Consider the following 71,226-nt stretch of genomic DNA (forward strand, 5'->3'; position numbering starts at 1 on the left):
CAAGGCCTGGGCCTCCACAGCACTCTGCGGCAATGATTAATCCACAGATTAACAACTCTCTGGATGAAGAAATTCCTCCTGATCTCATTTCCAAAGGATGGCCCCTTCACTCTGAGGCTGCGCCCTCAGGTCCTCGTCTCTCTGCCAAGTGGAAACATCTTCTCCATGTCTCCTCTATCCAGATCTCTGAGTACACTGTATGCTTCATTGAGATTCTCCCTCATCCTTCTAAACTCCATCGAGTACAGACCGAGTACAAGCCCCAACCACTCCTCAGACAAACTTCTTTGTATTCTTTGAGCAATCTCCCCCGTCCCTTTGTTAATCTTTCTCCAGATACAAACATACAGTGTCTGAATTAAGGATGCTGCTTTCATCACGTGTTTACCTACAACTCGACCAGTTCTTTTTAGTTATTCATTTTGTGGAATTTGGGCAGCACTGGATGGCCAGCGTTTATTGCTCATTCCTAGTTGCTCCTCAAGAAGGTGGTGGTGAGTTGCCTTCTTGAACTGCTGCAGTCCACCTGCTGTGGGTTGACTGTCAATGTCATTACGGAGGGAATTCCAGGATTTGCAGCCAGGAACAGTGAAGGAAAGCAATATATTCCCAAGTCAAGATGGTGAGTGGCTTGTAGGGGAGCTTGAAAGTGGTGCTGGAACTTGAAAATATATCGGCTGCCCTTGTCCTTCTAGATGGAACTGGTCGAGAGTCTTGAAAATGCTGTCTGAGGATCTTTGGTAAATTTCTGTAGTGCATGTTGCAGATGGTACACACTGCTGCTACTGAGCGTTGGTGGCAGAGGGCATGGTTGCATGTGGATGCAGTGCCAATCAAGCGGTCTGCTTTGTCCTGGATGTTGTTAAGCTTCTTGAGTGATATTGGGGACTGCACACATTCAGGCAAGTGGGAAGTATTCCATCAAACTCCCAACTTGTGCCTTGTAGATTGTGAACAGGCTTTCAGGAGTCAGGAGGTGAGGTACTTGTTGCAGTATTCCTAACATCTGACTTGCTTTTGTAACCACAGTGTTTATTTGTTGAGTCCAGTTGAGTTTCTGATCAATGATAAATCCCAAGGATGTTGATCATGGGGGATTCAGTGATGGTCACGCCACTGATTGTCAAGGGGCAGTGGTTAGATTGTTTCCTATTGGTGATGGTCATAGATTGGTACTTGTATGACATGAGTGTTACTTGCCACTTGTCAGCCCAAGCCTGGATATTGTCCAGATCTTATTGCATTTGGACACGGACTGTTTCAATATGTGAGGAGTCGAAAATGGTGCTGAACATTGTGCAATCATCAGTGAACATCTACATTTCTGTCCTTATGGAGGGAAGGTCATTGATGAAGCAACTGAAGATATTTTGAGCTGAGGATACTACCCTGAGGAGCTCCTCCAGAGATGTCCTGGAGCTGAGATGACTGACGTCTAACAACCATGACCATCTTCCTATGTGTCAGGTCTGATGCTCATCACCAGAGAGTTTGCCCCCAATACCCATTGATTCCAGTTTTGTTAGGGCTTCCAACCATTTCTTGACATCATGTTGAGTGAATCGAATTGGCTGAAGATTTGTATCTGTAACACTGGGGAACACTGGAGGACGCCAAGATGGATCATCCACTTGGCACCTCTGGTTGAAGATTGTTGTGAAAGCTTCAGCTTTATCTTTTGCGTTGCTGTGCTGGGCTCTTCCATCATTGAGGATGGGGATATTTGCGGAGACACCTCCTCCAGTGATATTCACTCACAACAGGATGTGACAGGACTGCAAAGCTTACAGCTGATCGATTGGTTGTGGGATTGTTTAATTCTGCCTATCACTTTCTGCTTCTGCTGTTTGGCATGCAAGGAGACCTGCTTGGTGGCTTCACCAGCTTGACACCTCATCTTGATGTATGGCTGGTGCTGCTCCAGGCATGCCCTCCTCAATTCTCCATTGAACCAGGGTTGTTCCTCTACTTTGATGGTAATGGTTGAGTGGGGGATACACTGGGCCATGAGGTTGTCGATAGCGCTGGAGCAGAATTCTGCTGCTGTTGATGGCCCACAGTGCCTTATGGATGCCCAGTCGTGAGTTGAGGATCGGTCGTAAGTCTATCCCAGTTAGAACAGTGATCGTGTCACACAAAACAATCGAGATTATTCTCAATGTGAAGGCAAGAGTTTTTCTTCGCAAGGATTATGTGGTGGCAACTCTTATTGATCCTTTCATGGGCAATTGCATCTGTAACTGACAGATTTCAAAGGATGAGGTCAAGTCTGACACGTTTTATAAAACTGAACCACATCTTTAGATACGTTTGGCTCAGTACAAGTGATTCTGGACGCCTCTGTTTTCCAAATCCCCATGGCCCTGTCATAGGAATCTGATATGCTCCCCACAATATCTCCCTATGATAGCTGGGTGGGACCACTAGCCAATGTCTAACCAACCATTCCTCATCTGGGGATCCATGGGGGGGGGGGCGGGGGGGGGGCGGGGGGGGGGCGTTCTCCACTACCTCATCAGCGCTCCATTCTGAAGGTAATAACACTCTGAAACCCCTCCAGCCTCGACCTCAGTATGAGCTGACTGTGCTCATTTATTTCATTCAGGATATGCTGTAATTAGTGACATCATTCCAAACACTCCACCTGGATTATTTTCACCCTTTCGGAAAGTTTCAGCGATCCTTTCACTGGCTGTGGTGTCACATCAACCCTTAATGGTGGATTTTGTTTAATCATTTCCCTGGTTACCTCACACGAAGGAGAGAGACCAGGAACCTGTCCCTGCCATTGTTCTGTTTCTTGGCCCTCCTTTGGGCATTCTGTAATTTTCGGGGAAGCTACTGTCTTTAGTCCTGACAAATCATTCCCTAGAAGGAAATCGATTCCCTCAACAGGGAATGTTTTCCCCACTCCTACAATTACTTCTCCTGATAACTAATCACATTCCAAGTTGTACTTTATACAATGGAAGTGGAATATATTTCCCAACAATCCCATTGATTAATACCTTAGCTCCCATCCAGCTCTGTGGAGGGAAAATCAATTCTTTCTCCAGTAAAAGTGATTGTTTTGCCCCTGTATCTCTCAGTTTGGTTCTGGGTTCAGCTGAAGAAAAAGGAGTCACCATTCCTTTTGATAAAAATCCTGTCCACCTCTCATCGACCTTCCAACTTCCTTTCCTAATGACAGAATCACCCCCGGCCTTTTTGTTATAGTTACAGCTACAACCTGCTCTGTGGGATTATTATCTATTTGTGTCCCCTTCTCTGACTCATTTTTACTCACTTCTGTAAGTCCCATGGGTCGACCTCACAGCTTCCAACATTCCATACGCACATGACCCACCTTATTCCCAGAGAAATATTTCAGCTTCTGATCATCACTTCCACCCTCAGCAATTTCCTTCGTAATCTGAGGTGGAGTTCTCGGCCTAGTCCCTCCTGTCCATTCTCTGCCCAGGCTCCCTGCCTTCCTCACACTCTCTCAATTTTTATTTTAGCCCCATTTCTGGGCCTGATGAGAATAAGATTTCTGGATCAGTCTCTCATCAGGTGACTTCTTCACCTCCGGATGCTGCTTGGCTTGTTGTGCTCTTCCAGCATCCTGTTTGTCTACTTTGGATTCCAGCATCTACAGTGTTTTGGTTTTAACAGAGTCTATAATCATTTGCCATTCTAGCTGCTCGTCTTACAGTCGTTCCCCTTTGGTCTTCTACATGAATTCCGATTTATGAAGGGAAGGAAATTTCAAATTCTTCTCAGAGAATAATTTCTGTGAGAGCATTGTAAGTATTCTCAGCTGTTAATGTTCTTATCCACTTGTCAACATTATTTTGTTGAACTCTCTCAAACGCAGTAGAAGTTTGTCCAGGCTGTTTCTGCAAGTTCCGAAACCTCAGTCTGTATGTTCCTGAGACCAACTCGTCTGCAACTTTTCACCTTTTCACATCGTTGTGATCCTGAGAACGTTCCTCTGACAGGGGTGTAGTAACCTCGTGTGCTTCCCAAGTTCATTTTTGCATGGGCAAGTTCCATTGTTTTTTTCTACCTCACTTGTTTAACTATCTTCTCAAACAGCATGAAAAATGTTTCCACATCCTTCTCTTCATAGTTATAGAGTCATACAGCAAACAAACAGGCCCTTCTGCCCACCATGTCGATACCGATCAGAAAACATTAAACTGCACTCATCCCATTTACCTGCACTTGGTCTATAGCCTTCCATGCCTTGGCATTTTATATGCTCGTCTGGATGTTTCTTAAATGTTGTGAGAGGACCTGTCTCCAACACAATCTCAGACAGCACATTCCATATTTCTCCAACCCTCTGGGAGAAAAAAAAAGCTTCATCAAATCCCCTCTAAAACACATTTTCTTCACCTTAAGCTTATTCCCTCTGATCTTAGACATGTCTGCCATGGGGAAAAGGTTCTCACAATTGATTTTGTCTATGTGTCTCACCATTTTGTATTCCTTCTTCAGACTCCCCCATGCTTCCTCTGCTCCAGAGAAAACAAACCCAGTCTAACCAGTCTTTCCTCATAGGAAAGACTTTGAATCACAGGCAACATCCTGGTAAATCTCCTCTACACCGTCTCCAGTCCAATCACATCCTTCTGACAGTGTCACGACCAGAACTGTACACAGTATTTCAGATATGGCCAAACCAATGCTCTGTAAACTAACGACAAGACTTCCTTGCTCCTATATTCTACACCCTGGCTAATGACCGAAAGCATCCCATATGCCTCCTTCCTGTTTAGCTGTGCTGATACCTGTTTAGCTGTGCTGATACCTTCCAGGATCAATGGATTTGTACACCAAGGTCTCTTTGTTCCTCACTACTCCCAAGGCACATAAGAATATAAGAACTAGGAGCAGGAGTAGGCCTTCTGGCCCTTCAAGCCGCTCCGCCATTCAATAAGATCAAGGCTGATCTTTTCATGGACTCAGCTCCCCTTACCCACGCTCTCACTGAATCTCTTAATTCCTTTACTGTTCAACAAAAATCTTAGCTTTGAAAACGTTTACTGAAGTAGCATCGACTACTGCATTGGGCAAGGAATTCCAGAGATTTATGACCCTTTGGGTGAAGAAGTTCTTTCTCAATTTGGTCCTAAAACTGCTCCCTATAATTTTGAGGCTATGCCCTCTTGTTTTAGCTTCACCTACCAGTGGAAACGTTCTATGTCTTATCTATTCTCTTCATACTTTTATATGTTTCTGCAAGATTCCCCACCCCCCACCCCCATTATTCTACGTTCCAATGAATATATCCCAGTCTACTCAGTCTCCCCTCATAAGGCAACCCTCTCAACCCCTGAATCAACCTAGTGAGCCTCCTCTGCACTCCTTCTAGTGCCAGTACATCCTTTCTCAAGTAAGGAAGCCAAAACTGCACGCAGTACTCCAGGTGTGGCCTCTTCACACCTTGTACAGCTGAAACATAACCTCCCTGCTTTTTAAACTCAAACCCTTCAGGAATGAAGGACTAAATTCCATTTGCATTCCTAATGTCTTGTTGTACCTGCAGACCAACCCTCTGTGATCCATGCACAAGGACACCCAAGGCACATACCTTTCATTGTGTATATCCTCCCCTTATTAGACCTCCCAAATTGGATCACCTCACACGTATCAGGATTACATTGCATCTGACATTGCTCTGCCCATTTTACCAGCTGATCAATATCAGACTGTAGCCTGAAACACGGTGATCCAAGATGTCAGCAGAATAGGACACTTCAGACCGATTTCATCTGCTCCGTCTGTTTCCTTTTCTTCTTTCTATTTCACCTTTTTTTCGTTTCTTTTGTGTTTTTCTTTTGTCTTTCTCTTTTTTCTCTCCCTGCCACAGACTCCCAGCTCAGACGCCTTGCATCCGACCCAGTGCAGACCCAGTGATGTGGCCTATTGCATTGGTGTGGCACTGTCCTGGCCTGGCAGGGTGACCTCCCAGCCTCGTGAGTCAGACTCTTGGTCAGAATTGATGGTCTCTCAGTTCAATGTGGTGACCTCTCGGCCCAGCATGCTGCTCTCTCAGACCCGCGTGATTTACTCTCCGCCTAGTGTGGTGATCTCTCAGTGGCCCAGTTTGGTTGTCTCTCGGCCTACATGGTGGTTTTTTGCTGTATATGGTAGTCTCCCAGCCCAGAACGGCCTCAGCGTGGACTTCCACACTTGAAGTGATGACTCAAAGTAAATGATCCCATGGTAGCTCAGCGCTTCAGAAATACTGTAATGTTTGGACTTCCAGATTTATTTTTTTTATTTTCTTGAAACTAACGGGTAACTTTTCAGACTTTTTTAAACTTTAATCTTTCTTTCTAACTTGCTCTTGAGATTCTGTACCTAGGTCCTTGGACCTCAGATGGCACCTTGTGAGGCGACATGACATACCATTCACTGTAATCCTATATGTTTGTATGTGAATACACGTGACAATAAACTAAAATAACAATCAAATCAATATCAAAAACACCACCAATTTATGTGGCATCTGCAAACTTTCTAATTATACAATCACATCCAATTTGTTGCAAACAGAAAGGGTCCAAGCCCCAACCCCTGTAATACACCGCTGGTCACAGACTTCCAATCACAATATAACCCTCCACCATCACTCCTTGCCTCATATTTGGAAGCCATGTTTGGATTCAATTTGCTGACTTGCCTTTGATCCCATGGGCTCTTACCATCTGGACCAGCCTTCCTTGTGGGGCCTTGGTCAATCAAATCAATACTGGCATCCCTACCTCTCCAAGTATTGGTTAATCCTGCACTTCAGAATTTTTTTCAAATACATTCCCTCACACTGACATCAAACTAACTGGTCTGGAATTGCCTGGCCTATCCCTGCTGCCCTTCTTGAACAAAGGAACCACATTGACAATCCCCCAGTCTGACACTTCACCTGTGGCCAGTGAAGTATTAATCAAGGTAAAGGCAATCAAACTTTCAAGACAATGAAATGAAAAATACAGTTAAGTTAAACCTAAAGGTGCGATAGAGAAATGCACCCCTTTTCCCCGATATTTGAGAACTATGAATCAATAACATTCAAACAGAAATGATTTTATTTTGCTGTGTGTTTTGAAATCTTTTGAATTTTTGTTTTCTGTCAGTATGTTTTATTTGAACATCATTTGGATTGTGTAAGGAGGTCTTATTACTAAATCTAAATCATCAGCATTGCATGTTTATGCTCCATAGATGCTGCAGACCAACGGCATTTCTTCAGCAGTTTCTGTTTGTGTTGCAGTCTGAGATCTGTGTTGTCCAATAATACCAGCAGTTGGGACGGGAATAGTTGGCTAGCATCATGATTGACACTCTAATTAGAAATTGGTACTTTGCCTTTGATGAATCCAACAAATCCTTATGCTGTCTTTCACATCTGTCAGGGGAATAGGAACAAAATGAGGAGGTCAGTGTGCAGTAAGGCGGTAGTAATTAAAGCCTGTAAGGAACTAGATAATGAAGTCAGTGTGATTAAGAGGAAGAATAGGCAGGGGGCAGATGAGGAACGCAAAGGTCTGAGGTGCGTTTGTTTTAATGTGAGAAGCGTAGTAGGTAAGGCAGAGGAATTTAGGGTATGGATTAGTACCTGGAAGCATGATGTTATTGCCATGACTGGGACTTGGTTGAGCGAAGGGCAAGATTGGCAACTAAATATCCCAGGATCTATATGCTTCAGGTGAGATAGAGAGGGACGTAAAAGGGGTGGAGGAGTTACATTACTGGTCACAGCTGTACTGAAGGAGGGCACTATGGATCACTCGAGCAGTGAGACAATATGGGCAGAGCTCAGAAATAGGAAGGATGTGATAACAATGTTGAGGCTGTACTACAGGCGTCCCAACAGCGAGCGTGGGATAGAGGTACAAATATGTAAACAGATTAAGGAAAGATGTAGAAGCAACAAGGTGGTGGTGATGGGAGATTTTACCTTTCTCAACATTGACTGGGATTCTCTGGGAGTTAGAGGTTTAGATGGAGCAAAATTTGTAAGGAGCATCCAGGAGTGTTTTATAGAGCCGTATGTAAATAGTCCAACTCAGGAAGGGGCCATACTGGACCTGGTGTTGGGAAATGAGCCCGGCCAGGTGGTTAAAATTTCAGTAGACGATTACTTTTGGAACAGTGATCACAATTCCATAAGTTTTAGAATGCTCATGGACAAAGACGAGAGCGGTCCTAAAGGAAGAGGGCTAAACTGGGGGAAGGCCAATTTTCACAAAATTCAGCAGGAGTTGGCAATGTAGGTTGGGAGCAGCAGTCTGAACGTGAATCACATTTGATATGTGGGAGGCTTTTAAAAAGAGGTTGATTAGAATGCAGGACGGACATGTTCCTGTGAAAATGAGGGATTGAAATGGCAAGATTAGGAAACCTTGGATAACATGTGAAATTGTGAGTCTGGGTAAGTGGAAAAAGGATGCATACATAAGGTCTAGGTGGCTGAAAACAGATGAATCTTTGGAAAGCTATAAGGAAAATAGGATCAATCTGAAATGGAAAATCAAAAGGGCTAAAAGGGGTCATAAAATATCATTACCAAACAGGGTTAAAGAAAATCCCAAAGGCTTTTATTCGTATATAAGGAGCAAGGTGGTGACGAGAGAAAGGGCTGGCCCACTCAAGGACAAAGGAAGAAAGTTATGCATAGAGTCAGAGAAAATGGGTGAGATTCTTAATGAGTGCTTTACATCGGTATTCACCAAGGAGAGGGAAATGATGAATGTTGAGGTTAGGGATTGATATTTGATTACTCTCGGCCAAGTCAGCACAGGGAGGGAGGAAATTTTAGGTATTCAAAAAGGCATTAAGGTGGACAAGTCCCCAGGCCCAGATGGGAGCTATCCCAGTTTAATGAGTGAAATAAGGGAGAAAATAGCAGGGGCCATGTCGCAAACTTGAACATGGGTGAGGTCCCAGAGAACTGGAGAATTTCTTATGTTGTCCCCTTGTTTAAGAAGGGTAGCCAGGATAATCCAGGTAATTATCGACCAGTGAACCTGACACCAGTGGTAGGGAAGCTGCTGGAGAAGATACTGATGGATAGGATAAATGTACATTTGGAAGAAAATAGACTTGTCAGTGATTGGCAGTATGATTTTGTGCAGGTAATGTCATGTCTCAGCAACTCAATAAAATTCTTTGAAGAAATGACAAAACTGATTGATGAGGGAAGGGCTGAAGATGTCATATACATTGACTTCAGTAAGGTGTTTGATCAGTTTCCCCATGGTAGCCTGATGAAAAAATTGAAGTAACATGGGATCCAGGGTGTTCTAGCTATATGGATATAGAACAGATTGGGCAACAGGAGACAGAGAGTAATAGTGGAAGGGAGTTTCTCAAAATGGAGAACTGTGACCAGTGGTGTTCCACAGGGATCCGTGCTGGGAACCACACTTATTTGTGACATGTGCAAATGATCTGGAGGAAAGCATAGGTTGACTGATTATTAAGTTTGCAGATGATACTAATATTGGTGAAATAGCAGGTAGTGGAGGGGTTTGTCAGAGAATACAGCAGAACATAGATAGATTGGAGAATTGGGCAGAGAAACAGACAGATGGAGTTCAATCTGGTCAAATATGAGATGATGAATTTTGGAAAATGCAATTCCAGGGTGAACTATATTGTAAATGGAAAGCCCTGGGGAAAATTGATGCACAGAGAGGTCTGGGTGTTCAGGTCCATTGTTCCCTGAAGGTGGCAATGCGAATCTGCAGAGGGCGGTGGCATGCTTTCCTTCATCGGACAGGGTACTGAGTACAAGAGTTGGAAGGTCATGTTAAAATTGTATCAGACTTTCTTTCAGCCACATTTGGAAAACTGCGTAGAATCCTGGTCACCACATTATCAGACGATTGTGGATACTTGGGAGAGTATGCAAAGGAGGTTCATCAGAATTGAGGTATGGAGGGCATTAGTTATAAAGAGAGGTTGAGTAGATTAGGATTATTTTCATTGGAAAGATGAAGGTTGTGGGGGGCAGATTGAGGTCGACAAAACCGTGAGAGGTGGAGAAAGGGTGGATAGCAAGAAACTTTTTCCCGGGATGTGGGACTCAATTACCAGGGGTCATGAGTTCAGGGTGAGAGCGGGAAAGTTTAAGGGAGATATGCATGGAAAGTTGATTACACAGAGGGCGGTGGGTGCCTGCAATATGGTGTCAGTGGAGATGATATAGATAGGCATGACAACCTCATTTAAGATGTAACTGGACAGATACATGAATGCGCAGGGAGCAAAGGGATACAGATCCTTGGGAAATAGGTCTCAGGTTTTGATAGAGGATCTGGATTGGCGCAGGCTTGGAGGGCCGAAGGCCCTGTTGCTATGCTGTAATTTTCTTTATTTTTTGTTCTTTGAACTGAGGAAGCTCAGATGAACAGAGTGATCTTTGTGTACTTGTCAGCTGATTCCTGAATGTGGCAAGACATTTTAACAGAGCAGTTATGAAGGTATATGGGACACTTGCCTTTGTCATTCCAGGTATTGGTTATAAAAGCAGGAGGATATGTTGCATTTAAGCAGAACATTGGTTAGGCCACAGCTGGAGTACTGTGTGCAGTTCAGGTCACCACACTGTAGGAAGGATGTGATTGTACTGGATGGGGTGCAGACAGGAATCACCAGGATGTTGTGTGGGATGGAACCTCTCAGTGATGAAGAGAAATTGGATCAGCTCGAGTTGTTTTCTTCAGAGCAGAGAAGGTGGAGGGGGGATCTGATCGAGGTGTATAAGGTTAAGAGGGGATTGGAAAGTGTGGATAGAAAGCAGCTGTTCTCCTTCGTGGGAGGGTCAATAACAAGTTGGCTCACATTCAATGTGAAAGATAGGAGGTTTCAAGATGTTTTTCGTCTAGAGGGTGGTGTGGGTCTTGAAGGCACAGCCTGGGAGGGTAGTTGAATTGGGAAGCCTCACAAACTTTAAAAAGTACTTTGATGAGCAGTTGAAATGTCATAACATTCAAGCTATGGGCCTCATGTTGGAAAGTTGGACTGGTGTAGGTTTAGTGTAGATTGGCTGGTACACAGTTAATGTGCGGAAGGGCCTCTTCTATACTGTGTGATTTTACGACTGTATTGTGTGCAGTTTTGGTCTCCTTATCTGAGGAAGGATGTTCTGGCTGTGGGGGGAGGGCAGCGAAGGTTTACCAGACTGATTTCTGGGATAACAGCACTTAGATGTGAGGACAAACTGGATTGGTTAGGACTATAATCACTGGAGGTTCGAAGATTGAGAGGAATCATTTTGAAACCTGTAAAGTCCGAACAGGACAAGACCGGAAAAACACAGGAATATATTCCTGATGACTGGGGAATCCAGAACCAGGAATTACAGTTTAAAGAAAAGGGAAACGCCATTTCAGACTGAGATGAGGAGACATTTCTTTAGCCAGAGAGTGGGAAGCTAGTGGAATATTCTGTCACAGAAAGCAGTTGAGACCAAAACATTAAATAGTTTCAAGAAGGAGATAGGTATTGTTCTTAGGACTTAAGGGACCTAAAGGTTACGGGGAGAGAGTCGGAACAGGGGACTAAGTTGGATGATCAGCCAAGGTCATATTGAATGGAAGAGCCAACTTGAAGGGCTGAATGGCCTACTCCTGCTCCTAGTTCTTTTGTTTCTATGTTTGAGAGACTGTTCATAAACATGGAAACCTATGGAATTATAGAGTCATTGAGTCATCGAGTCCTACAGCACAGAGACAGGGCCTTTGGCCCAAAATGGACAGTGCTGACCAAAATGTCCATCCACACTGACCCTACTTCGCTTGACTTGGCCCATATCCTTCAAATATTTACCTACCTATGTATTTGTCCAAATGCCTTTTAAATGTTTTTAATGCACCCGCCTCAATCACTTCGACTAGCAGCTCACTCCATATGTGTACCACCCTCTGTGTAAAAATGTAACCACTCAGGTTCCCTTTTTCTCTTTCCCCTCTGACCTTAAACTGTTGCCCTATCGCTCTCAATTACCCAACCCTGGGAAATAGACTGGGTGCATTCACCCTATCCATGTCTCTCATGGTCTTATACACTTCTAAAGGATTCCCCTTCAATCTCCTATACTCTAAGAAAAATGTCCTAGCTTGTCCAACCTCTCCCAAAAACATTGAAAATTGGCAACATCTTGGTAAATTTCTTCTGCACTTTTTCCAGTTTAATAATATACTTCTTATAACAAGGTGACCAAAACTGAACATAATAATCCAAGTTTGGCCTCATAATTGTCTTGTACAACTGCAACATAACTTCTCAACTCCCGTACCCAGTGCCCCGACTGATAATGGCCAGAGCACCAAATGCCTTCTTCACTGCCCTGTCTAACTGTGACTCAACTTTCAGAGAACCGTGTACCTGAACTGCAAGATCCCACTGTTCCACGACACTCCTTAAGCCCTACACAATGAAACCCCGACCTTGATTTAATTTTCTAAAATTCAAGACCTCACTGTAATCTACATAAATTTAATTTTCATTTCTCTTCTCACTTCCCCAGTTGATCAAGGTCCTGCCGCAATATCTGATAATCTCCATGATACCACCTTTTGTAATGCCTTCTGCAAACTTACTACTCATGCCTTACAGATTCTCATCCAAATCATTGATACACATAACAAACAGTAATGGGCCCAGCACCTAGCCCTCAGGCACTCCACTACACAAAAGGGTCCAGTCTGACAAGCATCTTTCCACTATTAACCTCTGCTTTCTCCCATCAAACCAATTAGTGAAAAGTATTTGTCTTATGTCAGGAATTAGTTTGGAGGGAGGAGTCAGAGAGGACAGATAATGTGTGTGTGTCCTCAAATGAGCAAGATGTGAATAATGGTGTTCCCAGGGATCTGTGCTCAGCTATGCACAATGTTTCTCAGTGATGTACATAAAAGATTAGAGAGCCATATATCCAAGATTGCTAACCACACTGAGTGAGGCGGCGTGGAGGAGGTCACAGAGATAGGGAAGGTGGAGGAAAGGGAGGGATTTGAGAACAAGGATGAGGATTTGAAAATTGAAGTGTTTCTGGACTAGGAACCAATGTAAACATGGGGTGCAGGGGGTTTGGGGAATGGGACTTGGTGCAAGTTGGGATATGGGCAGCAGAATTTGGAATGAGCTCAAGATTATGGAGGGCTGTGACTATGATGAGTGCAAGTACAGCATTGCAATCGTCATGTTTGGAGTCCCAGACATGGCTCAGGTTTTCAGTGGCTGATCTTTGTGATATGGAGCTCAGATCATTTACATAGAGGTGGCCAAGTATGTAACGAGTCTTATTGAGCAGCAGACAGTGCTCAGGGAGAGGGATGGAGTTTATACCAGAATCTAAAGAGAATGGTTTTGATCTTCCCAACGTGTTTCCCAGTGAGCCTTTTTCCTCAGTCCTGACTGCTCTTAGCTGCTGTGATTGTCACTGAAAGGACACTTATTATTAGAGATTCTGACCACAGCAGAAAGCCCCAGTGTAAAAAATAACTGCAAAGACTGTCAGATCGCAAGGTTGAAACTTCACCAAGAGAGGAAGTGAAAGAAAAAGCTGGGAGCAGCTGGACGTTTGTTACTGAGATGGGAGAAAACTGTGAACTGTCTGCACTCCCTGGAATTTGACAGCACCGGAGTCTGGTTCTGGGATTTAATTTTTGCAGAAACAGCACAGTGATGGAAACAGTGTCAGTCACTCTCACAAACACACACGCCTGCACTCGGAGATCAGAAACAGAATCCAGCAGCAGCTGTCTCCAAGCTGTGAAACCTGCACAGAATTGTTCCCTCATTCAGTATATAACTGGCAGGATAGATCAAGCAGGGGTGGCAACACAGTGGTGTGTACAGCCGGAAGGGAGTTGCTCTGGGAGTCCTCACCATTAACGATGGAACCCATGAAGCCTCATGACAGCAGGTCAAATATGGGGAAGGAAACCTCCTCCTCCCCTCCAACCTCAACTGAGCAGTCAGTCCTCCTCCATGTTGAACAACACTTGGAGGGAGCACTGAGGGTGGGAAGGATGGAGGATATACTCTGAGTAAGGGACTTCAAAGCCCACCATCAAGAGCTGCTCAGAAGCATCACTACTGAGCAATCTGGTCACGTTCCACCTGATTCAGCTGCTGGACTGGGGCAGGTGGTGAGGGAACCAACAAGAGGGAAAAACATACTCACTGTCACCCTCACCAATCTGCCTACTGCTGGTGTATCTGTCCCTGACAGTATCAGTAAGAGTGACCACCACACAGTCCATGTGGAGACAAAAGCCCATCTTCACATTGAGATTACCTTACATTTTTGTTGGGCAAGAGATACGGGATGTCAGGAAGAACTTTGCTTTTCGCAGCAATTTGCAATGACTTGGAAATGAGTGCCCATTCAGGTGAGGCAGGTGAAGACACTCAGTGATTACAATGACAGATTGGATGGGCTCTTGATGGAAATAAACCGGCAAGGCCCTGGGGGTCGAGTAGGGGAGGGGCTGGGACTGACTGGATTGCTCCATGAAATGACAGCATTTACACACTTAGTCTCACCTTGACACAAAGACTGGGAGAAACAGACAAACCAGTTTACAGAAGTGTTTTCTCAAGCAAAACACTCTTGAGCCAACTCACGCCAGACTAGATTTACTAGAATAAATCAGCAAATCAATGGCAAGAGAACAGTTAACCAAAAGTGATGGAACTGAACAGTATATTCAATAGCACAAACAATGAGAGGGGGCGGGATGAAGTGCAGGAGGGCAAAGAGGATAGTCTCGGGGTCTGAAGGTTCTGCTGTCAATGGTGGGATGGAGGAAGCAGCAATGGGCAGAAGACCAGAGACAGAAGGTGGAATGGGGAGCGAGGGAATGTGAGTCTACAGCAGGACACAGAGTGAGGGAGCAGGGAGGCCATGGAGGAAATTGATTGGCTGTGAGGTCAGATTCTGGAACAACTGTAGTTTTAAGACAGGGAAGTGACCACTCCATATCAGACAAGTTGGGGTTTATGGAATATGGCTTCAGGAAGCTGGGAGAGGACATTGAAATCATAGAGTCAGGAGGTGGGAGTAGCAGGAATTGGGGTTTCTGTGGTCAAGAGGCTGAGGTAGTGCAGAGACAAACAATGTTGTTCAGATGGAAATAAGAGACCTACGTGATGGACAGGATGTGGGGTTTGCAGCACAGGTACTGCACAGTCCTATGGGAAGGTGCCTCATGTTTACATCATCATAGAGTCATAGGGATTTACAGCATGACAGCAGGCCCTTCAGCTCGACTCATCCATGCTGACCAAGTTTCCAAAACTGAACTAGTCCCATTTGCCTGTGTTTGGCCCAATCCTCTCTAAATCCTTTCTATTCATGTTCCTGTAAAAATGTCCTTGAAATGTAGTAATTGTACTCCCCTCTACCACTTCCTCTGGCAGCTCATTGCACATACACACCATCCTCTGTGGGAAAAGGTTGTCTCTCAGGTCCCTTCCAATTCTTTCCCCTCTCAACTTAAACCTATTCCTTTTCGTAGTGGACTCTCCTACCCTGGGAAAAAAAACTTTGTCAATTCACCTTATCTATGGCCCTAATGATTCGATAAACCTCTCTAAGGTCATCCCTCAATCTCCTGCATTCACTGGAAAAATCTCTCGGCCTATCCATCCTCACCTTGTAATTCAAACTCACCAATCTTGGTAACATCCCTGTGAAACTTTGTTTTATCCACACCAGTGTAATAACTTCCTTCCTATAGCAGGGTGAGCAGAAATGTACACAGTGTCCAAATGTGGCCGTCCCAATGCCTTGTACAGCTGTAAAATGATGTCCCAGTTCCTGTACTCCCTGCTTTGACCAGTGAAGGTGAGCATGCCAAATACCTTCTTCACCACCCTGTCTACCTGTGACACCACATTCAAGGAAATATGTACCTGCACCCCTCGGTCTCTCTGTTCAACAACACTCCCCATGGCTCTACCATTAATTGGGTAATTCCTGCCCTGGTTGGTCTTACCAAAATGCAACTCCTTGCATTTATCGAAATTAAGCTCCATCTGGATTTATTGACTCACTGGCCCAGTTGATCAAGATGACATTGCACTCTTGGATAACCTTCTTCCCTGTCCACGATGCCAACAATTTTAATGTCAGCCACAAACTTACTGACCATTCCTGCTATTTTCTCATCCAAATTGTTCATATAAATAATGAACAGCAGTGGATCCTGGATCGATTCATGTGGTAGATGGCTGGTCACTGGCCTCCAGTCTGAAGAACAACCCTCTTTCACCAGCCTCTGCCTCCTACCATCAGGCCCATTTTATATCCAATTGGTGTACTCTCCCTGGATCCTCTGTGACATAATCGTACTAAGCAGTCTACAATGGGGAACCTTGACGAAGGCCTTGCTAAAGTCCATGTCGACGATGTGTACTGATCTATCTTAATCTATCTATTTCTTCAAAACCTCAACTATCCACTTGTCTCCATTAGAAGGACAAGTGAATAGGAGGCGCACATTTACTGGTCTTCTTGGAGTATCCAGTCAGAAGGAGGTCCATGTTCACTGGTCTCCTTTAGATTCTCCATTAGGAAGGAGGCCAACATTTACTGGTCTTTATAGGAGGCTCAAGCAGAAACAATGCCCAAGTTTACTGGTCTATATTGGGAGCTTCAGTGGAAAGGAGGCCCAGATCTCTCCATGGGGCACTCTTGTGAACTGACATCCATGTTTACTGGACTCTGTTAGAGAGTCCAGTGCATCGTGGACACCATGGTGGGTGTGGTGTTCAGTTCCTTTCTGTTGTAACTGTGTGATGGTCCATCCCTCATCCCAGTAAAACACCCTGACTCAGAGACTGATCATGGAAGGGGAAGGAGAGGGGAAGGGTATTGGAACATGTTGTGAATGAACAGGATGGGTCAGTGGGTCAGAGCCTGTCCTGACCCTCCAGCTCACACTGACGGCCTGATGATCTCCTCTCTCTGCTGGGCCTTCATGGAATGAGGTTTGTGTCCAAACCAGTCTCCAGTGAGAATTGGCCAACAGCACAAAACTGCCCTTCATTTAACAAGAATCTGTCGATCTTCCTGAGAGATACCAAAAGCTGGTCAATGTGGAAATGGGCCTTTACTCCAGGAGAAGACATGCTTCTGGGGTCAAGGGTTAACATCCATTTGTGGGGCAGAGCAAAGAGAGATTTATCCTGGGACACTGTGAGAAAGAGAGAGAAGCGAGCCAGAGAGAGAGAAATAGAGGTCGAGTGGGATGCGGAGAAGGAGGGAGAGACAGAGGGAGAAATAGAGAGGGTTAGATAACATGTGGAGGCTTTCAATTGAAGTGAGAGATGGAGCAAGTGACGGAGACAGTGAGCGATGGAGAAATATTATGAGATGGAGTGAGGAAGCGTGAGTGAGTTGGAGAGAGTGGTTATGAGACAGAGGGAGAGAGAGAGAATATGAGAGAGATTAACAGTGGGAGAGAGAGATAGATGTAGAGAGATCAAAGTAGCAGATGTGAGACAGAAAGCGGAAAAGAGAGAGAGAGAGGTCCTGGTCACCACATTCTGGTAAGGATGTGATTGTACTTGAGAGGGGGCAGAGGAGATTTCCCAGGATGCTGCCGAGGATGGAGGATCAGCTATGCGGAAAGAGTGGAAAGGTTGTGGCTGTTTTCCTTGGAGCATTAAAGGTTGAGTGGGGACCTGATAGAGAGTTATAAGATAATTGTTGGCAGTGATATGTTGCATAGGAAGGCACTTTATACAAGAGTAAAGGACTCAATAACCAGGGACAGAGATTGAAGGTAACACAGACATGGACACATAGAAACTTGGAGCAGGAGCAGGCCATTCGGCCCTTTGAGTCTTGTGTGTCATTCAGTATGATCATGGCTGACCCTCTCTCTCAATGCTGTGTTGCTGCTTTCTCCCCATTTCCTTCATGCTGTTAAAATGCAAAACAACTCTCTTTTTTTCTTGAATATATTCAGTTCCTTATCCTCCACAGCCATTTGTGGGAGAGAATTCATCAGGTTGACCATCCTCTGAGTGAAGAAATGTTTCCTCATCTCAGTCCAAAATGATCTAACATGTATCTCCCTGAGACTGCGTCCCCTGGTTCCAGACTTACCAACCAGGGGAAACCACCTCCCTGCCCGGGCCTGTTAGAATCTTATAAGTTCCAATCAGATCCCCTCTCATCCTTCTCAACTCGAGTGAGCCAAGGCCCAGTTGAGTTGCAGAGTGAGAGGAGAGTTGAGGAGAAATGTTTTCACCCAGAGGGTGGTGAGAGTCTGGAACTCACTGCCTGAAAGGCTGGTTGAGTCACAAACTCTCAAGACATTGGAGCAGTGTTTAGATATTCCTTTGTGTTGCTGTAGGCTCCAGGGTAATGGGCCAAGAGCTGGAGGATGAGATTAGTGTAATCAGATCGCTGTTGAACAGCACAGACACAATGGGCCAAATGGCCTCATTCAGTGCTGTTCACATTAATGACTCTCTGAGACAGAGAGAGAGGGAGAAGAGGAAGTGTGAGGGGCTGACGTGGCTCTCTCTGCCTGATGCCATTTACATACTGAGGCAGAGCCCAGTGAAGGGAGAGTTTATCAGGAACCAGGCACAGGGATAGGAGCATACACCATGATTTCAAACATCCAGCTGATCTGGCCCCTGGCATTCTGTGTCGCAGGTACAAATCTCTCTCCTTCCACCTTGAATCTTTAGCTGCTCTCCATTTCACTCCAATTTCACTGACTTGTGACTGAAGGGAAAATGCTGAAACTAGAGGAATGCTCAATGTCTCCAACAATCTCTCATTTGACCGGCTCTTTCTGTGACAGTTCTGACTTCACTGTGTTTCTCTCTGATTCCTCAGGTATCAGTGGGGACATCATCATGACTCAGTCTCCCCCGTTGCTGTCAGTGGGACTGGGCCAGACCGCAACACTCACCTGCACGGCCAGTCAATCTGTTAGCAATGAGCTTTCCTGGCACCAGCAGCGAGAAGGTCAGAAACCCTCTCTCCTGATCTATGATACAACAAATCGATTCACAGGAGTCTCCGATCGATTCACCGGCAGTGGATCAGGGACCAGTTTCACCCTGACAATCAGCAACGTTCAGAATGAGGATGTCGCTGACTATTACTGTCAGCAGGATTACAGCTTCCCTTGACACAATGATACAGAGCCATACAAAAAACTCAAAGCACACAGAATCACCTCCTGTACTGACACATCCATGGTTATATAAAATGCATAATAATGGACACACAGTCCCACCGCCTGAACTAACATAACCCACAGTTAGATCGAAATGAAACTGAACAAATTACCCCATACTGGGATTTTCAGTGTCCACGACACACTCCAGTCCCTGTGGTGTCTCAATGCTCACTGAAGGCCTCAAGTTTCCCTCTTCCACTCCATGGCCACATGTGAAGAACAGCTGCAAGATTTAACAATGAAAAATAAAGTTCACAACCACGAGGCAGAGACAGAAAGACACAAAAAGAGGGTGAGAGTGATCGACAAACTGGGAGATAGGGAGAGGGTGTGAGTGACAGAGGGAAGCAGAGAGCTGAGGTTTTTGTGCAGCCTCTGCACTGGGAGCTCACACTGTGGTTTACGTTCGGTAAAGGAACCAAGCTCAGACTGAGTGAGTAAATCTCAATCCTCCGTTATTAACCCTTTCAATACTGAAACTATCTAAATCACAAATGATGAATTGTTGGAGGTGTTAGTGGGGAGCTGCAGTGAATGAAATGGCTGATTGAGGAGCACTGTGTCTAACAGGGTGTCCAGCTGTATTTCTTTAGTCCCATTGCCCCCTTTAAACAGCAAGATATAAGTCAGTCAGTTTTACTCACCGTGTGGAGGAGCTCTGTCCATTTGCAGCCTGTGGTCCCATTCCTGCAGCATGGAGTGAAATCAGTGAGTAGCCTCCTGTCAGTCTCAGTGTGACAGACACGGGCAGAGTTTGATGTGAGCTCTGGCTCCCTGTCCCAGTCTCTGATCTCACTGACCTCAGCAGCAGCAGCAGCAGCAGCAGCAGCAGCAGCAGCAGCAGCACAGTGAGACACCGAGCTCCCACCTCCCCCAGCTTTAACTCTGCTCAATCACACAATCACAGAATTGTTACAGTGCACATGGAGGCCGTTCCTCCCATCCTGTCTGTACCGGCTCTCCGAATGAGCAATTCACTGAGTGTCATTCTCCTGCCTTCTCCCTGTCACCCTGCACATTGTTCCTTTTCAAATAACAGTCTTATTCCCTTCGGAATGTTTCAATTGAAGCTGCCTCCATCACACTCTCAGGCAGTGCATTCCACACCTTAACAACTCACTGGCTGAAAATGTTTTTCCCTCATCTCGCTTTTGCTTCTTTTACCAATTATTTTCAATCCATGGCCTCTCCCTCTCAATTCTTTCTCAGGTGGGAACAATTTCTCCTGGTTTACTCTGTTCAGACCCCTCCTGATTTTGAATTTCTTGATCAAATCTCCTCTCTGCCTTCTCTTCTCTGAGGAAGACAGTCCCAACTTCTTCAGTCTATCTTCATAACTAACGTCCCTCATCCTCGATGGTTCAGATAGCCCACTCTTGCTCTTATTTCTAATGTTCTTATTATCTTATCTTCCTACGTGAGAGACACACATCAGAATTCCACTTAACCTGTGGCTGTACCTTCACAGTATTATTCCCAACACTCCATGCAGTCCCATCCTTACACAGTGACCTTGATTTAGAATTTATTACTCTCTCGCCTTCAATCTGAAACTAGGGAAGAAGTTCTATTCCTTATTCTGGTGCTGTCTATCTCTCCCAGGATTCTGTGCACCTCTGTGTTCCTCTCTGACATTACCTCCTGGCTCTCACAGCCCAGCCAAGATAGTTTAAACCCTCTCCAACAGCACGAGTAAATCACCCCAAAGGAACTCAGTCCCAGCTCTGTTCAGGAGCAATGCTGTCTGGTCTGTACATGTCCATCTCCCCCCAAAGCCAGTCCCAATGTTAAAATAACCGAAAGACCTTCCTCCTGGACTGTCTTTTCAGTTCCACAGTCACCTGTGTTATCCTCCTCTTTCTATTCTCACTTGCCTGGGGCACGAGGGGTAATCTTGGAGATTCCTACTTTTGAGCTCCTGCTGCTAATTCCCTCTGGAACTCCCTAAATTCTGACTGCAGGACTACATCCCTTTTCTCCCTCTGTCACTGGGACAGATGTGGACCACCACTGCTGCCTTTTCCCCCTCTCCCCTCAGGATGCTCTGCAGCTGCTCAGTGACAGCCTTGACCCTGGCACCAGGGAGACAACACACCATCCTGGATTCCCATCTGCAGCTGTACAAACACCTATCGACTGCCCTCACTCTCGCATCTCCTCTCACGATCGCTCTTTCAGTCTTCCTTTTGCCCCCACCTGTACAGCTGAGCCCCCCGTGATGCCAGTGACTTGGCTCTGGCTGCACTCCCCAGATAAAACATCATTCTGATCAGGATTCCAAACTGAATCCTGGTTGGAGAGTGGGAAGCACTCACTGGATTCCTGTACTAGCTGCCTGATCCTTTTGGACTGTCTGCTGCTCCCCCATTCCCTCTCTCCCTGCATACTCTGAAGCTGCAGAGTGACCACATCTAGAAACGTTTTCTCCACGGAGCTCTCAGCCTCACGGACGCTCTGCACTGACACCAGCTGCTGCTCAAGCTCCGAAACCCAGAGTTCCACCTACTGTCACTGACCACAATTCCTGTGCTCACATTATTCCAGGAAGCAGGACAAGCAGTTCCCTCATGCAACGTGATGCACACTGTCACCACTCCCTGATTATCTTTTCTCAAAGTACTTTTGAGAAACAGCAACAGCAGGGCTCACAATCCAGTACTTTCAAGGTCCATAGAATCATAGAATTCCTACAGTATGGAAACAGGCCATTTGGTCCAACAAGTCCACACTGATCCTCCAAACAGTAACCCACCCAGACCCATTCCCCTACCTTTCTAACCTACATTTACTCCTGACTAATGTACCTAAACTACACTATGGGCAATTTAGCATGGCCAATTCACCTAACCTGCACAGCTTTGGGCTGTGGGAGGAAACCAGAGCACCTGCAGGAAACCCACGTAGTCACATGGAGAATGTGCAAACTCCACACAGACAGTCGCCCGAGGCTACAATCAAACCTGGGTCCATAGCGCTGTGAGGCAGCAGGGCTAACCACTAAGTGACTGTACTTTCAGTTTTCCAGGGTTTCAAGGAACCTCTACATAAACCCAAAATACTTAAGATATAGGAGCAGAATAGAGTCTGCCAGTCAGAATAGAGTCTGCTCTGTCATTTGATCTTGTGTGATGTGTTCCTCAACCCCATTCTCCTGCATTCTGCTTTTAACTTTTGATCTCCTTATTGATCAAGAACGCATCTGTCTCTGTTTTAAATACTCTCAACATCTTGGCCTCCATAGACCTCTGTGACAATGAGTTCCGCAGATTCACCACCCTGTGGCTGAAGGAATGCCTCCTTATCTCAGTTCTGACGGATCATTCTTCACTCTGAGACTGTGCCTTCGGACCCTAGTTACTTTTATTCGTGGAAACACCTTCTCCATGTTCTCCAGGCCTCTCAATATTCTGTAGTTTCAATAAGATTCCCCCCTCATCTTTCTAAACACAATTGTATACAAAACCAGAATCCTCAACCACTCTTTATATGTCACCCCCTTCATTCCCAGGATCATTCTTATTCTTTCTCACTTTTTCTTCTGGACCCTCTCCAATAATAGCTCATCCTTTCTTAATAAGGAGCCCAAAATTCCAAATGTGTTCTGATTAGAGACTTATACAAATTCAGCAGTACACCTCTGACGTTAAAGTTAATGCTAACATTGTAATTGCCTTTCAAACTGCCAATGGTGAACCTGCACGTTAACCTTCAGAGAAACCTGAGCAAGAACTCCCAATTCTGTTTGTGCTTCAGATTTCTGAAATCTTTCCTCACTTAGAAAACAGTCTGTGCCTCTCTTCTTCTCATCAAAGTATCTAGCCTCACAAGTTCCCAGACTGCACTCCACCTGCCACTGCTTTGCACATTCTCCTAGCCTGACAAAGTCCTTCTGGAATCTCCCCCTCTTCCTCAACTCCACTCGTCCTTTCACCAATTTTTGTGTCATCGACGAACATACAAACAATATCTTCAGTTCCTTATCCAGATTGTTAATAGATAATGTGAATAGTTGTGGTCCCAACACAGATCCCTGCGGATCGCCACAAAGCACCAACTGCCATCCAGAAAAAAATCCCTTTGTCCCCACTCTCGCCTTTGTGTCGGTCAACCAATCCTGTACCCACCGCAGTGCCTTGCTCCTGACAACATGGGCTCTGATTTGACTGAGCTGTCTCCTTTATTGTACCCTGTCAAAGGCCTTGTGGAAATCCAAATGGATCACATCCACTGGCTCTCCTTTGTCTAACTCACTTGTTACCTCCTCAAAGATTTCTAACAGATTTGTCAGGCATGCCTCCCTTTGATGAAGCTGTGCTGACTCCGCCCAATTTTACAGGCTCTTCCAAATACCTGCAAGCTCACCCTTAAGTAAACCTCTGAAATCTTACCAATGACTGACGTCAGGCTAACCAGCTTATAATGTCCCATCTCTGCCTCCCTTCTTTCTTAAACAGGGATGTTACATTCACTATTTTCCAGTCTTCTGGGACCACCCCTGACTCCAGTGATTTCTGAAAGATCACAGCCAATGGCCCGACAATTACCTTAGCTCTCTCCATCAGAACTCTGGGGTGTAGTCCATCGGGTCTGAATGATTTATCCACCTTCAGACCTTTCAGCTGCCTCAACCCCTCCACCTTAGTGATGCCCTCTCCACTCACTTCTGCTCCCAACTCTCTTAAAGGTCAGGTGAGCTGGCTGATATTTAAGCATCATGGTTAGCCCCAAGTGAGGTCCCAGAAGAATGGAGGATAGCGAAGTCTGTGCCATTGTTCAAAAAGGGCAGCAAAACAAAAGCCGGGGAATTATAAGCTTCACATCTGTGATGGATAAGTTGCTTGATAAGATAAGATACACATGCATTTGGAAAGAGTGGATTTGTTTAGGAGTTGTCAGCATGACTTTGTGAGTGGGAGAATATGCCTCAAAATTTGTTCAGGTACTTTGATGAATTGACCAGAAAGGTTGATGAGGGCAGGATGGTAGATGTGGTCTATATGGATTTCAGTGAGGCCTTTGATAAGGTTCCACGTGGTAGGCTGTTATGGAAGGTTAGATGGCATGGAATCCAAAGTGACCTAGCAAATTGGATACACGATTGGCTTGATGGTAGAAAGCACAGTGTACTAGGGCAAGGATCCTTATGGTACTGGAGGCCTGTGACTAGTGGAGTGCCTCAGGGGTCAGTGCTGGGTCCATTGCTGTTTGTTTGTCTAAAACAATGTTTTCGATGAGAATGTACAAGGCATGGTTAGTGAGTTTGCTGATGACACTCAAATCAGCAGCATCATGGAAAGTGTGGACATTTATCGGAAATTGCAGCAGGACCTTGCTCAGCTGGGGAAGTGGGCCTAGAAATGACAAATAGAGTTTAATACAGATAAATGTTCAGTCTTGTACTTTGGAAATTTCAAGCAAGGTAGGAGTTTCATGGTGAATGATAGGGCCTTAAGGAATATAATGGAACAGAGGGACCTTAGAATTCAGGTAAGCAGTTCACTGAAAATGGAGTCACAGTAAATAGAGCAGAGAAGAGAGCTTTTACTGGAGTGTCCTTCATCAGTCAGGACATTGACTACAGATGTTGGGAAGTTATGTTGCAGTTATACAGGACATTGGTGAAGCCACACTTGGAATATCTTGTTCAGTTTTGGTCACCTTGTTACAGGAAGGATGTTATTAAACTGGAAAGAGTGCAGTAGAAATTTGCAAGGATGTTGCCAGGATTCAATGGTTTGGGTAAAAGGGAGAGTACTTTTTTCTTTAGAGTGTAAGAGACTGAGGGAGGACCTCATAAGATCATGAGAGGCATGGATATGGTGAATTCACTCAGTCTTTTCCCCAGGGTTTGCGAATATGGACTGACAGTTTAAGGTCAGAGGGGAAAGAATAAAAGGGAACCTGAGGGGAAACCTTTTTACATAGAGGGTTCTTCGCATATGGAATGAGCTGCCAGTGGAAGTGGTTGAGGTGGGTACATTAATAACATTTAAAAGGCATTTGGACAAATACAGGAAAGGAAAGGATTCAGCAGGATATGGGCCAAGTGCAGGATTAGCGTAAATGGACATTTTGGTTGGCATGGACCAGTTTGGTCCAAATGGCCTGTCTCCATGCTATAGGACTCTATGACATTGTTATGGACCAGGCCAGATCCTTCGAAACATTTTGAGAATGCAGCCCAGACCTTACCTTTTCGAATTGTGTTAAGCAAATGTAACCTGGATATTCCAGGATTGATACAACTGGCCAAACCACTCAGCTTGAAGGGAAAGAGAATTTATTTACACACAATCAAAAGGAAACAGAATTTAGAAAAGTTTAACTATTTGAAAACCCAACTGATAAGAAAATGTAACTTGACAAAGAGCTGTTCCAATTTTCTGCAACAGCCTTGGTGAAAAGGTAAATATAAACACAGAGGTTCTTACAGGAGAGGAATTTCAGACAGTGAGTCCACTGGAAAATGTTGAATTGGGGAACTTTTCTCACCAGCAGCTTTCTTTATCCAGGAGCTTCCAACCGACTGTTTGTCAAAAACAGCAATTGGAAGAACTGGCCATTCTACTTTTATTGGACAAGTGTTTAATATAAAACCGAAAAGCCTTTTCCCTGATTATTGCCTTAGGCAGTGTCTGTTAGCCATGAGCAAAGTCCTGAACCCAGTCAAATTGGAACCTCTGCCTTGAACAACCCCTCTTGAAAAAAAATCCAAGGACAACTCAACCTTGTGAAATGAGTAGCATTGTCACACCACTATGAAAGCTGATTTAAAGCACCGATGCACTTCTTCCACCATTTCTTTGTTCCCCATTACTATTTCTGCCTCTTCCAGTGGTACAATTTCTATTGTTGACTCCCTCTTGTCTTTCATATATCTAAAGAAAACCTCTTGCAATATTCTTTTATGTTACTAGCTCACTTACCCTTATGTTTTATTTACACACCCATCCTTACTTTTTTTTCGTTACTCTCTGCTGTTTTTAAAGGCTTCCCAAACCTCTGGCTTCCCAATAATCTCCACCACATTGCATGTTTTTTCTTTTGCTTTTATGTTGACCCTGACTTCCCTCATCAGCCATGGTTGCCTTGGCCTCCACTCAGTATCTTTCTTCTTCCTTGGGTTGAATTCCTGCTCTGCCTCCCAAATTATCCCCAGAAACTCCTGCCATTGCTGCTCCATTGTCTCCTATGCCCAGCTTCCCTTCTGATCAACTCTGGCCAGCTCCTCCCTCATGTCTTTGTAGTTACCTTAAGTCAATTGCATTACCGTTACAACTGACTCCAGATTCTCTGTCACAAACTGCAGGGTTAATTCTGAAATATTACGGTCAATGTCCCCAAGGGATTCCTTCACCCTAAGTTCCCTAATCAGGTCTGCTTCATTCGACATTATCCAATCCAGAATTGCCTGTTCCATAGTGAACTCTACCACAAGCTGCTCCAAAAACCATCTCGTAGACGTTCCATTAATTCCTTCCCTTGACATCCCCAAACAACTTACTTTTCCAATCTACCTACATATTGAAGCCCGTCATGACTATTGTATCCTTCTCTATTTCCTGATTGATTTTCTTCCTCATATCCTGACTACTGCTGGGGGGAAGCTGTGCAATGTTCTCATCATGCTCTTTCTTCCTTCCAACTCCCCAACTCTACCCACACAGATTGAATGCATTCCAACTCGAAATCCCTTCTTGTGATTGATCTTATTTCATTTCTTACCAATAAGGTAACCCCACCCGCATCTGCCCATCAGCATGTCCTGTCAATCGGATGTGCATCCTTGAGTATTTCATTCCCAGCCCTCAACCTCTTACAGCCACATCTCTGTGATACTCAAAACATCATACCTGCCAATTCCAATCTGCGCTACAAGCTCATTTACCACATTTCGGATACTCCCTGCATTCAGGTACAACACCCTCAGTCCTGCATTGACTATCCTCCTTTTCATAGTTGTCCCCTTATGCACTATGCCTAAAATTAATTTTCTGACCCTTTCCATAATCTATGTCCTATGAATTATTCTGGGAACTTTATTAACCTCTCCTGAGCCCTGAGTCACTTTAATGATTTTAAAGTCCTTGGGAACCTCAATTTGTGGCATCACTCTGTCTACCTTATTCCGAATGCTTCATGCGTTATCATACAAAGACTTTAAGTTATTTCTACTGTCAAGTTCCCCTGCACTTCTGTATTGCCTTGTTGCAATATGACATTCCCAAATTCTGATCCTTTCTTTTATTTTCTGGTAACAATCAAACCCATCACTAACCACGAATCCCACCTTCTCCTGTGCCTTTCATTTTCTCACGTTCTGTGCAAGTGAACCCATTTGCTTTCTCTTTGGGTTGACCTCAGGTCAATATTCATCTCTGAAACATCACTGAACATACTCATAATCTCATTTACGATTGCGCGATATTGCTATGTACAAATTATGTTTCTGCATTCAACAGTGACCAGTGTTCAGACAAGTCCCTCACTCTCTGTAAGTGTCTCTGTAAGTGACATACAAGTCTCTCTTTTGTTGCACTGGGAGCCTTTCAGATATCAGAGATGCCATTCCATGGCTCTATTAGACAGACAGCAGGACTGTTTCCCCTGGTGTCCTGGTCAATATTGATTCCCTAATTAGCATCACTAAAAACCTGATCCTCGACTCATTGTCACCCAGCTCTCTGGGTTCTTGCTGAGCACAGTCTGGTGGAAAGAGCCACTACGACATCCAAAGGTGGAGGCAGGTGCAACATAAATGCAAGTCTTTCTTTGAGGTTGGAGTCTCCTGAACCTGACCCTTGCCCATTGGATGCACGCTTCCATCTTCCAGGGAACATGGGATCATTAAGAGCAATGACACTGTCTGATCCAGGACACTGAGATTCTTTGCAGCCTCACCTTTGACCTTACCCCTGTGCTGAGCTGGAAGATTTGAAACATAATCTAGAACCTTCTACATGGACACCCAACGTGACTCCTTCCTGAAGTGTGCTGATCCAACTCTGCTCCAGTGTTCTGAGATAAAGTTCTCCCGAGCTGTGAGTGATCGGAGGTTTGTTAAAGAGGTGTCAAACTCCACCCCACATAGCAATTCTTGCTCCATAGCTCTGGAGGCTTTGGTGTTTCAAGTGAATATCCAAGTGTTTTTTCAATGTGATGAGGGTTTCTGACGCTCTCACCCTTTCAGCCTGATCCCACCAGCCACTGGGTGAAAACAATTACTCCTCAACTCCCCTCTAATCCTGCCCCCAACTTATTTCAATCTCTCCCCATGGTTACTGCCCTCTGTGCTGATTGAAATCAGTCCTTCCTACCCACTCGATCCAGGCCCCTCATCATTTTACACACCTCAATCAAATCTCCCCTCAGCCTCCTGTGTTCCAAAGAAACCAGTCCTAGCCAAACCAATCATTCCTCAAAGCTAATACTCCTCATTCCTGACAAAATCCTCCACTGTCCCCATCTCCAGGGGTATCACATCCTTCCTGCAATGTGGTGACCAGAACTGCACACAGTTCTCTCACTATGCTCTAACTGGGCTTCGTTTGAGGTCAGAAGTCACATGATACCAGGTTGTAGTCTTACAGGCTTATTTCAAATCACAAGCTTTCAGAGCACTGTTCCTTCAGCACTGAAGTCGCTTCACCTGAAGAAGGAGCAGCGTTTCAAGAGCTTGTGATTTTAACTAAACCTGTTGGACTGTAATCTGGTGTTATGTGACCCCTGAACATGTCCACCCCATTCGACACCAGAGCCTCCACATCATATCAATAGTTTCACATCTTTGCTGAGATTCTCTCTTTGGGAGTGCCACTCTGATTCTTTTGGGAAAAGATTCTGAATGATCTCTGTCTCTGTCTCATCCTTGGAGGCCTCCCACCGCCCTGTCACTGATCTCCCATCAAGTCGATGGTTCCAGTACTCTTTTATCAAATTACCACACAGTTTGGTAAAATGGGTTGTTCCCAAATGAAAACTTTCACACTTGCTCCATCGTTCTCCATTTCCATTCCTCCTCTCAATCTCACTGAGTTCTGATCACTGTCACTAAAATGCTCCCACACTGATAGCCCTTCCAGCTGCCCACATTCGTTCCTTAAATGATGGTCCAGGACTTCTCTTTCTGCTGCGTCACCATCACTTTCTCAGGGACAGTTAGGGATGGGCAGCAACTGGCTCTGTCAGTGCCGTACACGTCCCAAAAAGCATTTTTTAAATGCCAGAGCTTTTGTCAGGTATGCCAGGTATTGGATACAAATTTTCAAATGTTTTACCAGTTACTGTTCAGAGAGTTGATGTACCTTCAAAAGGCAGGGATTAAAATTGTTTCCCTTGTCTTTCAGGCCGTGATAACTCTCAGCCCAAGCTGACCCTGCTGCCCCCCTCCCCGGAGCAGGTCAATGCCAAGGGCACTGCCACCCTGGTGTGCCTTGCTAATCACTTCTATCCCGATGAGCTGGAGGTGCTGTGGAAGAAGGATGGTGCAGTCATTTCGGACGGGGTTCAGACCAGCAACTACCTGCGAGCTTCGGACAGCACCTACAGTGTCAGCAGCCTGCTGACCCTCTCTGGGTCTGACTGGGAGTCCAACGCTCGGTTCTCCTGTGCCCTCACCCATGTGACCCTCTCCTCTCCCCTCAGCAAGAGCATCAGGAGATCAGAATGTGTGTAGTGTGTTTGAGACAGTCCACAGAGGAGACACAACTTTAAATAGAACAGGGCTGAGCTGACAGGACAAAGGTCATTGTCAGCACTGAATTTCAACTCTCTTCCTCCTCAGGGCTGGCTTGGCGACACTTCTGAGGTTCAGGGGTTAAGGCAGGTCATTGGGATAGTGTAGAGAAAACGTTACTCTTTTTCTAGCTCCATGCTTTCCCTGACCTGGATGTGTTTGATGGGGACAGTGTTAACTTGCGATGTCAAGTAAAACCTCTCGAAGATGCTGAAGACTATCAGCTGTACAAAAACAATTTGAACCTCAGAAGTCTCTGCTTCAGTAAACCAGATCTCCTTCCTGCTCAGCCGCCAGTTCCAATTTAAGGTTTTGTCACTTTTTAAAGGGACAGGATTCTCATGTTATTGAGAAAATCTCCACAAGTGTTTTCCTCAAGCTCCAATGTGGCTATGAATTTGTGCAACTTCCTCTGTCTGGGTTGTTAATTGCAGTCTGTTTTCTGTCAATGTCAATGTGGAAAAGGGAATAAAGATGAAGAAGATTCAGTCTCTGTCTCGTGTGTGCTTTGGAAATGGCCAGAGCTGGGTCCTCAGGGAAAAGGTGTATGAAGTGAAAAGCCCCACACTCCCCACCCCCGCAGGTATGGAGCAGGAAGGAGAGAATAGAGGGGGCAATGGGGAACACAATAATCTGATGGGAATTCCCCTGAACACCAACACATCCTTTCAGCACAGCAAGATCCCGAGCCAAGCAGTTCAGTTCGCATTTTATTGATCAATTTGACCAGCAGGATCTTGCTACCCAGAATAACAATACCACAGGGTTTGCAAAGTAAACATTGCATGCAGCATTTGATTTGTATTTGGAGAGAATGTTCAAAATCCACTGCGATATTCGCCTGAGGCAGGGATTGAACCCAGGTCCCTGGAACTATGAGGCAGTAGCCCTTACCACTGAGACACCACGTTACCCACTATACTGATTTGATCCATCCCTGGTACAAAATATTCTGATGGCCATTCCCCCTTCACGCCAACCCATCCATCAGGGACAGCAAGATCCTGAGACAAGCAATTCAGATCAGGGCCACTTGGGACACTCTATTGATCAATATGATCAGCAGAATCTTGGAACTCAGAATAACAATTCCACAGGGTTTGGGTAATAAATATTCCATAAATTAGGCCCTGGGTTTTCTTTACTCTTCAAATGAGATGGAATTGCCCCGTGCGTCCCTGGAGTCAGATTGAGAATGTTCAGTCTGGGAGTCACCGCTGGGGAGGACAGTCAATGATAAACTGGTTCCACTTTCTGCTAACATATTCTGTAGCCCCTGGACCATCTCAGTGACAACCATTCAGGGCTCAGGGTGGATTTCAGAGCAGTTCATTGTCCTGACTGTTGTGTTCCTCAGTCCACACGTGGATGCAGCAATCACACTCCATGGTTCTCATATCAGTGGGAACCATGGAGCTGAAATCTTATGCAAACAGAATCTCACACAGCGGGGAGGCTGCTGGTGGCTCAGAAACCTCTTGGATTCAGTCCCAGATTCCACTGTGGCTCTTTCATTCAAACACAACACTAACACACTGACACCACATTCAGAGGGCAATCTTGAGATGGGGCAAGTTTGGTTCTTGATTCCAATGTGAGGAAATGGGGGCTGGGTGTGAAATGTCTAGTCTGAAACTGGTGGGGATACTTTACAATGAAGAATAGAAACTGATGTCAGGATAAAGACAGGCATTGATGGGAGTGAGGAATATCTCAGTGATCTGTCTCCAGAATCCACAGGCTACACACATCCTTCTGTTAGACCTTGAAGTCTGAGAAAGCAGCTCATCGACATCCAATATTTCTCCAACCTTCCCAGAAAAGGTGAAATATTCTCTGTCTGAGTGATTCCCTGGGACAGGGCATTTGAAAAAGGGCTGTGGGAAGGGAACCATTCACTCTCAATGACAAAGGCAATGGAAGGATGTGGAGCTGGCACTGCGAAATGTTAGGGCACAGAGGATGACACCAGAAGCAATTCAATGTTGTCACTCTCTCCTTTGGGAATAATTGGTTTTCCCTCACAATTTGCTCTCTTGTATTCGATCCACTTGTCTTTCTTGCTTTGCTTCTTTTGACTTGAGTCTGTAGGTAGTTCCATCAAAATCAAATCTCCTCACACTCATCCTGGCCCCTGAAGAGATTGATTAGAGAAGACTGGATTACAATAAGTATCACAGGTATTTCATATCTTACCTCATTGAATCAAAGCATGGAGCCCATTAATCTTCAAAACAGATTCCAGCATTAAAGTCACATTTGTTGGTTGGAAAAGTAATGTATTTCTCAGGCTGAAAGAAGGAAGCTTCAGACTGAGAAATGAGCGATCTTAACCCAGATCCTGAGTATTGGCAAGTGGAACGAGATTGCATTGGGATATCTGGTCAGCGTGGACGAGTTGGACCGAAGGTTCTGTCTCTGTGCTGTACATCTCGATGACTCTAATAGCACAACAGAACAAAGTGATATAAATTAGCACCAGTATAAATACAGGGCAGCCTATATGCTGCAGTTGACACTCAGTACAGCTGGCACAGAGGGGGATGCTGTGAAGTTTGGTTAATGTGGGAGTTCGGTGAACTGGGGGAAGGAGGTCTACCTTTTCCAAACTGGTTTGGAACTGTTACTTCAGCTGACGGGAGCCTGCACATGCACTTGGATTGAAAATAGCAAAATAATAAACAAGGGGACAGGAGTCTGTTGACCAGATCAGCTGGGAAGAGCTTTGTGTAAGGAACCATATAAATAGTACGCTTAGGAAACCCCCATTAGGGAAATTCAAGAAATGAAAAGCACTGAAACATTGATCCAGAGACTGAGGACAATTACTAGTTTAATGAAAGAATTGATTTCTTTCATTTGTAAGTGGGATCAGCATTTGTTCGTTAAACTGAAATGTTTCAGGGTAAATACATCTGCAGTGACTGTATAAAACTACAGCAACTCCCACTCAGGGGGTTTGGATTGGAAACTGAGTTGTAAGAATCCTGATACATCAGGGAGGGGCAGAGAGACCTGGAGACTTTGTTCCAGATGGAAGGTGTAAGCCTTAGGACTGGACAGTCCAATTCCATGTTAGTAAGGGGCAGAAGGGTATTACCCAAGAGGGGGTCAGATAAGGGTTTGGAGAATATAGTGGGACAGGAAAACCCCCCACTCTTCGAAACTCCAGTGAGAACAAGGCCAGCCTTTCCAATCCTTCCCCATCACACAGCCCACTCATACCAGCGATCAATCGCGTAAAACTCCTCTGAAACACTTCCAATGGATTTATATTCTTTCTGCAATTAGGAGAGCAAAAGTTCATACAAACTTTGAGATGTCCAGGAAGAACTGAAACATCAAATTCTCACTTTCAGATCCTTAATCACGCCTGCTTACTTTTCATCAGCCTTGTTACTGTCCATCTCTCATTGTCATGTTCATAGTGGCGCAGAGCTACTTTCTTGAACTGCTGCAGTCTGTGTGCTGTAGGTAGACCCACAATGTGCGGACGAAGGGAATTCCAAGATTCTGATCCTGTAACAATGTAGGAACAGCAATATATTTCCATGTCAGACTGCTGAATGGCTTGGAGGGGAACGTGCAAACACCGGTGTTCCTGTGCATCTGCTACCATGTCCTTCTTGATGGAAGTGATCATGGGTTTGGAAGGTGCTCTCTCAGGATCTTTGCTGAACTTCTGCAATGTATCTTGTAGATCGTGCACACAACTGTTACTGAGGGTCAGTGTGGAGGCAATGGGCATATGTCGATGTGGTGCAATCAAGCCGGCTGAAATTTGATAAAAAAGATTTAAATAAAACAAAATAACATTAAACAGTTTAAAATTAAATAAAATCATCAAAACCTGTGGTGTCTTTTTGATAAAACATTACTGAATCCAAAACATTATTCCCTCCTCTCTCGAAAGCGGCTGTACCTGTTCCCTTTCTCCAGCATTGTGCACTATTTGTGATTTACAGTATTTTACTCTTGTATCTGTTTTAATGCCATTGGGTATAAGAGAAGCATTGGTCAGCACACTGGGGAGATATTCCCTGAGATGGTAACAAAGTCCTTATATCTACATCGACCTGAGAGGGCAGTGGTTTAACCAATCATCCAGCAGATGGCATCTTTGCCTTTGCCAAACTCAGGATAGTGCTCCAGTGTCTGGAGTGGGGCTTGAAACCTGTAGGTTCAGGTGACGGTGTTATCACTGAGGCCAACTATTCTTTCCTGGGATGTGGATGTCACTGGCAAGACCATCATTTGTTCTCCATCCCCAACTGTCCTGAAACTGAGTGGCTTGCTCCGCCTTTCAAATGGCAGGTAAGGGTCAGCCACATTGCTGGAGTCCTGGCAGAGTCAGACATCTACAACAGTTCTACAAGAACAAGGCCCTTCGGCCCAACGAGCCAAAGCCAGTCGAACAACCACCTGACTATTAGAATTCCATGTTCCAGCACTTGGCTCATACCCCTGTATGCCTTGGCATCCCAGCTTCACACCAAAATACTTCAATGTTATGGGAGAGCTTCTGCTTCAACCATTCTTACAGAAAGCGAGTTACAAATTACCACCACCTTCTGCACGAAAGTGTGTTTCCTCATATTCCCTCTTAATCTTCAGCCATTTCCCTTAAATCTATGCCCACGGTCATTGATCATGAAATAACTCCACATCATCAAGTCACCCTTTATTTGCACATCAACCGTCCTTGACTGTAATGTTTCATATAGAGTTAGTCACCAGAGGCACATGGTCCCTAACACTCAACCTGTTTGATGTCAGTAAGTAATATCCCTGTTATATCCTTGTAAAGATTTGAGCTTTTCTTGTGAAACTCGTTTGGGATTTTTAATGCCACGGAATCTCCCACACACTCCCACCTCTCTTGATGCTCACCCTTGTCTGGCTAATTTTCCCCATTTCCTTCTATTCTTTTAGGTCATTCCATTTCAGTAAAGTCTGTGATATTTCCATAGAGGACGTGCACTAGAAACCGCTATAGAGAAGCTCCTATGAAGAAGCCCTTCAATAGAAGGAAGGCTGATATTTGCAGGAAGCCTGGACTGTGCCCTTGTGTACCTTTTCCAAACATTTCCATGTGATCTGTCAGCCTCCTTCAACTCTTCCCATTTCCTCCAAATCCAGTGGGTAGCCATAGGTCCCAGCTATATCTGCTTGTTGTCGGCTACATCAAACAACACCTCACCAGTACATGCACAGGACCGTTCCCCAAATCTTCTGCCAATACATCAGTGACTGCATCAGTGCTGCATCCTGCACCCAGGCTGAACTGGAGTAGTTTATTGACTTTGCTAACAAATTCCAATCTGCCCTTAAATTCACCTAGTCTATCTTGGACAAATCCTTCTCCTTTCTTGACCGCCCCATTTCCATCTCCGGTGACAGTCTAGGAACAGACATTTACTGTAAACCCACAGGCTCACACAACTACCTGCACAACACCTTCTCCCAACCAGTATCCTGCCAGAACACCATCCCGTTTTCCCAATTCTTCCATCTCCGTCACATCTGCTCGAACGATGAGATGCTCCACTCCCAAGTGTCCCAGATGTCCACCTATTTTGAACAATGTACTTTTCCCACCTCTGCCATCCGGAAAGCCCTCCATCGCACCTCCTACATTTTCTGCTCTCCAAAACTAAACACCTCCCTCCAAAATGCAATAAAGACAGGGTTCCCCCTTGTCTTCACCTTAGGCCCCACCAATCTCCGCAACCAACGTATCAGCCTCAAAAAATTCTGCCAACACCAGCTTGACGCCACCACCAAGAACATCTTACCCTCCCCACCTCTCTCTGCCTTCCACAAGGACTGTTCCCTTTGCCAATCCTTGGTTTTCACCACTCTTCACACCTACCCCCCTCCTCCCTCAACAAAACCCTGGTACCTTCCCCTGCAACCATAAAAGATGCAAAACCTTTCGACACACCACCCCTGTCATTTCTGTCCAAGGCCCCAGTCCTTCCAGGTCAGACAGAGGTTCACCTGCCTCTCCTCCAACCAAGTTTATTATATCCGGTGCACCCGTTATGGTCTTCTCTGCATCGGTGAGACCAAACGTAAACTAAGCGCATGTTTTGCTGAGCATCTCAGCCAGGCTCACAAAGGCTGACCTGGCCTCCCGGTCACTGCCTCTTTCAATTCCCCTTCCTATTCCCTCTATGACATGACCATCCTCTGCCACATTCAGACTGCAAATTGGAGGAACAAATAATCATCTTTTGCCTGGGAAGTTTACAACCCAGAGGAATCAACATTGAATTCTCCACTTTCAAAAAGCCTCTCTTTCCCAACTTTCGACTCCCTTTCCCGTCCCCCTCCTACATTCTATTCCACTTACAGATCCTTCCTTCCAGCCACTAAATGGATTCATTCCTCCCATCAACCAACCACCTCAAACCCTCTACCGACCATCAATACCGACCACTCCACCATTCCCCCCACCCGCCCAAACAACCGATCCCACCTTGATTTGCAGCTCCCCCGACCTGCAGTTCTGAAGAAAAGTTATACCCGAAATGTTGACTGCTCCACCTCCAGATTCTGCCTGACTTGCTGTGTTCTTCCAGCCTCCTGTAAGCCTCCATCCCAGACTGATAGCCATCTCGGACACTGGAAGGAAATGCCCAGGGAGCAGGTGAACATGGTGCAAAAAGCCTTTCAGCTGAAGCTTCAGTGTTTGCCTTCAGTGTGGATTTTCAGTTACTGATTTGCTCCCCTGTTATGTGATAGGAAGAAAGAACACTTGTTGGTGCAGTGTTTTTTTTAATCGTCCCAGGATATTTAAAGCTGCGTGCGCAGTGCAATCACCTTCACAAGACAAAATAATGAGGTCCCAAAAATCAGCAAACGAATGACAAGACAAATCTTTTTGGTGGCATTAGTTGAATATTAAGCAGGATACCTGAGGAAATGTCTTCAGAATGGGATCTTGTCGAGCCCCCTGAGGTAGAGGGATTGGGATCTGGGTGGTGCTGGTGGGGCTTTAAATGAACATCCCATACATAACATTGTGCCAGAGTTCACTGCTGTCTCAACCTGGATTCTGTGCTCTTATTTCTGAGGTGGCTTTCAATCCAATGACCATTTGCCTCTGAAGCAGGAGTATTGCCCATGGAGTCACCGTCAGTAACAATGTAAACTGTGTGGCTCTGAAAACCTAAGTCTGTATTTCAGCTCAGAAGGATATCATCTCATTCATCAAATCTGTTTCTGCCCCTCTGCAGGCTGACCAGGCTGCCGGTGCCTTTCCAATACTCCCAGCTTTTCCCATGTGCCACAGTTCATTCTCCTGAGGAATAGTTTACTCGGAGTCAAAGAGTGTGGCGCTGGAAAAGCACAGCAGGTCAGGCAGTTCTGCTCAGGCCGATGACATGACCTTGTCCCTCTGTCAGATCCTCTTCAAGAAACTCATGGCTCACCACCGCCCTCTCCAGGACAGTTAGGGAAGGGCAACTTTTTTTTATTTCAAAAATATACTTTATTCATAAAATCTGTGAAAATGGTGCCCTGTAGGTCTCTTTTATATCTTCCCCTCTCACCCTAAACTTATGCCCTCTAGTTCTGGACTCCCCAACCCCTGGGAAAAGACTTTGCCTATTTACCCGATCCATGCCCCTCATAATTTTGTAAACCACTATAAGGTTACCCCTCAGCCTCCGACGCTCCAGGGAAAACAGCCCCAGCCTGTTCAGCCTCTCCCTATACCTCAAACCCTCCAACCCTGGCAACATCCTTGTAAATCTTTTCTGAACCCTTTCAAATTTCACAACATCTTTCCGATAGGAAGGAGACCAGAATTGCACGCAATATTCCAACAGCGGCCTAACCAATGTCCTGTACAGCCACAACATGACCTCCCGACTCCTGTACTCAATACTCTGACCAATAAAGAAAAGCATACCAAACGCCACCTTTACTATCCCAACTACCTGTGACTCCACTTTCAAGGAGCTATGAACTTGCACTCCAAGGTCTCTTTGTTCAGCAACACTCCCTAGGACCTTACCATTAAGTGTATAAGTCCTGCTAAGATTTGCTTTCCCAAAATGCGGCACCTCGCATTTATCTGAAGTAAACTCCATCTGCCACTTCTGAACCCATTGGCCCATCTGGTTCAGATCCTGATGGAATCTGAGGTAACCATCTTCGCTGTCCGCTACACCTCCAATTTTGGTGTCATCTGCAAACTTACTAACTGTACCTCAATACCTTGTACTTCAACTCTTGTACTCAGTACCCCGTCTGATGAAGGAAATCACGCTGTATGCCTTCTCGACCAGACAACTGCCCTGCATTGCCATCAATGATTTGATGGTCTGTACGTTTGGTCATGCCATACATATGTCCACATTTACAAACACAGATCAGAATATAACATTGCTATATACAGGTCTGTGCATTTCTCAATCTTATGCATATATTTGGCTGAGGCATCAGCAGAGCCCAAAAAACGTCTGCATGGGCCCCCTGTTCTTCTTTAGGCAGGCCGATCTTACACGGTGGTCTTTCCCCACCGCGCCTTGGCGGAAGCTGCCCCAAGCTTCAGCGCGTCCCTCAACACGTAGTCTTGGGCCTTGGAATATGCCAGTCTGCAACACTCAGTCGGGGTCAACTCCTTCAGCTGGAAGATCAACAGGTTTCGGACCGCCCAGAGAGCATCCTTCACCGAGTTGATGATCCTCCAGGGGCAGTTAATGTTAGTCTCGGTGTGAGTCCCGGGGAAAAGGCCGTAGAGCACGGAGTCCCGCGTCATGGCGCTGCTCGGGACGAACCTCGAGAAACACCACTGCATTCCTCACCAGACTTCCTCTGCATAGGCACATTCCAGAAAGAGGTGTGTGACAGTCTCGTCCCCACCGCAGCCACTTCGAGGGCAGCGTGCGGTGCAGCAGAGAGTCCGGGCGTGCATGAAGGATCTCACAGGCAGAGCCCTTCTCACCACCAGCCAAGCCACGTTTTGGTGCTTGTTGGAAAGTTCTGGTGATGAGGCATTCTGCCAAATGGCTTTGACAGTCTGCTCAGGGAACCGCTCAACAGGATCCGCCCTCTCCTTTTCCCGAATGGTCTCAAGGACACTACGTGCTGACCACTTCCTGATGGACTTGTAGTCAAAGGTGTTTTACATCATAAATTTCTCCACGAAGGACAGGTGATACGGACTGGTCCAACTACTCGGAGCGTTCCGCGGCAACAAGGCCAGGCCCATCCTTCGCAACACCGGGGACAGGTAGAACCTCAGTACGTAGTGACACTTGGTGTTTGCGTACCGGGGATCCACGCACAGCTTGATGCAGCCACATACAAAGGTGGCCATCAGGGTGAGGGTGGCATTGGGCGTGTTTTTCCCCCCATTGCACCGGTCTTTGTACATTGAGTCTCTTCGGACCCGGTCCATCTTTGAACTCCAAATGAATTGGAAGATGGCCCGGGTGACTGCGGCGGCACAGGTTCTGGGGATAGGCCAGACCTGTGCCACATATAGCAATACTGAGAGTACCTCACACCTGATGACTAGGTTTTTTCCCGCGATGGAGAGCGACCGTTGCCCCCGTCTGCCTAGTTTCTGTCTCATCTTCCTGATCCGCTCCTCCCAGGTCTTGGCGCACGCCCCAGCCCTCCCGAACCAAATACCCAGCACCTTCAGGTGGTCAGTCCTGACGTTGAAGGGGATAGAGGATTGGTCAGCCCAGTTCCCAAAGAGCATGGCCTCGCTCTTGCCTCGGTTTACCTTGGCCCCCGAGGCCCGTTCGAACTGGTCACAGATGCACACGAGTCTGTGCACGGACAGCGGATCCGAGCAGAAAACAGCGACGTCATCCATGTACAGGGAGGCCTTAACCTGCAGGACCCTGCTGCCAGGAATAGTCACCCCTCTCAGGCTCGCATCCTTCCTGATGGATTCGGCAAATGTCTCTATGCAACACACAACAAGGCAGGAGAGAGAGGGCAGCCCTGCCTGACTCCAGATCTGACTGGGAAGCTATCTGATTCCCACCCATTGATTGAGACTGCACTGACAATGTTGGTGTAGAGCAGTCTGATCCAATTTCCGATTCCCTCCCCAGAGCCCATTTTGGAGAGGACATCCCTCATATATCTATGCGATATCCTGTCAAAGGCTTTCTCCTGGTCCAGTCTGATGAGGCAGGTGTCCACCCCCCTGTCCTGCACGTAGGCGATCGTATCCCTGAGGAGTGCAAGACTCTCAGAGATCTTCCTGCCCGGTACAGCACAGGTTTGGTCCGGGTGGATCACCGATCCCAGAGCAGACCTGACTCGGTTGGCGATGATCTTTGACAAGATTTTGTAGTCTGCATTTAACAGTGAGATCGGTCTCCAATTTCTAATTTCCTCCCTCTCCCCCTTCCGCTTGTAGATGAGGGTGATGATGCCTTTCCTCATGGATTCACTCATGGTACCTGCCCGAAGCATACTGACATACACCTCCAGCTTTTCCTGGCCGATCAAGTCCCACAGAGCGGAATAGAGCTTGACCGGTAAGCCGTCGCTTCCGGGAGTTTTATTCTTTTCGAAGGACTCGAGGGCCTTGGTCAGTTCATCCAGGAATAGCGGCTGCTACAGCCTCTCTCGTGTTCTGTCATCTAGGACCTCCGTGATAGAGGACAGGAACGACTGGGAGGCCACGCTGTCGGTTGGCTTCGAGTCTTAGAGGCTGGTGTAGAAGGATTTGCTGATCCTCATGATGTCAGCCTGAGATGACGTTACCGAGCCATCTTCTTCCTTCCGGCTGCTGAGCACGGAGCTCTCTTTGTGCACCTTCTGGAAGAAGAAACGTGAGCACGTCTCGTCCTGCTCCACCGAGCGGACCCTGGACCGGAAGATGATCCTGGAGGCCTCCGAGGCAAAGAGCGAGGCTTGCTGGCCCTTCACCCTCTTGAGGTCCTCCGTGACATCGACCCCCATCGTCTGCAGCAGGAGCAGGTTCTGCATACTTTCCTGGAGCTGGGACAGTTTTACCCGCCTTTCTCTCGCCTCCTGAACACCTTTGAGGATAAAGAACCTCTTGATGTTCCCTTTTACTGTTTCCCACCAGTCTGCTGGAGACTCAAAGAGGGGCTTCACTGTTCTCCAACCTGCGTAATCCCTCTTGAGCTCCTCAATGTTTCCCAGGGTCAACAGCTTAGTGTTCAGTTTCCACGTTCCCTGACCAGCCCGCTGTTCGTCCTGTAGGTGACAGTCGGCCAGCAGGAGGCAGTGGTCAGAGAAGAACACCGGCTTGATGTCGGTGGATCTGACCGAGAGCGTTCGGGACGCAAACAGGTAATCTATCCTTGAGCGGATAGACCCGTCTGCCCGTGACCAGGTGTATCTACACTTCGCTCCATCTGCAGGGGTGCTGAAGACGTCGTGCAGCTTGGGGTCTTTGACCGTTTCCATCAGGACTCTGGACGTAGCGTCCGGTTTGCTGTCCCCCCGCCGGATCGTCCATCTGCATCAATGATACAGTTGAAGTCTCCGGCCAGAATGACCGGCCTGGACGTACCCAGCAACAGTGGAAGCTGTTGCAGGACGGCCAACCGTTCACTCTTACCCACTGGGGCGTACACGTTGATTAGTCTCACGGCAGCGAGGGAGTACCACACTGTCAGAGTGTCAGCACTGAGGGATTGGTGCAATGTCTGATGGTTTGTACTTCGGGACTGTCACACTGTCAGAGGGTCAGTACTGAGGGAGTGCCACACTGTCAGAGGGTCAGTACTGAGAGAGTGCTGCACTGTCAGAGGGGTCAGTACTGAGAGAGTGCTGCACTGTCAGAGTGTCAGTACTGAGGGAGTGTCACACTGTTATAGGGTCAGTTCTGAGGGAGTGCCACACTGTCAGAGTGTCAGTACTGAGGGAGTGTCACACTGTCAGAGGGTCAGTTCTGAGGGAGTGCTGCAATGTCAAAGGATCAGTACTGAGGGAGGGCTGCACAGTCAGTGTGTCAATAATGAGGGAGTGCTGCACTGTCAGAGGGTCAGTGCTGAGGGAGTGCTGCACTGTCAGAGTTTCAGTACTGAGGGAGTGCTGCAAAGTCAGAGGGTCACTACTGAGGGTGTGTCACACTGTCAGACCATCAGTACTCAGGGAGTGTCACACTGTCAGAGGGTCAGTACTGAGGGTCTGCCACACTGTCAGAGGATCAGTACTGAGGGAGTGCTGCACTGTCAGCCCATCAGTACTGAGGGAGTGTCAGACTGCCAGAGGGTCAGTACTGAGGGAGTGCTGCACTGTCAGATGGTCAGTACTGAGAGAGTGCCACACTGTCAGAGGGTCAGTACAGAGGGAGTGCTGCAATGTCAGAGGATCAGTGCTGAGGAAGTGCTGCACAGTCAGAGTGTCAATACTGAGGGAGTGTCACACTGTCAGAGGGTCAGTACTGAGGGAGTGCTGCAATGTCAGAGGATCAGTACTGAGGGAGTGCTGCACTGTCAGAGGGTCAGCACTGAGGGAGTGCCACACTGTCAGAGGGTCAGTACTGAGGGAGTGTAGCACTCTCAGATAGTCAGTACTGAGGGAGTGCCACACTGTCAGATCATCAGTACTGAGGGAGTGTCACACTGCCAGAGGGTCAGTACTGAGGGAGTGAAGCACTGTCAGATGGTCAGTACTGAGGGAGTGTCACACTGTCAGAGGGTCTGTACTGAAGGAGAGCTGTAATGTCAGAGGATCAGTACTGAGGTAGTGCTGCATAGTCAGAGTGTCAATACTGAGGGAGTGCTGCACTGTGAGAGGGTCAGTACTGAGAGTGTGTCACACTGTCAGAGTGTCAGTTCTGAGGGAGTGCCACACTGTCAGACCATCAGTTCTGAGGGAGTGTCATACTGTCAGAGGGTCAGTACTGAGGGTCTGCTACACTGTCAGAGGGTCAGTACTGAGGGACTGCTGCACTGTCTGATGGTCAGTACTGAGGGAGTGTCACACTGTCAGAGGGTCAGTGCTGAGGGAGTGCTGCACAGTCAGAGTGTTAATACTGAGGGAGTGCTACACTGCCAGAGGGTCAGTACTGAGGGAGCGCTGTACTGTCAGAGGGTCAGCACTGAGGGAGTGCCACACTGTCAGACCATCAGTACTGAGGGAGTGTCACACTGTCAGAGGGTCAGTACTGAGGGAGAGCCACACTGTCAGACCATCAGTACTAAGGCTGTGCCACACTACCAGAGCGTCAGTCCTGAGGGAGTGCTGCACTGTCAGAGGGTCAGTACTGAGGCTGTGCCACACTGTCGGAGTGTCCGTACTGATGGAGTGCTGCACTGTCAGATGGTCTGTACTGAGGGAGTGTCACACTGTCAGAGGATCAGAACTGAGGGAGTGCTGCACAGTCAGAGTGTCAATACTGAGGAAGTGCTGCACTGCCAGAGGGTCAGTACTGAGGGTCTGCTACACTGCCAAAGGTGCAGTACTGAGGGAGTGCTGCACTATCAGAGGGTCAGTACTGAGGGAGTGCTGCACTGTCGGATGGTCAGTACTGAGGGAGTGTCACACTGTCAGAGGGTCATTACTGAGGGAGTGCTGCAATGTCAGAGGATCAGTACTGAGGGAGGGCTGCACAGTCAGTGTGTCAATAATGAGGGAGTGCTGCACTGTCAGAGGGTCAGTGCTGAGGGAGTGCTGCACTGTCAGAGTTTCAGTACTGAGGGAGTGCTGCAAAGTCAGAGGGTCACTACTGAGGGTGTGTCACACTGTCAGACCATCAGTACTCAGGGAGTGTCACACTGTCAGAGGGTCAGTACTGAGGGTCTGCCACACTGTCAGAGGATCAGTACTGAGGGAGTGCTGCACTGTCAGCCCATCAGTACTGAGGGAGTGTCAGACTGCCAGAGGGTCAGTACTGAGGGAGTGCTGCACTGTCAGATGGTCAGTACTGAGAGAGTGCCACACTGTCAGAGGGTCAGTACAGAGGGAGTGCTGCAATGTCAGAGGATCAGTGCTGAGGAAGTGCTGCACAGTCAGAGTGTCAATACTGAGGGAGTGTCACACTGTCAGAGGGTCAGTACTGAGGGAGTGCTGCAATGTCAGAGGATCAGTACTGAGGGAGTGCTGCACTGTCAGAGGGTCAGCACTGAGGGAGTGCCACACTGTCAGAGGGTCAGTACTGAGGGAGTGTAGCACTCTCAGATAGTCAGTACTGAGGGAGTGCCACACTGTCAGATCATCAGTACTGAGGGAGTGTCACACTGCCAGAGGGTCAGTACTGAGGGAGTGAAGCACTGTCAGATGGTCAGTACTGAGGGAGTGTCACACTGTCAGAGGGTCTGTACTGAAGGAGTGCTGCAATGTCAGAGGATCAGTACTGAGGTAGTGCTGCATAGTCAGAGTGTCAATACTGAGGGAGTGCTGCACTGTGAGAGGGTCAGTACTGAGAGTGTGTCACACTGTCAGAGTGTCAGTTCTGAGGGAGTGTCATACTGTCAGAGGGTCAGTACTGAGGGTCTGCTACACTGTCAGAGGGTCAGTACTGAGGGACTGCTGCACTGTCTGATGGTCAGTACTGAGGGAGTGTCACACTGTCAGAGGGTCAGTGCTGAGGGAGTGCTGCACAGTCAGAGTGTTAATACTGAGGGAGTGCTACACTGCCAGAGGGTCAGTACTGAGGGAGCGCTGTACTGTCAGAGGGTCAGCACTGAGGGAGTGCCACACTGTCAGACCATCAGTACTGAGGGAGTGTCACACTGTCAGAGGGTCAGTACTGAGGGAGAGCCACACTGTCAGACCATCAGTACTAAGGCTGTGCCACACTACCAGAGCGTCAGTCCTGAGGGAGTGCTGCACTGTCAGAGGGTCAGTACTGAGGCTGTGCCACACTGTCGGAGTGTCCGTACTGATGGAGTGCTGCACTGTCAGATGGTCTGTACTGAGGGAGTGTCACACTGTCAGAGGATCAGAACTGAGGGAGTGCTGCACAGTCAGAGTGTCAATACTGAGGAAGTGCTGCACTGCCAGAGGGTCAGTACTGAGGGTCTGCTACACTGCCAAAGGTGCAGTACTGAGGGAGTGCTGCACTATCAGAGGGTCAGTACTGAGGGAGTGCTGCACTGTCGGATGGTCAGTACTGAGGGAGTGTCACACTGTCAGAGGGTCAGTACTGAGGGAGTGCTGCAATGTCAGAGGATCAGTACTGAGGTAGTGCTGCACAGTCAGAGTGTCAATTCTGAGGGAGTGCTGCACTGTCAGAGTTTCAGTACTGACGCAGTGCTGTACTGTCAGATGGTCAGTACTGAGGGAGCGCCACACTGTCAGAGGGTCAGTACTGAGGGAGCATCACACTGTCACAGGATCAGTACTGAGGGAGTGCTGCAATGTCAGAGGGTCAGTACTGAGTGTGTGTCATACTGTCAGAGTGTCAGTTCTGAGGGAGTGCCACACTGTCAGACCATCAGTACGTAGGGAGTGTCATACTGTCAGGGGGTCAGTCCTGAGGGTCTGCGACACTGCCAAAGGTGCAGTACTGAGGAGTGCTGCACTGTCGGAGTGTCGGCACTGAATGAATGCTGCACTGTCAGAGGGGTCAGTACTGAGGGAGGGCTGCACTGTCAGAGTTTCAGTACTGAGGGAGTGCTGCACTGTCAGAGTGTCAATACGGAGGGAGTGCTGCACTGTCAGATGGTCATATTGAGGGAGTGCTTCACTTACAGCGGGTCAGTACTGAGGGAGTGCTTCACTGTCACAGTGTCAGTACTGGGAGTGCTGCTCTTTCAGAGGGTCAGTACGGAGGGAGTGCCACACTGTCAGAGGGTCAGTACTGAGGGAGTGTAGCACTCTCAGAGAGTCAGTACTGAGGGAGTGCCACACTGTCAGACCATCAGTACTGAGGGAGTGTCACACTGTCAGAGGGTCAGTACTGAGGGAGGGTCACACTGTCAGAGGGTCAGTACTGAGGGAGTGTCACACTCTCAGAGGGGTCATAACTGAGGGAGTGTCACACTGTCAGAGGGTCAGTACTGAGGTTCTGCTACACTGTCAGAGGGTCAGTACTGAGGGAGTGCTGCATGTCAGAGTGTCAGTACTGAGGGAGTGCTGCACTGTCAGATGGTCAGTACTGAGGGAGTGTCACACTGTCAGAGGGTCAGTACTGAGGGATTGCTGCACTGTCAGGATCAGTACTGAGGTAGTGCTGCACAGTCAGAGTGTCAATTCTGAGGGAGTGCTGCACTGTCAGAGGGTCAGTACTGAGCGAGTGCACACTATCAGAGGGTCATTACTGAGGGAGTGCCGCAATGTCAGAGGCTCTGGACTGAGGGAGTGCTGCAATGTCGGAATGTCAGTACTGAGGGAGTGCTGCATTGTCAGACGGTCAGTCCTGAGGGATTGTGACACAATCAGAGGGTCTGCACTGAGGCAGTGCCACACTGTCGGAGGGTCTGTACTGAGGGAGTGTCACACTGTCAGAGGGTCTGTACTGAGGGAGTGCTGTACTGTCAGAGGGTCAGTAATGAGGGAGTGTTGCCATGTCAGAGGGTCAGTACTGAGCGATTGCACACTATCAGAGGGTCAGTACTGAGGGAGTGCCGCAATGTCAGAGGATCAGTCCTGCGGGAGTGCTGCACTGTCAGAGTGTCAGACCTGAGGGAGTGCCACACTGTCAGAGGGTCAGGACTGAGGGAGTGTTGCACTGGTAGAGGGTCAGTACTGAGGGACTGCTGCACTGTCAGAGAGGTCAGTACTGAGGGAGTGCTGAACTGTCAGATGGTCAGTATTGAGGTAGTGTCATACTGTCAGAGGGTCAGTCCTGAGGGTCTGCGACACTGCCAAAGGTGCAGTACTGAGGGAGTGCTGCAGTGTCTGAGGATCTGCATTGAGTTAGTACTGCACTGTCAGAGTTTCAGTACTGAGGGAGTGCTGCACTGTCGGAGTGTCGGCACTGAATGAATGCTGCACTGTCAGAGGGGTCAGTACTGAGGGAGGGCTGCACTGTCAGAGGGTCAGTACTGAGGAAGTGCCACGCTGTCACAGGCGTCAGTACTGAGGGAGTGCTGCACTGTCAGAGGGTAAGTACTGAGGGAGTGCTGCACTGTCAGAGGGTCAGTACTGAGGGACTGCTGCACTGTCAGAGGGGACAGTATTGAGGGAGTGTTGCACTGTCAGATGGTCATATTGAGGGAGTGCTGCACTGTCAGAGTTTCAGTACTGAGGGAGTGCTGCACTGTCAGATTGTCAATAAGGAGGGAGTGCTGCACTGTCTTAGTGTCAGTAGTGAATGATTGCTTCACTTACAGAGGGTGAGTACTGAGGGAGCGTCACACTGTCAGAGGGTCAGTACTGAGGGAGTGCTGCACTGTCAGAGGGTCAGTACTGAGGGAGTGCTGCACTGCCAGAGGGTCAGTACTGAGGGAGCGCCACGCTGTCACAGGTTTCAGTACTAAGGGAGTGCTGCACTACCAGAGGGTCAGTACTGAGGGAGTGCTGCACTGCCAGAGGGACAGTACTGAGGGAGTGCTGCACTGCCAGAGGGTCAGTACTGAGGAAGTGCCACGCTGTCACAGGCGTCAGTACTGAGGGAGTGCTGCTCTGTCAGAGGGTCAGTACTGAGAGAGTGCTGCACTGTCAGAGGGTCAGTACTGAGGGAGCGCTGCACAGTCAGAGGGTCAGTACTGAGGGAATGCTGTACAGCCAGAGGGTCAGTACTGAGGGAGTGCTGCACTGTCAGAGGGTCAGTACTGAGGGAGTGCTGCACTGCCAGAGGGTCAGTACTGAGGGAGTGCCACGTTGTCACAGGCGTCAGTACTGAGGGAGTGCCACGCTGTCACAGGCGTCAGTACTGAGAGAGTGCTGCTCTGTCAGAAGGTCAGTACTGAGAGAGTGCTGCACTGCCAGAGGGTCAGTACTGAGGGAGTGCTGCACTGCCAGAGGGACAGTACTGAGGGAGTGCTGCACTGCCAGAGGGTCAGTACTGAGGAAGTGCCACGCTGTCACAGGCGTCAGTACTGAGAGAGTGCTGCTCTGTCAGAGGGTCAGTACTGAGAGAGTGCTGCACTGCCAGATGGTCAGTACTGAGGGAGTGCCACCCTGCCAGAGGGTCAGTACTGAGGGAGTGCTGCACTGCCAGAGGGTCAGTACTGAGGGAGTGCTGCACAGTCAGAGGGTCAGTACTGAGGGAGTGCTGTACAGCCACAGGGTCAGTACTGAGGGAGTGCTGCACTGCCAGAGGGTCAGTACTGAGGGAGTGCTGCACTGCCAGAGGGTCAGTACTGAGGGAGTGCCACGCTGTCACAGGCGTCAGTACTGAGGGAGTGCTGCACTGTCAGAGGGTCAGTACTGAGGGAGTGCTCCACAGTCAGAGGGTCAGTACTGAAGGAGTGCCACACTATCAGAGGGTCAGTACTGAGGGAGTGCCACGCTGTCAGAGGCGTCAGTACTGAGGGAATGCTGCACTGTCAGAGTGTCAATACGGAGGGAGTGCTGCACTGTCAGAGTGTCAGTACTGACGGAGTGCTGCACTGTCAGAGGGTCAGTACTGAGCGAGTGCTGCACTGTCGGATGTTCAGTACTGAGGGAGTGCCACACTGCCAGAGGGTCAGTACTGAGGGAGTGCTGCACTGCCACAGGGTCATTACTGAGGTAGTGCTGCACAGTCAGAGGGTCAGTACTGAGGGAGTGCTGTACAGCCACAGGGTCAGTACTGAGGGGGTGCTGCACTGCCAGAGGGTCAGTACTGAGGGAGTGCTGCACTACCAGAGGGTCAGTACTGAGGGAGTGCCACGCTGTCACAGGCGTCAGTACTGAGGGAGTGCTGCACTGTCAGAGGGTCAGTACTGAGGGAGTGCTCCACAGTCAGAGGGTCAGTACTGAAGGAGTGCCACACTATCAGAGGGTCAGTACTGAGGGAGTGCCACGCTGTCAGAGGCGTCAGTACTGAGGGAATGCTGCACTGTCAGAGTGTCAATACGGAGGGAGTGCTGCACTGTCAGAGTGTCAGTACTGACGGAGTGCTGCACTGTCAGTGGGTCAGTACTGAGCGAGTGCTGCACTGTCGGATGTTCAGTACTGATGGAGTGCTGCACTGTCAGAGTGTCAGTACTGAGGGAGTGCTGCACTGTCGGAGGTTCAGTACTGACGGAGTGCTGCACTGTCAGAGTGTCATTACTTAGGGAGAGCTACACTGTCAGCATTTCAGTCTGAGGGATGCCTGCATTGTAAGAGATTCATCTCTGAGTTAGTGCCACAATATCAGATGGGCTGAATGGCCTGATTTCCGCTTCCATGTCTTGATTTCTAAGAGGAATATCTGAAATTGTTCAGTACATTTCTGCCACTGCGTCCTTCATGGCCAGCTCAGCAATGATTTCCACATCCAGATTCCAGAGACTGTGTTCAAACAGAGCGTCTTCATTTGGTTATTGAACCTGAAGAGCTTCCACCCTCTTTTCCCAGGGATTGTGTTTTTGTTTTATTCCTCAGCTTCCGTCTGTTCATCCCAAATGAATCCCACTGCCCCACACTCAGCACAGTTGGGTGTTCCTTATTTCTGAGCTTCCCAATGCTAATCCATATTCGGAATGACATCCACACACTCCTCCAAATCGTATCGCAGGCTAATTGCCTGGGAGAGAGGAATGCTAAGAGAGGAAATAAAAATCTGAAGGTACCTTACAGTGACATTAAGGGTGAATTGCTAATGAGAGAAACACAGTGAGAATTTGGGCATGGACCCAGAGGCTACAGTGAATTGATACATTTTGTCAATGCTCATTGGGACAGGGTTGATATGAAATCGTGAAGATGCTCTGTGATACAATTAAATGAATTAGCATATATATAGAGAGAGATGGTTCTGAGTGGTCTGGCCTTCTTACAACCCAACAAATCTCCAAAGACCGTGGAAATGTATCTCAGTTTACCGAATGAGGTGATGGAGGAAATAGCAGGTACACTTGCAAACATTTTTAAATCCCCTCTGGCCGCAGGAGAGGTGTCGTCGGACTGACCATGTGGTACTGTTATTCATGAAGGAGCATGAGATATACCAGGCAGCTCCAGGCCAGTCAGGCTAATATCGTGGGGGGACGTCTGTTGGAAGCAATTTTGGGAGATAAAATTAATCAGCATTTAAAGAGACTGGAGTTCATGAAGAACAGTCAGAATGGTTGTGTTAAGGGGAGCTCAGGTCTGACCAATGGGATTGCACTTTTTAAGGAGGTGACCAGGTGTGTAAATAAGGGCAATACTTTCCTGTCGTCTGCTTGGAGGTCAGTCAGGCTTTTATCGGGATATATATTGGAAACTGATAGTGAACATAAAAACTCAAGATCCAAGGAATTTGGCGCAGAATGCTGAGTGGCAGGAAGCAGACAGTGATGGCCCAATTAGAAATCTCTGTCTGTTCATGTCTCACTGTTGGGATCTTGCTGATGTGGTTGATAGAAAATATTTAGATTTGAATGGTGGAGGGTTAATCATTGGGTTCATGAATGATATGAAGATTGGTTGGGTGATAAATACTGAGGATGATAGCCTTAGATTACAGAAGGATGGAGATGGCCTTGTCAGATGGACCGATCAGTGGCAACGGGTGAGGTGCCTGAAGACTGGAGGGTGATTAATGATGGGCCATTATTGAAGTAAGGCTGCAAGGAACAGCCATTGAACTATGGAGCTGTGAGCCTGATGGCAGTGGTGGGTAAGCTGTTGGAGGGCATTCTGAGAGACAATTTACATGCATTTGGATAAGCAAGGATTGATGAGGGATGGTCAGCGTGGCTTGTGGAAATGGTTTGGAATGGAGGCCACGTCCATTTTAGAAGATTCAGATCTTTTTTTAACAATCAGTGAAAAATAAGATCACCATGTGTCTTAAACATGGTTTGGAGAAAAACTGTTGTCAATGTATGGTCACTTGGTGTTTGGAGACTCTCTAGAAAAGCAGGCACCCAGACAGACCAACGCTGTCGATGCAAGATGTGGTGCACAGGAAGATCCAACAAGTCATTTGCAGTTGCTGTCTGTCTCCCTAGAGCAGTCATCATGCGAGATCAGGGTCCAGTCCTAGGAGAAGTAATCTCTCCATTGAACCTTCCTCCATGCTTGTACAGTAATCGTGGTTGTGTGTGTGTATCTCTGAGTCTGAGAGAGAGAGACAGAGAGCGAGTGTCTGTCTGTGTGTGTGTGAGAGAGTGTATGTGTGTGTATCTCTGTGTGTCTGCGTGTGTGAGAGAGGGAATGTGTGTTTATGTATGTGTCTGTCTGAGTGTGTGTTTGTGTGCGTGTGTGTGGGAGGAATGTGTGTGTGTTTGAGGGAGTGAAAGTGTGTGTTTGTGTGTGCGTGAGAGAGAGAGTTTGTGTATGTGTTTGAGGGAGTGAGAGTGTGTGTATGTTTGAGAGAGTGAGTGTCTGTGTGTGTGTGAGAGAGAGAGAGAGAGTGAGTGTGTGTGTGTGTGTGTATGTGTGTGTGTGTAAACTAGCCAATCTTATCAGGTGCCCATGAATATAAAATCCAGCTGCTGTTTCAGGTGAATTGGCCCTTGTGGTCAGGGTGGCATAACTGGGGGAGAGTGCTTTTCATTCCAGTGGGGATTCATCCAGTAAACCTTCCCCACACACTAACATTCCTCTGGCAATGCAGGGACTAGTCCTGCACACAGTGCTCCAGGTACAAACCAATGTAATGTGACCGTAGTCTTACCACAGCATGGGACAGCTCATTTCAGAGCGGTGTCTGGTGGTGTTTTAATCAGAGGGTCACCATGGCCCAGCTGAGGGGAGAGGTTGGGAAGGAGAGTCTTTCAGAGTAACTTTAGCTCGTGTGGTAGGCTAATTGACCAGCCAACTGAGCTAACCAACCTCACTCCAGGGGCATGCTGTGTATAACCCAATAATAGCCAGCCTGCACCTCAATAAGAGCCAGGAGCAAGGCCATTCGGCCCCCACCCTAACCCAGAAGGGAGAGCACGGGAAGCTGATGAAGGAAACAAGCCCCTCCCATGTGGCCTTCTGAAATGGAACTGGAGGACATGGCAGACCTGGCCTGCTGTTTGCTTCCCCGAGACTGGCCTGCTCCACCTTACAGTGAGAGACTGAGGGGAATCTCGAGGATATTTCACTTCTCACTGAGAGGCTGCGACTCCAATTCAAATCAGGCTGGTTCCCTCCGAGATTCACGGAAGAGTGCAGTACTCTACAGATCAGGGCCTTGTGGAGTCATAACCTCCAGTGTGGGGGCCAAGAACTGGGAGGTAGTGTTAAGAACAAAAGACCATCCGAAATAGGAACAGGAGGAGACCATTCAGCCCCTCGAGCCTGCTCTGGTATTCAATAGGATCGTGGATGATTCAACATTTGATTTGGGAGCTGAAACTAGGACAATACAGAGATAGAGAATCAATTTATTCCGCCGTGAGGAATTATCAGACGAAAGCACGCACACACACACACACACACACACACACACACACACACACACACACACACACACACACACACACACACGGATCGGATCCCAACGACCTCACTGCTTCCTTCTCTCTCTGCAGCTCTCATGTCTATGTTTGTGTTCCCAGTTCTATCTCCCATATATTTCCTTCAATCCCTATCTCTGAACATCCTTCACATCTCTGTCCTGTTTACATTTCCCAGTAGATTCCCTTCCCCCTTTGTCACCTCACGAGGTTTTTCAAGAATGCTTAATCATTCACAAAACTAACACTTTGCTCATCTCTCTCTGCATCTGTCTCTCAGCTCTGTGGGACCTTGCTATTCCTGTATGTACATCACTCTAGCCACATCACGTCAGCCCCCCACCACCACTCCACTCTCTCAGCTCTATCTCTGTGGTGTTGTAACTCCTCTCTCTCTCTCTGTCCTATATCTCTTCCTGGGATTTCTGTCTTACTGTCTGCCTGATCTTTCTTTCTCTCCCTCTTTCTCCCTGGACCCCTCTGCTCTGTCCCAGTGACTGGGGGAAGGGGTATTGGGAAGAGCTTGCCTAAGTGCCTGGTCTCTCGCAGATTTTACCCCCACTGTGGGGAGGGGGTGAATGGAAGGAACATAAAGTACTTTTCTGAGTGCGTCTGAAATAGAGAAAAAGAGAAAGAGAAAGGGAGAGTGACAAAAAGAGAGAGAGAGACATGGAGAGAGTAGAAATGGAGAAAGTGGAGAGAGAGAGATGGGCAGTGAGAGTCAGGGAGGTGGAGTGAGAAAAGGACAGAGTGAGAGAGACAGTGAGAGAGAGAGAGTGAGAAGGATATATATGGAGGGAGAAGGACAGTGTGTGTACTTGGCGATGGTTTTAGAGTGGGATCTTGCTGTGCATTACGGCAGTCAGTCAAAAGGCGAGTTAGTCTCTGCACTATGTCCTCCAGCCTAGGGGCTGTGAGTCTGCATGGGAAGGGGGAGACAAGGAGAGAGTGGGACAGCCAGAGACAGGGGGAGGGTTTGATGGGGCTTTGGGGTTGGTCGAGAAAGGACGGGCTGTTGTCAGAGAGAGATGGAGGGAGGGATAGCATGTGATGCAAAATCTGAGACAGGGTGGAGAAGAGGTCACCACACGAAGGATAGTCAATGAGGCCATTCAGGGGCCAATCCTAAGGATCCTGAACCGGACCAGGATCATTTAATGGGTGATGGGGGATGATGGGCAGAAAGGACTCCATCTGTGATGCAAACCTTCTGTAATTCCCGGACTGGGATCTTGCTGTTCATTAAAATAAGTCACAGGCAAGTCAGTTAACCCAGACTCATTTCCCGGTGTGAGAAAGTGAGGACTGCAGATGTTGGAGAGTCAGAGTTACAAAGTGAGGAGCTGGGGAAGCACAGCAGGTAAGGCAGGAGAGTCGATGGGGTAAAAACAAGAACTGCAGATGTTGGAAACGAGATTCTGGATTAGTGGTGCTGGAAGAGCACAGCAGTTCAGGCAGCATCCAACCAGCTTCGAAAGCCCTTCATCAGGAATAAAGGCAGTGAGCCTGAAGCATGGAGAGATAAGCTAGAGGAGGGAGGGGGTGGGGTGAGAGTAGCATAGAGTACAATGGGTGAGTGGGGGAGGAGATGAAGGTGATAGGTCAGGGAGGGAAGGGTGGAGTGGATAGGTGGAAAAGGAGCTAGGCAGGTCGGACATGTCCGGACAAGTCAAGGGGACAGTGCTGAACTGGAAGTTTGAAACTAGGATGAGGTGGGGGAAGGGAACCCCCTCACTCTCACTCCACTCTATCTCTCATCTCCCCTCTCTGCCCCCTCTCTCTCACTCTCTCTTTTCCTCTTACCCCCTCTCTCTCAGCCCCCCCTCACTCAGCCCACTTTCTCTCTCAACCCCCCTCACTCCACTCCCTCTCTCATCTCTCCGCTCTCTCTCACACTCTCTCTCTCACCCCTCACCCATCCTCTCTCCCCACTTTCACACCCTCTCTCACTCACTGCCCTCTACCTCACCCCCTCACCCCATCTCTCACCCCCCTCTCTCTCACACCCCTCTCTCTCAACCTCTCTCTACCACCCCCTCACCCCCTCTCTCTCACCTGCTCTCTCTCGCTCTCTCAAACCACCTCTCTCTTAACCCCCTCTCTCTCTCCCACGCGGTCTCTCCCACCCCCTCTCTGTCTCACCTCCACTCTTTCTCTCCGCCTTTGTCTCTCCGCCTTTCTCTCTCACCCCGTCACATCACCCCCTATCTCTCTCACCCCTCTCTCTCATTCACCCGCGCGCTCTCTCTCACCCCCTTCTCTCTTCATTTACCTCTTATCTTACCCTCTCTCTCTCACTCCCCTCTCAACTCCTCACCCAATCTTTCTCTCACCTCTCTCTCTCGCTCTCAAACCTCCTCTTTCTGCCCCCTCCCTCTGTCCACCTCTCTCTGTCCGCCTCTCTCTGCCCCCTCTCCCTCTCTACCCCTCTCTCTTTCACCCTCTCTCTGCCCCACTCTCTCTGCCCCCCCTCCCTCTGTCCCCTCTCTCTGCCACCCCTCTCTCTGAAGCCCTCTCTCTCCCCCACTCTGTGCCCCTCTCTCTGTCCCCCACTCTCTGTCCCCTCTCCCTTTTACCCCCTCTATCTCCCCCGCTCTCTGTCCCTCTCTCTCGGTTCCCCTCTCTTTGTCGCCCTCTCTCTGACCCCTCTCTCAGTCCCCATCTCTCTCTGACTCCCTCTCTCTGACCCGCTCTCTGTCCCCCTCTCCCTGTCGCCCTCTGGGTCCCCCACTCTCTGTCCCCCAATCTCTGTCTCCCTCCTCTCTATCTCCCTCTCTCTGTTCCCCTCTCTCTGTCGCCCTCTCTCTGACCCGCATTCTCTGTCCGCCTCTTTCTGTCCCCCACTCTCTCTCCACCTCTCTCTGTCCCCCTCTCTCTGTCGCCATATCTCTCTGCCCCCCCTCTGTCCCCCTCTCTCTGTCCCCCTCTCTGCCCCCCCTCTCTGTTCCCCCCTCTCTGTACCCCTCTCTCTGTCCCCCTCTCTCTATCTCCCTCTTTCTGTCCCCCTCGCTCTGTCCCCCCTCTCTGCCCCCCCTCTCTGTTCCCCCCTCTCTGTCCCCCTCTCTCTGTACCCCTCTCTCTATCTCCCTCTCTCTGTCCCCCTCTCTCTCTGACCACCTCACACTGAGGCCCTCCATTTCCCCTGCTCTCTGTCCCCCTCTCTCTGTAGCCCTCTCTCTCCCACACTGTCCCCCTCTCTCTGTCCCACTCTCCCTGTCCCCATCTCTCTCTGCCCCCCATCTGTCATCATCTCTCTGTCCCCCTCACACTGTCACCCTCCCTCTATGTCCCCCTCTCTCTCTGTCCCCCCTCTCTGTCCCCCCTCTCTGTCCCCCACGCTCTCTGCCACCTCTCTGTCAGTCCCCCACTCTGTCCCCCCTCTCTCCATCCCCCCGTTCTCTCTGTCCCCCCTCTCTCTTCCCCCCTCTCACTCTGTTTCCTCCACTCTCTGTGCCCCAATCTCTGTCCCCCCTCTCTCTGCCCCCCTCGCTCTCCCATCTCTCTCTGCCCCCTCTCTCTGTCCCCCTCTCTCTGTAGCCCTCTCTCTACCCCTCTCTCTCCCCCACTCTGTACCCCTCTCTCTGTCGCCCACTCTCTGACCCCCACTCCCTCTGACCCCCTCTATCTTCCCCGCTCTCTGTCCCACCTCTCTCGGTCCCACTCTCTTTGTCGCCCTCGCTCTGTCCCCCTCTCTCTGTCCCCATCTCTCTCTGACTCCCTCTCTCGGACACGCTCTCTGTCCCCCTCTCCCTGTCCCCCTCTCTGTCTCCCACTCTCTGTCCCCCTCTCCCTGTCTCCCTCTCTCTGCTCACCTCTCTCTGTTGCCTTCTCTGTCTTCCCCCTCTCTCTCTGACCCCTCTCACTGACGCCCTCTACCTGCCCTGCTCTCTGTCCCCCTCTCTCTGTCGCCCTCTCTCTGTCACCCACTCTCTGTCCCACACTGTCTGTCCCCCACTCCCTGTCCCATCTCTCTCTGTCCATCTCTCTGTCCCCTCTCTCTCTGTCCCCCTCTAACTCTGTCCCGCTCTCTCTGTCCCCTCTCTCTCTGTCCCCCTCTCTCTGCCCCCGTCTCCCTCGATCGCCTCTCACTGACCCCCCTCTCTGTCCCCCTCTCTCTCTGCCCCCTCTCTCTGTCCCCCTCTCTCTGTCCCCCTTTCTCTGTCACCCTCTCTCTCTGTCCCCCTCTCTCTCCCACCCGCCACTCTCAGCCCCTCTCTGTCAACGTCTCTCTGTGCCCCCTCCCTCTGTCCCCCTCTCTCTGTCACCCTCTCTCTGCCCCCTCTTAGTCACCGTCTCCCTGTCCCACTCCACTCTGTCCCCCGCTCTGTCGCTCGCTCTCTGCCCCCTCTCTGTCACCATCTCTCTGTCTCCCCATTCTCTGTCCTCCCCACTCTCTGTCGCCCTCTCTCTGACCCCCTCTATCTCTGTCGCCGTCTCTCTGACCCTCTCTCTCTGTCCCCCCCCTCTGTCCCCTCTCTCTCTGTCCCCCTCTCTCTGCCCCCGTCTCCCTCGATCGCCTCTCACTGACCCCCCTCTCTGTCCCCCTCTCTCTCTGCCCCCTCTCTCTGTCCCCCTCTCTCTGTCCCCCTTTCTCTGTCACCCTCTCTCTCTGTCCCCCTCTCTCTCCCACCCGCCACTCTCTGCCCCTCTCTCTCCCCCACCCGCCTCTCTCTGTCCCTCCCTCTCTCCGTCCCCCTCTCTTTGTCCCCCTCTCTCTGTCCCCCCTCTCTCCCCCACTCTGTACCCCTCTCTCTGTCCCCCAATCACTGTCCCCTCTCCCTCTGACCCCCTCTATCTAACTCCCTTTCTTTTCCCCATCTCTCTTTGTCGCCTTCTCTCTGTCCCCATCTCTCGCTGTCCCCCTCTCTCTGTCCGCTCCTCTCTGTCCCCATCTCTCTCTGTCCCCCTATCTCTGTCCCCTCCTCTCTGTCCCCATCTCTCTCTGTCCCCCTATCTCTGCACCCCTCTCCCTCCCACCCGCCTCTCTCTGAGCCCCTCTCTGTCCCCCTCTCTCACTGCCCCCTCTCTCTGTCCCCCTCTCTCTGTTCCCCCTGAACCCCCCTTTCTGTCCCCCCCTCTCTGTCCCCCTCTCTCTGTTCCCCTCTCTCTGTCCCCCTCTCTCTGCCCCCCTCTCTCTGTCCCCCCTCTCTCTGTCACCCTCTCTCAGCCCCTCTCTGTCAACGTCTCTCTGTGCCCCCTCCCTCTGTCCCCCTCTCTCTGTCACCCTCTCTCTGCCCCCTCTTAGTCACCGTCTCCCTGTCCCACTCCACTCTGTCCCCCGCTCTGTCGCTCGCTCTCTGCCCCCTCTCTGTCACCATCTCTCTGTCTCCCCATTCTCTGTCCTCCCCACTCTCTGTCGCCCTCTCTCTGACCCCCTCTATCTCTGTCGCCGTCTCTCTGACCCTCTCTCTCTGTCCCCCCCCTCTCTGTCCCCTCTCTCTCTGGCGCCCTTTCTCTGCCCCCTCCCTGTCACCGTCTCTCTTGCCCCGCCCCCCGGTCTGTTCCCCCTCTCTCTGTCCCCCCCGGCCTCCTCTTTCTGTCCACCTCCTTTGTCCCCCCCTTTGTCCCCGTCTCTCTGCCCCCTCTCAGTCACCGTCTCTCTGTCCCCCCCCCTCTGTCCCTCTCTCTCTGTCCCCCCTCTCACTGCCCCCTCTCTCTCTGTCCCCCTCTCTGTCCCACTTTCTCTGCCCCCTCTCAGTCACCGTCTCTCTGTCCCCCCCCTCTGTCCCTCTCTCTCTGTCCCCCCTCCGTCTGACCCCCTCTATCTCACCCTCTCTCTGTCCCGCGCACTCTGTCCCACTCTACCTCCCCCTCTTTCCGTCCCCTCTCTCTGTGCCCTCTCTCTGCCCCCCTCTCCCTCCCACCTGACTTTCTCTGTCCCCCCTCTCTGTACCCCTCTCTCTCTGTCCACTCTCTCTGTCCACCTCTCTCTGTCCACTCTCTCTCTGTCCCCCTCCCTCTGTCCAGTCTTTCTCTGTCCCCCTCTCTCTGTTCCCCTCTCTCTGTCCCCCTCTCTGTCCTTCTCTCTCGACCCCCTCTCCTCTCTGTCCACCCTTCTGTGTCCCCCCCTCTGTTACCCCCTCTCTCTGTCCCACTCTCTCTGCCTCCTCTCTCTCCCCCGCTCTCTGTTGCCTCTCTCTGCCCACTCTCTGTCCACCTCTCCCTGCCCCCCTCTCTCTCTACCAATCTGTACCCCTCTCCCTGTTCCCCACTCTCTGTCCCCCCTCCCTCTGACACCCTCTATCTCCCCCTCTCTGTCCCGCTCTCTCTGACCCCGTCTATCTCCCCATCTTTCAATCGCCCTCTTTCTCTGACCCTCTCTCTCTCCCTCACTCTCTTTGTCCCACTCTTGTCGCCCTCTCTCTGCCCCCATCTCCCTCACACCCGTCTCTCTCTGTCCCCCTCCCTGTCCCCCTCTCTCTCTGTCCCCCTCTCTCTCTACCCCTCTCTCTCTGCCCATTCTCTCTTTCCACCTCTCTCTGTCCGCCTCTCTCTCTGTTCCCCTCTCTCTCTGCCCCCCTCTGTCCCCCTCTCTTTGTCCGCCTTTCTCTGTCCCCCTCTCTCTCCTAACCGCCTCTCTCTGCCCCTCTCTCTCCCACCAGTCTCTCTCTGTCCCTCCCTCTCTCTGCCCCCTCTCTGTGTGACCCCGTCTCTCTGTCCCACTCTCTCTGTTCCCTCTCTCTCTCTATACCTCCTCTCTCTGTCCACTGCCTCTCCATCCACCCCAGCCCCCCCGTCCCCCACTCAGTCCAACCCCCTCTCTCTGTCCCCTGTGTCTGTCCCACTCTCTCTGTCTCCCCTCTCTCTGCCCCTCTCTCTGTTCCCGTCCCTCTGTCCCCGTCTCTCTGTCGCACTCTATCTCCCCCTCTCTATCCCCCACTCTGTATCCCCTCTCTGTCCCCCCTCTCTGTCCGCCTCCCTCTGTCACCCTCTCTCTGTCGCCCTCCATCTCCCCCTCTCTCTCCCCCACTCTGTACCCCGCTCTCTGTCCCCTTCCCTCTGCCCCACGCTCTCTGTCCTCTCTCTCTGTCCCACTCTCTCTGTCTCCCCACTCTCTGTCCCCTCTCTCTGTCCCCTCTCTCTGTCCAACTCTCTCTGCCCCCTCTCTCTCTGTCCTCTCTCTCTGTCCCCCTCCCTGTGTCTCCCTCTCTCTCTGTCCCCCTCTCTTGCTGTTCCCCTCCTCTCTCTGCCACCCTCTCTGTCCCCCTCTCCCTGTCCCTCCTTTCTCTGTCCCCCTCTCTCTCCCATACGCCTCTCTCTGCCCCTCACTCTCCCACCCCCCTCTCTCTGACCCTCTGTCTCCCACCCGCCTATCTCTGTCCCTCCCTTTCTCTGTCGCCCTCTCTCTGCCCCCTCTCTGTTACCTCTCTCTGTGACCCCGTCTCTCTGTCGCACTCGCTCTGTTCCCTATCTCTCTATCTATCCCCGTGCTCTCTCTGTCCCCATCTCTTTCTGTATCCGTCTCTATCCCTCCTCTCTCTGTCCACTCCCTCTCCGTCCACCCCAGCCCCCGTCCCCCACTCAGTCCAACCCCCTCTCTCTGTCCCTCTGTGTCTGTCCCACTCTCTCTGTCCCCCCTCTCTCTGCCCCCTCTCTCTGTTCCTATCTCTCTGTCACCTTCCCTCTGCCCCCTCTCTCTGTCCCACACTCTCTGTCTGCCCTATCTCTGACCCCTCTCTCTGTCCCCCTCTCTCTGTCGCCCTCTTTCTGCCCCCTCTCTGTCCGCTCCTCTCTCTGTCCCCGTCTGTCTGTCCCCGTGCACTCTCTGTCCCCATCTCTTACTGTCCCCACTCTGTCCCTCCTCTCTCTCCCCTCTCCCTCTCCGCCCCCTCCGCTCCCTTCTGACCCCACTCTCTCCAATTCCCACTCTCTGTCACCCACTCTGTCCACCTCCCTCTATCCCCCGTCTCTCTGTCGCCCCCTGTCTCTGTTTCCCCTTCACTGTCCACCTCCCTCTGCCACCTCTCTCTCCCCTGCTCTCTGTCATCCTCTCTCTGTTGCCTTCTCTCTGCCTACTCTCTGTCTACCTCTCTCTGCCCCCCTCTCTCCCCCACTCTGTACCCCGCTCTCTGTTCCCCGCTATCTGTCCACTTCCCTCTGTCCCCCTCTCTCTCTGTCCCCCTCTCTCTCTGTCCCCCCTCTCTGTCCCCCTCTCCCTCTGCCCCCCCTCTCTCTGTTCCCCCCTCACTGTCCCCCTCCCTCTGCCACCTCTCTCTCCCCTGCTCTCTGTCACCCTCTCTCTGTTGCCTTCTCTCCGCCTACTCTCTGTCCACCTCTCTCTGCCCCCCTCTCTCTCCCACTCTGTACCCCTCTCTTTGTTCCACACTTTCTGTCCCCCTTCACCTGACCCCCTCTATTTCCCGCCTCCCTGTCCCGCTCTCTCTGACCTCGTCTACCCCCCTCTTTCCGTCCCCTCTCTCTGACCCCCTCTATCTCCCTCACTCTCTGTGTTCCTCCCTCTGTCACCCTTTCTCTCTGCCGCGCTCTCCCTCCCACACGCCTCTCTCTGTCCCCCCCCCCTCGGTCCCACTCTCTCTCTGTTCCCCCTCTCTCTCTCCCCCTCTCTTTGTCCTCCTCTCTCTGCCCCCTCTATCTCTGTCCCCCTCTCTCTCTGCCCCCTCTATCTCTGTCCCCCTCTCTCTCTGCCCACTCTCTCTTTCCCTTCTCTCTCTGACCCCCTCTCTCTCTGTCGCGCCTCTCTGTCCCCTCCGTCTCTTTCCCCCTCTCATTGTCCCCCGCTCTCTCTGTCCCCCCCTCTTTCGCCCTCCCTCTCTGTCCCCCTCTCTGTCCCCCTCTATCTGTCCCTATCTCTCTATTCCCCTCTCTCTGTCCCCCTCTCTCTGACCCCCTCCCTCTGACCCCGTCTCTCTGTCCCTCTCTCTCTGACCCACTCTCTCTGACCCCCTCTATCTCCTCCACTCACTGTCCCCCTCTCTCTGTAGGCCTCTCTCACCCCCTCTCTTTCCCCCATTCTGTACACCTCTCTCTGTCCCCAACTCTCTGTTCCCCCTCCCTCTGACCCCCTCTATCTCCCCCTCTCTCTCTGTCCCCCTCTCTGTGACGCCCTCTCTCTTATCCCCTCTATTTCCCCTGCTCTCTGCCCCCCTCTCTCTGTCGCCCTCTCTCTGTCCCCCACTCTCTGTCCCCCATCTCTGTCCCTCTCTCTCTGTCCCGCTCTCTCTGACCCCGTCTACCTCCCCCACTTTCCGTCCCCCTCTCTCTGACCCCCTCTATCTACCTCACTCACTGTGTCCCTCTCTCTGTCGCCATCTCTGCCCCGCTGTCCCTCTCATCCGCCTCTCTCTGTTGCCCTCTCTATCCCACGCTCACTCTGCCCCCCTCTGTCCTCCTCTCTTTGTCCCCCTCTCTCTGTCCCCTCTATCTCTGTCCCCCTCTCTCTCTGCCCACTCTCTCTTTCCCCCTCTCTCTCTGTCCCCCCTCTCTTTCTGTCCCCCACCCACCTCTGGCACCCCTCTCTTTCCCCCTCTCTCTCTGTCCCCCTCTCTCTCTGTCCCCCTCTCTCTGTCCCCCTTTCTCTATGTCCCCTCTCTCTCGATGCCCTCTCTCTCTGTCCCCATCTCTTACTGTCCCCGCTCTGTACCTCCTCTCTCTGCGCTCTCCCTCTCCGCCCCCCCGCTCCCCTCTGTCCCCCACTCTCTCCATCCTCCACTCTCCATCCCCCACTCTCTGTCCCCCTCCCTCTATCCCCCGTCTCTCTGTCACCCTCTATCTCCCCCTCTCTCTCCCCCACTCTGTACCCCGCTCTCTGTCCTCCACTCTCTGGCCCCTTCCATCTGTCCCCCTCTCTCTGTCCCCTCTCTCTGTCCCACTCTCTCGGTCTCTCCTCTCTCTGCCCCCTCTCTCTCTGTCCCCCTCTCTCCATCCCCCTCTCTCTGCCCCCTCTCTCTGTACCCTGCTCTCTGTCCTCCACTCTCTGGCCCCTTCCATCTGTCCCCCTCTCTCTGTCCCCTCTCTCTGTCCCACTCTCTCGGTCTCTTCTCTCTCTGCCCCCTCTCTCTCTGTAGCCCACTCTCTCCCCCTCTCCGACTCTGTACCCCGCTCTCTGAACCCCTCTATCTCCCACTCTCTCAGTCCCGCTCTCTCTGTCCCCTTCTCGCTGAACGCCTCTATCTCCCCCTCTCTCAGTCCCCCTCTCTCTGTCCCCTTCTCTCTGTCCCCCTCTCTCTGTCCCCCACTCTCTGTCCCCGCTCCCTCTGTTCCCCTCTCTCCATCGCCCTCTTTCTGCCCCCTCTCTGTCCCCCCTCTCTCTGCCCCCGTCTCTCTTTACCCGTGCACTCTCTGTCCCCATCTCTTACCGTCCCTCCTCTGCCCCTCTTCTCTCTGTCCTCTCCCTCTCCGTCAACCCCCGCTCCCCTCTGTCAAACACTCTCTCCATTCCCCACTCTCTGTCCCCCTCTCTCTGTCCCCCTCTATCTGTCCCCAATCCCTCTGAATCCCTCTCTCTGTCCCCCGCTCTCTGACAGCCTCTATCTCCCCCACTCTCTATGCCCCTCTCTCTGTCCCCCCCCTCTCTGAACCGCTCTCTGTCCCCCACTTTCTGTCCCCCTCTCTCTGTCCCCCTCTCTCTGTCTCCCTCTCTCTGTTCCCCTCTCTCTGTTGCCTTCTCTCTGGCCCCCCACTCTCTGTCCCTCTATCTCTTTCCCCCTCTCTCTGCCCCCTCTCTCTCTGTCCCCCACACTCTCTGTCCCGCTCTCTCTCCCACCCGCCTCTCACTGTCCCCCCCTCTGTCCCCCTCTCTCTGTCCTCCCCCTCTGTAACCTCCTCTCTGTCCCCATCTCTCTCTCTGTCCCCCTCTCTCTGAACCCCTCTCCCTCCCACCCGCCTCTGTCTGTCCTCGTCTCTGTCCCCCTCTCTCACTGTCCCCTCTCTCTGTTCCCCTCTCTCTGTCCCCCTCTGTCTCTGTCCCCCCCTCTCTGTCCCCCTCTCTCTACGCCCCCTCTCTGTGTCCCGCTCTCTCTGTCCCCCTCTCTCTGTCCCCCCCACTCTCTGACACCCCTCTCTGTCCCCCTCTCTCTCTGTCCCTCTCTCTCTGTCCTGCTCTCTCTCTGTACCCCACTCTCTGTTCCCCACTCTCTGTCCACCTCTCTCTGTCCCCCCTCTTCCTCCCACCCGCCTCTCACGGTCCCCCCCTCTGTCCCCCTCTCTCTCTGCCTCCTCACTCTCTGTACCCTCACTCTGGCCCCCTCTCTCTGTTCCCCCCTCTCGGTCCCCCCTCTCTGTTTCCCCCTCTCTCTGTCCATCTCTCTCTGGCCCTCCTCTCTCTGCCCCCCTCTCTCTGTCCGCCTCTCTCTGTCCATCCGCTCTCTGCCCCCTCTCTATGTCACCCTCTCTCTGTAGCCCTCTCTGTCCCCTTCTCTCTCCCTCACTCTGTACCCCTCTCTCTGTCCCACAACCTTTGTCACCCCTCCCTCTGACCCCCTCTATCCCCCCTTCTCTGTCGCCCTCTTTCTTTGTCGCCCTCTCTCTGTCCCCCTCTCTCTGTCCCCCCCCCTCTCTGCTCCGCTCAATCGCCACCACTTCTGTCCCCGACTCTCTGACCCTCTCTCTCTGTCCCCCCTCTCTGTTGCCCTCTCTCTTTCCCCCTCTCTGTCTGACCACTTCTTACTGACGCCCTCTATCTCCCCCGCTCTCTGCCCCACTCTCTCTCTGTCCCCCCTCTCTCTGTAACCTCCTCTCTGTCCCCATCTGTCTCTCTGTCCCCCTCTCTCTGAACCCCCTCTCTGTCCCCCTCTCTCTACGCCCCCTCTCTGTGTCCCGCGCTCTCTGTCCCCCTCTCTCTGTCCCCCTCTCTCTCTCTGACACCGCTCTCTGTCCCCCTCTCTCTCTGTCCCTCTCTCTCTGTCCTGCTGTCTCTCTGTACCACGCTCTCTGTCCCCCACTCTCTGTCCCCTTCCCTCTGTCCCCCTCTCTCTTTCCATCTCTCTCTGCCTCTCTCTCTCTGTGACCCTCTCTCTGTTCCCCTCTCTCTGTGACCCTCTCTCTGTCCCCCCTCTCTGTCCCCCTCTCTCTCTGACCACTCTTTCTTTCCATCTCTCTCTGCCTCTCTCTCTCTGTCCCCCTCTCTCTGTAGCCCTCTCTCTCCCCTTCTCTCTCCCTCACTCTGTACCCCTCTCTGTCCCACAACCTTTGTCACCCCTCCCTCTGACCCCCTCTATCCCCCTTCTCTGTCGCCCTCTTTCTGTCCCTCTCTCTCTGTCCCCCTCTCTTTGCTCCACTCAATCTCCCCCACTCTCTGTCCCCGACTCTCTGACCTCCTCTCTCTGTCGCCCCTCTCTGTTGCCCTCTCTCTGTCCCCCTCTCTGTCTGACCCCTTCTCACTGACACCCTCTATCTCCCCCGCTCTCTGTCCCCCTCTCTCTCTGTCCCCCCTCTCTGTCCCCCACTCTCTGTCCCCCCTCTCTCTGTTCCCTCCTCTCTGTCCCCATCTCTTTCTATGTCCCCCTCTCTCTGCCCCCCTCTCCCTTCCACCCGCCTCTGTCTGTCCCCCTCTCTGTTCCCCTCTCTCTGTCCCCCGCTCTCTCTGTCCCCCTCTGTCTCTGGCCCCCTCTCTCTGTCCCCATCTCTCTCTGTCCCACTCTCTCTGTCCTGCTCTCTCTCTGTACCCCTCGCTCTGTGCCCCTCTCTCTGCCCCCCACTCCCTCCCACCTGCCTTTCTCTGTCCCCCTCTCTCTCTCTGTCCACTCTTTCTTTCCATCTCTCTCTGCCTCTCTCTCTCTGTTCCCCTCTCTCTGTTCCCCTCTCTCTGCCCCCTCTCTCTGTCCTCCTCTCTCTGTCCCCCCTCTCTCTGACCACCCTCTCTCTGACCCCTTCTCTCTCTGTTGCCCCTCTCCATGCCTACTCTCAATCCCCCGCTCTGTCCCCATCTCTATGTTGCCCTCTGTCTGCCCACTCTCTGTCCCCCTCTCTTTGACCCCCTCTCTCTCCCACTCTGTACCCCTCTCTCTGTCTCCCACTCTCTGTCCCCCACTCTCTTTCCCCCACTCTCTGCCTCCTCCAACTCCCCCTCTCTCTGTCCCCATCTCTCTGTCCCCCTCTCTCTGTACCCCTCTCTCTCCGCGCCCTCTCTCTGTCCCGTCTCTTTCTGTTCCCCCCTCTCTCTGCCCCCTCTCTGTCCCCCTCTCTCTCTGTCCACCTCTCTCTGTCCTCCTCTCTCTCTGTCCCCCCTCTCTGTGCCCCGCTCTCTGACCCCCCACTTTATCTCCCCTCTCTCTATCCCCCCTCTCTCTGTCCCCCTCTCTCTCTGTTCCCCCTCTCTCTCTGTTCCCCCCTGTCTCTGTCCCACTCCGTCTCTTTTCTCACCTCTCTCTGTCCCTCTCTCTCTGCCCCCTCTCTCTGTCCCCCTCTCTCTGCCCCCTCTTTCTCCCCCGGTCTCTAACCCCCTCTCTCTGTTGCGCTCTCTCTGCACACTCTCTGTCCCCCTCTCTCTCTTCCACTCTGTACCCCTCTCTCTGTCACCCACTCTGTCCCCCTCCCTTTGACACCCTCCCCCTCTCTGTCCAGCTCTCTCTGTCCCCGTCTACATCCCTCTCTTTTCGTCCCCCTCTCTCTGATCCGCTCTATCTCCCTCACTCTCAGTGTTCCTCTCTCTTTTGCCCTCTCTCTGTCCCCCCTCTCTGTCGCCCTCTTTCTCTGTACCACTCTCTCTGTCCCTCTCTCTCTGTCCCCCTCTCTCTGCTCCGCTCAATCTCCCCCGCTCTCTGCCCCCTCTCTCTGTCCCCCCTCTCTGTCCCCCACTCTCTGCCCCCCCTCTCTGTAACGTCCTCTCTGTCCCCATCTCTCTCTCTGTCCCCCTCTCTCTGCACCCCTCTCCCTCCCACCCGCCTCTGTCTGTCCCCGTCTCTGTCCCCCTCTCTCACTGCCCCCTTTCTCTGTTCCCCTCTCTCTGTCCCCCACTCTCTCTGTCCCCCTCTGTCTCTGTCCCCCCTCTCTGCCCCCCTCTCTCTACGCCCCCTCTCTGTGTCCCGCGCTCTCTGTCCCCTTCTCTCTGTCCCCCTCTCTCTCTGACACCCCTCTCTGTCCCCCTCTCTCTCTGTCCCCCTCTCTTTGTCCTGCTCTCTCTCTGTACCCCGCTCTCTGTCCCCCCACTCTCTGTCCCCTTCCCTCTGTCCCCCTCTCTCTGTCCCCCTCTCTGTCCCCCTCTCTCTCTGTCCACTCTCTCTTTCCATCTCTCTCTGCCTCTCGCTCTCTGTGACCCTCTCTCTGTTCCCCTCTCTCTGTGACCCTCTCTCTGTCCCCCCTCTCTGTCCCCCTCTCTCTCTGTCCCCCCTCTCTGTGCCCCGCTCTCTGCCCCCCCACTTTATCTCCCCTCTCTCTATCCCCCCTCTCTCTGTCCCCCTCTCTCTCTGTTCCCCCTCTCTCTCTGTTCCCCCCTGTCTCTGTCCCACTCCGTCTCTTTTCTCACCTCTCTCTGTCCCCCACTCTCTGCCCCCTCTCTCTGTCCCCCTCTCTCTGCCCCCTCTTTCTCCCCCGGTCTCTAACCCCCTCTCTCTGTTGCCCTCTCTCTGCACACTCTCTGTCCCCCTCTCTCTCTTCCACTCTGTACCCCTCTCTCTGTCACCCACTCTGTCCCCCTCCCTTTGACACCCTCCCCCTCTCTGTCCAGCTCTCTCTGTCCCCGTCTACATCCCTCTCTTTTCGTCCCCCTCTCTCTGATCCGCTCTATCTCCCTCACTCTCAGTGTTCCTCTCTCTTTTGCCCTCTCTCTGTCCCCACTCTCTGTCGCCCTCTTTCTCTGTACCCCTCTCTCTGTCCCTCTCTCTCTGTCCCCCTCTCTCTGCTCCGCTCAATCTCCCCCGCTCTCTGCCCCCTCTCTCTGTCCCCCCTCTCTGTCCCCCACTCTCTGCCCCCCCTCTCTGTAACCTCCTCTCTGTCCCCATCTCTCTCTCTGTCCCCCTCTCTCTGCACCCCTCTCCCTCCCACCCGCCTCTGTCTGTCCCCGTCTCTGTCCCCCACTCTCACTGCCCCCTCTCTCTGTTCCCCTCTCTCTGTCCCCCACTCTCTCTGTCCCCCTCTGTCTCTGTCCCCCCTCTCTGCCCCCCTCTCTCTACGACCCCTCTCTGTGTCCCGCGCTCTCTGTCCCCCTTTCTCTGTCCCCCTCTCTCTCTGACACCCCTCTCTGTCCCCCTCTCTCTCTGTCCCCCTCTCTTTGTCCTGCTCTCTCTCTGTACCCCGCTCTCTGTCCCCCACTCTCTGTCCCCTTCCCTCTGTCCCCCTCTCTCTGTCCCCCTCTCTGTCCCCCTCTCTCTCTGTCCACTCTCTCTTTCCATCTCTCTCTGCCTCTCTCTCTCTGTGACCCTCTCTCTGTTCCCCTCTCTCTGTGACCCTCTCTCTGTCCCCCCTCTCTGTCCCCCTCTCTCTCTGACCACTCTCTCTTTCCATCTCTCTCTGCCTCTCTCTCTCTGTGACCCTCTCTCTGTCCCCCAATCTCTGTTCCTCTATCTCTTTCCCCCTCTCGCTGTCCCCTCTCTCTGTCCTCATCTCTCTCTGTCCCGCTCTCTCTATCTGTCCCTCTCTCTCTGCCCCCCTCTCCCTCCCACCCGCCTCTCACTGTCCCCCTCTCTCTCTGCCTCCTCACTCTCTGTTCCCTCACTCTCTCCCCCTCTCTCTGTTCCCCCTCTCTCTGTTCCCCCCGTCTCTGTCCCCCCTCTCTCTGTTTCCCCCTCTCTCTGTCCCCCTCTCTCTGGGCCCCTCTCTCTTCCCCCCTCTCTCTGGCCCACTCTCTCTGTCCCTCATCTCTCTGCCCCTCATCTCTCTGCCCCCTCTCTCTGTCCCCCTCTCTCTGTAGCACTCTCTGTCCCCTTCTCTCTCCCTCACTCTGTACCCCTCTCTCTGTCCCACAACCTTTGTCACCCCTCCCTCTGACCCCCTCTGTCCCCCCTTCTCTGTCGCCCTCTTTCTTTGTCCCCCTCTTTTCGTCCCCCTCTCTCTGATCCGCTCTATCTCCCTCACTCTCAGTGTTCCTCTCTCTTTTGCCGTCTCTCTGTCCCCCCTCTCTGTCGCCCTCTTTCTCTGCACTCCTCACTCTGTCCCCCTCTCTCTCTGTCCCCTCTCTCTCTCTGTCACGCTCTATCACGCCTAATCTCTGTCCCCCAGTCTCTGTCACCCCTCTCTCTGTCTCTCTCTCTCTGTCCTCCTCTCTCTGTCCCCCTCTGTCCTTGTCCCCCTCTCTCACTGCCCACACTCTCTTTCCCCCTCTCTCTCTGTCCCCTCTCTCTCTGTCCCCCCTCTCTGTCCCCCACTCCCTGCCCCCTCTCTCTCTGTTTCCCCCTCTCACTGTCCTCCTCTCTCTGCCCCCTCTCTCTCCCCTGCTGTCTGTCCCCCTTTCTCTGTTGCCTTCTCTCTGCCAACTCTCTGTCCACCTCTCTCTGCCCCCCTCTCTCTCCCACTCTGTACCCCTCTCTTTGTTCCCTACTTTCTGTCCCCCCTCCGTCTGACCCCCTCTATCTCCCGCCTCTCTGTCCCGCTCTCTCTGACCCCGTCTACCTCCCACGCTTTACGTCCCACTCTCTCTCACTCCCTCTATCTTCCCCACTCTCTGTACCCCTCTCTACGTCCCTCCTCTCTCTGTCCCCTCTCTCTGCCCCCTCTCTCTGTCCCCCTCTGTCTGTAGGCCTCTCTCTCCCCTCTCTCGCTCCCACCCGGTACCCCTTTCTCTGTCCCCCACTCTCTGTCATCGTCCCTCTGCCCCCACTCTATCTCCCCCTCTCTCTCTGTGCCCCTCTCTCTGACCCCCTCTCTCTGATCCCTCTATATCCCCCGCGCTCTGTCCCCCTCTCTCTGTCCCCCTCTCTCTCTGTCACCCTCTGTCTGTCCCCCACTCTCTGTCTCCCTCTCTCTCCCACCCGCCTCTCTCTGCCCCTCTCTTTCCCATCGCCTCTTTCTGTCCCTCCCTCTTTCTGGCCCTCTCTCTCTGTCGCCCTCTCTCTGCCCCCTCTCTGTCGCCTCTCTCTGAGTCCCCGTCTATCTCTGTCCCACTCTCTCTGTTCCCCTCTCTCTGTCCCACTCTCTCTGATCCCTTCTCTCTACCCCACTCTCTACCCCTCTCTCTGTCCCCTCTCTCTCTGTCCCCGTCTCTCTGTCCAACTCTCTCTGTTCCCTCTCTCTCTCTGTCCTCCAATCTCTGTCCACACTCCCTCTGACCCCGTCTCTCTGTCCCCTCTCTCTGTCCCCCTCACTCTGTCCCCGTGCTCTCTCTGTCCCCATCACTTACTGTCCAACCTCTGTCCTTCCTCTCTCTGTCCTCTCCCTCCCCGTTCCCCCGCCCCCCTTTGTCCCCCACTCTATCCGTCCCCCACTCTCTGTCCCCCTCTCTTTGTCCCCCTCTCTCTGACCCCCTCTATCTGACACCCTCTCTTTCCCCCACTCTGTAACCCTCTCTCTGTTCCCCACTCTCTGTCCCTACTCCCTCTGACCTTCTCTCTCTGTCTCCCTCTCTCTGACTCCCTCTAACTCCCCCACTCTCTGTGCCCCTCTCTCAGTCCCCCTCTCTCTGACCTCCTCTCTCTGTCCCCCCACTCTCTGCCCCCTCTCTCTGTCCCCCTCTCCCTGTACCCGCCTCTCTCCCCCCCTCTCTCCCCTACTCAGTAACCCTCTGTCCCCCTCTCTCTGCCCCGTCTCTCTGACCCCTTCTATCTTCCCCGCTCTCTGTCCCCATCTCTCGGTCCCCATCTCTCTCTGACCTCCTCTCTCTGACTCGCTCTCTGTCCCCCTCTCTCTGTCGCCCTCACTCGGTCCCCCTCTCTCTGTCCCACTCTCTCTGTCTCCCTCTCTCTGTCGTCCTCTCTCTGTCCCCCTCTCTCTGTCCCCCACTCGCTGTCCCTCTGTCTTTGTCCCACTCTCTCTGTCCCCCTTTCTGTCCCACTCTCTCTCTGTCCGCCCTCTCTCTGTCCCCCCTCTCGCTGTCTCCCTCCCTCTGCCGCCTCTCTCTCCCCTGCTCTCTGTCACCCTCTCTCTGTTGCCTTCTCTCTGCCTCCTCTCTGTCCACCTCTCTCTGCCCCCTCTCTCTCCCACTCTGTACCCCTCTCTTTGTTCCTCACTTTCTGTCCCCCTCCGTCTGACCCCCTCTATTTCCCGCCTCTCTGTCCCGCTCTCTCTGACCCCGTCTACCCCCCTCTTTCCGTCCCACCTCTCTCTGACCCCCTCTATTTCCCTTACTCTCTGTGTTCCTCTCTCTGTCACTCTCTCTCTCTGCCCCGCTCTCCCTCCCACCCGCCTCTCTCGAACCCCCGCTCTGTCCCACTATCTCTCTGTCCGCCCTCTCTCTGTCCCCCTCTGTTTGTCCTCCTCTCTCTGTCCCCCTCTATCTCTGTTCCCCTCTCTCTCTGCCCACTCTCTCTTTCACCTCTCTCTCTGACCCCTCTCTCTCACTCTGTCTACCCCTCTCTCTCTGTCCCGCCTCTCTGTCCCCTCCCTCTCATTCCCCCCTCTCCCTCTCCCCGCTCTTTCTGTCCCCCCTCTCTTTCCCCCTCTCTCTCTGTCCCACCCTCTCTCTGCCCCCTCTCTTTGTCCCCCCTCTCTTCCCTCTCTCACTGTCCCTATTTCTCTGTCTCCCTCTCTCTGTCCCCCACTCTCTGTCCCCCTCTCTCTGACCCCCTCTATCTCCCCCACTCTATGTGCCCCTCTCTATGTCCCCCCTCTCTCTGTCCCCCCTCTCTCTGCCCCCTCTCTCTGTCCCCCTCTCACTGTAGGGTTCTCTCACCCCCTCTCTCTCCCCCACTCTGTAGTCTCTCTCTCTGTCCCCGACTCTCTGTCCCCCTCCCTCTGACCCCCTCTATCTCCCCCTCTCTCTCTGGCTTCCTCTCTCTGACCCCCTCTCTCTGATCCCCTCTATCTCTCCCGCGCTCTGTCCCCC

The 71,226-nt window shown here is 50.7% G+C and overlaps 1 long non-coding RNA gene across 1 annotated transcript; it reads left to right on the forward strand.

Moving 5' to 3' along the window:
* The first annotated feature begins 19,609 nt into the window (after positions 1–19,609).
* LOC140479396 (uncharacterized) lies at positions 19,610–30,434 on the forward strand. Its single transcript, XR_011961018.1, has 2 exons — positions 19,610–19,644; positions 29,558–30,434. It is a non-coding gene; the product is annotated as an uncharacterized lncRNA (long non-coding RNA).
* Positions 30,435–71,226: the final 40,792 nt, after the last annotated feature.

Source organism: Chiloscyllium punctatum, chromosome 7 (assembly GCF_047496795.1).
Source record: "Chiloscyllium punctatum isolate Juve2018m chromosome 7, sChiPun1.3, whole genome shotgun sequence".
Classification (NCBI taxonomy): Eukaryota; Metazoa; Chordata; class Chondrichthyes; order Orectolobiformes; family Hemiscylliidae; genus Chiloscyllium; species Chiloscyllium punctatum.